The sequence below is a fragment of the Urtica dioica genome, chromosome 5 (assembly GCF_054948205.1).
Source record: "Urtica dioica subsp. dioica isolate 48M chromosome 5, U.dioica_male_clone48M_v1_H2, whole genome shotgun sequence".
In the NCBI taxonomy this organism is placed as follows: Eukaryota; Viridiplantae; Streptophyta; class Magnoliopsida; order Rosales; family Urticaceae; genus Urtica; species Urtica dioica.
Genome location: NC_142760.1, coordinates 43,277,025 through 43,330,663, shown reverse-complemented (window position 1 = coordinate 43,330,663; position 53,639 = coordinate 43,277,025). Strand labels below are relative to the sequence as shown.

At 34.6% G+C, this 53,639-nt stretch overlaps 5 protein-coding genes and 2 long non-coding RNA genes across 9 annotated transcripts; 2 read left to right on the top strand and 5 right to left on the bottom strand.

Moving 5' to 3' along the window:
- Positions 1 to 2,273: 2,273 nt before the first annotated feature.
- Positions 2,274 to 8,845, top strand: OPT1 (oligopeptide transporter 1). The gene is made up of 6 exons (XM_089615935.1): positions 2,274 to 2,430; positions 3,215 to 3,657; positions 4,529 to 4,626; positions 5,422 to 5,994; positions 6,861 to 7,314; positions 8,052 to 8,845. The coding sequence occupies exons 1-6, from the start codon at positions 2,367 to 2,369 to the stop codon at positions 8,679 to 8,681; spliced, it is 2,262 nt and encodes a 753-aa protein (XP_089472061.1). The 5' UTR covers positions 2,274 to 2,366; the 3' UTR covers positions 8,682 to 8,845.
- A 1,201-nt stretch (positions 8,846 to 10,046) lies between these two features.
- EMB2731 (ER membrane protein complex subunit 8/9 homolog) lies at positions 10,047 to 12,610 on the bottom strand. Its single transcript, XM_089613996.1, has 5 exons — positions 12,338 to 12,610; positions 11,290 to 11,436; positions 11,136 to 11,195; positions 10,509 to 10,666; positions 10,047 to 10,414 (listed from the first exon to the last, which is right to left on the bottom strand). Exons 1-5 carry the CDS (start codon positions 12,542 to 12,544, stop codon positions 10,384 to 10,386), a joined length of 603 nt encoding a protein of 200 aa, XP_089470122.1. The 5' UTR covers positions 12,545 to 12,610; the 3' UTR covers positions 10,047 to 10,383.
- Positions 12,611 to 15,709: 3,099 nt separating this feature from the next.
- On the bottom strand, positions 15,710 to 18,264 carry LOC149398805 (RNA-binding (RRM/RBD/RNP motifs) family protein). Of its 2 annotated transcripts, XM_089615669.1 has the most exons (6): positions 18,110 to 18,264; positions 17,842 to 17,882; positions 17,244 to 17,407; positions 17,053 to 17,161; positions 16,796 to 16,965; positions 15,710 to 16,496 (listed from the first exon to the last, which is right to left on the bottom strand). In XM_089615669.1, exons 1-6 carry the CDS (start codon positions 18,169 to 18,171, stop codon positions 15,984 to 15,986), a joined length of 1,059 nt encoding a protein of 352 aa, XP_089471795.1. In that variant the 5' UTR covers positions 18,172 to 18,264; the 3' UTR covers positions 15,710 to 15,983. The 2 variants fall into 2 exon arrangements, with proteins under 2 accessions (XP_089471795.1, XP_089471796.1); XM_089615670.1 differs by lacking the exon at positions 17,842 to 17,882.
- A 414-nt stretch (positions 18,265 to 18,678) lies between these two features.
- On the bottom strand, positions 18,679 to 24,358 carry LOC149398804 (golgin). Its single transcript, XM_089614676.1, has 12 exons — positions 24,244 to 24,358; positions 24,029 to 24,151; positions 23,843 to 23,929; positions 23,650 to 23,736; positions 23,085 to 23,573; positions 22,004 to 22,459; positions 21,853 to 21,914; positions 21,317 to 21,395; positions 20,881 to 20,960; positions 20,504 to 20,765; positions 20,287 to 20,340; positions 18,679 to 18,690 (listed from the first exon to the last, which is right to left on the bottom strand). The coding sequence occupies exons 1-12, from the start codon at positions 24,307 to 24,309 to the stop codon at positions 18,679 to 18,681; spliced, it is 1,857 nt and encodes a 618-aa protein (XP_089470802.1). The 5' UTR covers positions 24,310 to 24,358.
- Positions 24,359 to 32,586: 8,228 nt separating this feature from the next.
- On the top strand, positions 32,587 to 39,178 carry GIP1 (GBF-interacting protein 1). 2 transcript variants are annotated; one of them, XM_089615119.1, is made up of 9 exons: positions 32,587 to 32,902; positions 33,613 to 33,656; positions 33,776 to 33,881; positions 34,015 to 34,117; positions 34,499 to 34,938; positions 35,238 to 35,496; positions 35,604 to 35,868; positions 36,863 to 37,255; positions 38,329 to 39,178. In XM_089615119.1, the coding sequence occupies exons 1-9, from the start codon at positions 32,701 to 32,703 to the stop codon at positions 38,584 to 38,586; spliced, it is 2,070 nt and encodes a 689-aa protein (XP_089471245.1). In that variant the 5' UTR covers positions 32,587 to 32,700; the 3' UTR covers positions 38,587 to 39,178. The 2 variants fall into 2 exon arrangements, with proteins under 2 accessions (XP_089471245.1, XP_089471244.1); XM_089615118.1 differs by having other exon boundaries at positions 33,764 to 33,881.
- Positions 39,179 to 42,794: 3,616 nt separating this feature from the next.
- LOC149398802 (uncharacterized) lies at positions 42,795 to 44,119 on the bottom strand. Its single transcript, XR_016297142.1, has 2 exons — positions 43,857 to 44,119; positions 42,795 to 43,310 (listed from the first exon to the last, which is right to left on the bottom strand). It is a non-coding gene; the product is annotated as an uncharacterized LOC149398802 (long non-coding RNA).
- A 2,234-nt stretch (positions 44,120 to 46,353) lies between these two features.
- Positions 46,354 to 47,281, bottom strand: LOC149398801 (uncharacterized). The gene is made up of 3 exons (XR_016297273.1): positions 47,115 to 47,281; positions 46,755 to 46,931; positions 46,354 to 46,668 (listed from the first exon to the last, which is right to left on the bottom strand). It is a non-coding gene; the product is annotated as an uncharacterized LOC149398801 (long non-coding RNA).
- Positions 47,282 to 53,639: the final 6,358 nt, after the last annotated feature.

The following is a 53,639-nucleotide window of genomic DNA, read 5'->3' as shown; positions in this document are numbered from 1 at the left end:
AGTGTGGACCCAATTTTACCCCCCAAAAAAAAATTTGAATATCAATATCACCATCACCAATATTGGCACTATATTAAAATGGTCACATGCACAGTTTGGCAATTAAATTTTTTTAACATATATATATTGTATACTGACAATGTGAACATCTTTTTTTTCATATGGAAATTAAAACGAGTAGTATTGGAAAATAAAATACTATATATCTTACATTACTTGTTTTAGACTGATTTATGGCCATATCACGAAGTGGGGTTAATTACAAGTTGTTGTAAGTTATGAGTCGATATAAATGTTAATGTGTAATGTGTGGTCTTAGTACCATAATAAATGTGATGTGTAATGTGTGGTCTTAGTACCATAATAAATGTGATGTCTTGCCATAAAATGAAAGGTGTAAAATGTTTATGTAAGGAAAAAAAAAATAAGAGAAAAAATGAAAGGTGGAAAAAAAAATATAGGAGAAAGAAACACAAGCATGTGGCACAATAAGTTCAACTTGTAAAATTGTTTCAGGCTCTGAACTTTCGAGATAAAATTTATTCTTTCGAGACAATTTTTTCATTTATCATATGGTGATATAGTTATATATACTATACATATAGAAAAAAAAAATCATTTATGTATAATTTTATTTTTTTTTTGATAAATTGTTTACAAAATTTTGTAGGCTTTATAAAACATTGAATTCTCCATGAATTTTGTTTATCTAGCTAAAACATTAAACTCGAATTTCAGCCTTGGATTGTGATCAAATTTTCGAAGTGAATCTTATCTCCATCCAAACATTAAACATTATATTAGAGCGGCACTCTATAAAATAAAATAAAATACAAAATAATAATACATGGTTTTAAATTTTGAGCGTCACTACCTCCCTTGGCTCTTTCGTAATTTAAGACGCTTTTTACTTTTATTAATATATTACATTGTTGAATAATAATATATACAAAAAACATTTAACATTATTTTATCAAGCCGAATAATTTACCCCATATATAACATCATCTAAGTTTGTTAGTAAATGAGGTTATCCAATTATTATAATTACAATTCAATAGTGTGAGTGTGTATGTGATGTCCAACTGGAAATAACTATCTACTCTCACAAAGTATTCGGAAGAAAACAGAAATCCTGAATCCAAGCACTATTTTTGGCAATCGGTTAACAAATTATTTAGTAAGAAAAAAAGAAATTTTCCATAAAAATTAGACTAGTCAATTTAGTAGGGATAAAGAAACATTATTCCTTAGAAATCGAAACTAAATTTGAATCCTCATCATATGGCAAGGGTATTAGTCGTTAACAAAAATAATAATAATAACCACATAAGATGTTAGCTAAAAAAAAAAAAAAAAAAAAAAAAAAAAAAACATGGACGCCTATCTATTTTGCTTTATTTTTATTTTCATAGAAAGTCGAATGATTGTTGAATTCTTATAGCGAACTAAAACAAATTCGTAAGGCGTTACAACATATCGAAAATTGATTTGATTGGTTGATAGATTTCCTGTACAAATTATTAAAAATAAAAAAGCTATCCCCTTTTATCCATAAATTTAAAAGAATAATCGTCTTTAAAATATTATTTATTTTAATTGATACTCACTCCAACAAAAAAATAAAATAAAATCTTATGAGAACTTAAAAAGCAAAATTTATATTTGAAAACTTATCTTTGAATTTCTAACAGTTGTCTAGTTTGGTCTACTTTACTTAAAAATAAGAAAAATTCATTAGGAAAAAAAAAACTAAAAGCAAAATAACATAATAACCAACACCAACTGATAATTTATTTATTTATATTTGGAAAAGAACCTATACAGAACCTTGTGCAATATTCAGAAAAGTAACCAACATAAATAACGAAATCACTTATCTCTAACTAAAAGAAGAAAAAAAACGTAATTAACTTCCTTTTTTTTAATAAATTCTTTCGATCCAAACTAATTTTAGATTCACATCATTGACCAAAAATACCAGAATCTCCGACTTGTACCCCTCATATTTTTCCTCGAAAAAAGGAACAGCGAGTTTAATTCGTTGCAACTTGTTATTATATTTTTATGTATAATAATTTTATATCCATAAAAATACAAAAATTTCAGTCAGTCACACACACTCTTATTAACGTAACTGTGCAACGAAACATAAGAGACCTTATTTATCTCTCTCTTCTTTAATAACAGCCAGACTGTAAAATCTCTCTCTCTCTCTCTCTCTCTCTCTCTCTCTCTCTCTCTCTCTCTCTCTCTATCTCTCGGTCTATATATATATATACAATTAGAGATTCATATATATGTAGACGGAGATTCTAAGGCTCTCAAAACTTTTCTAAGCTTTTTTTATTTGGGTCGTAGAAAAGATGAACGGAAACGGTGAAACTGTGGACGAAAAGTCCAAAGCTCAAGATGTAATCAACATCGCTGGTACGATATATATATATATATATATATATGTATATATATGTATAATTTTTATTTTTTTTATTTTCATCATCATCATATGATATCGATATTGACGAAACATTAATTAATCATATGAACAAAGCTATCTGTGCATTGCATGCGTATAATATCCTTATACATATATGAACCGCCATGATTTCTTCTTCTTTATCATCTTCATTGTATAATTATTCTCAATTTTTTTTTTAGTTTTTTTGTAGAATAATTATGTATCATATATTTGTCTCTTCGATTTTTTTTCCTCTTTATTTGCCTTCTTCTGCATCAAAATTAAATACATACATATACGCTTATGATTAATTTTCGAACCAGATTATTGTTGATGAATATATACAAACCCAGGTCACGTATTATTATTGATATTATTATTATTTTTTTGAGAAACAAGTATTGATATTCAGAGAAGATAGAAAAAAACACACGTTCTCGCCGGATTCACATTATTACCCCTTCCCTGAACTCTTGTGTTGTTAGTATTTCACCCAAAAATATTTGCTGTTTAGTCCAAAATGACATCATTCTTACATATATATACCCTCAGAATAATTCTTTTTACTCACACGCCCCTAAAAACAATTAGATTCTATTTATAGTTTGTATATACGTACACAGATGACAGAAAAAAATTGTCAACCATTGACAAATTAAATTTTTTTTTTTTTTTTCATAGACAATAATCTCATCAACCAAGTATTTTTTTCTTTCTTTCTATAATTAACACTAATAATTTTTTATTTTTTTTTAGACGACGGAGGAGAGATCAACGACAGCCCGATCGAGCAAGTCCGTCTGACCGTCCCGATCACCGACGACCCGAGTCAACCGGCGTTGACTTTCCGGACATGGTTCCTCGGGATCTTGTCGTGCGCTCTGTTGGCGTTCGTGAACCAGTTTTTCGCGTACCGTACGAACTCGCTGTACGTCTCTTCCGTGTCGGCTCAGATCTTGGTCCTTCCGATCGGGAAATTCATGGCCGCCACGCTCCCGACTCGCCCGGTCAAGATCTTCGGGGCGTCGTTTTCGCTCAATCCGGGACCGTTCAATCTCAAAGAACACGTCTTGATCACCATCTTCGCGAATTCCGGCGCCGGAGGAAACTACGCCGTGAATATCATCACGATCGTCAAGGCGTTTTATCACCGGAAGATTCATATCATGGCCGCTTTTCTGCTCACCCAGACCACTCAGGTGATATATATAGATGATATGATTGATTATTATTCTTACTCTCTCTCTTTCTTGTTCTGCAAGTTATCTCTGTGTAGTTTTGAATTCTTATGGATTATGCATTTTTTTTTAATAAGAAATTTCTATAAATCTCGTTATACTTAAAATCATACATTTTTTTTTTTTTGTCTCAAATATCTATATTATGCTCTTTCTTATGCTGCAAGTTATCTCTATTTAGGTATGAATTTGATGGTTATGCCTTGTATTTTTTTTTAATTGGAAATTTCTACTAATTGTATGACAAAAGCAGTCACGTTACACTATAAATCATAGGGTTTTTTTTTGTCTCAAATCTCTATATTAATCTCTTTCTTATGCTGCAAGTTATCTCTATCTAGGTATGAATCTGATGGTTATGCCTTGTATTTTTTTTAAAATTAGAAATTTCTACTAATTCTATGACAAAAGCAGTCACGTTACACTATAAATCATAGCTCTTTTTTTTTTTTTTTTTGTGGTTTGCCTGTCTCAAATCTCTCTATTTATATACACATCATATATAGTGTTATTTTTTCTTGGCCCTCTTTCAACAGCGAATTCCATCGAAAAATCGTACAATTTTTTTTGTTGTGTTACTAATTTCTAATTTTCATGAGTAATTTAATACGTAGACTGAAAGATCATGACCTGTTTTGTTGTTCATTATTAGTAACAGAAGGAAACTAAAAACTAGATCATTCTATACGTTAACTTCTACTGGTAGTTTTATAAAAAAAAAAAAAAAAAAAAAAAAAAAAAAAAAAGCCTTGCAGTGCAAGTAACAGTAATAAGATTATCTCTGAAATAAATAGAATTTTGTGTTTGTGTGTGTGTGTGTGTGTGTATATAGATGCTTGGGTATGGATGGGCTGGTTTGTTCAGAAGATATCTCGTTGACTCTCCGTACATGTGGTGGCCTTCAAACCTCGTACAAGTCTCCCTCTTCAGGTAATTACCATTAATTACTCTATTACTAAACCCTAGATTAGTTTTCATATTAATAATAAATACAAAAGACTTTGAAGTCCCCCCACTGTCCCCCCCACTTATATATTTTTATGAGAATATAGAACCACTTACCATTATCTTAATGTCACTATATTTCATATATTATATACTAAACCCTAGATTAGTTTCATATAATAATAAATATACACAAGACTTTGAAGTCCCCCCCACCACTTATATATTTTTTTCCTGAGAATATAGAACCACTTACCATTATCTTAATGTCACAATATTTCATATATTATATACTTAAAGCATGCACAATTTTTATTCGCTATATTCATATTAAAAAAAAATGTATACCTCGTGAATTTTAAGCATGCATAATTTGTAAAATAAGAAACTTGAACATATATATAATTTTTTATAATTTATGTCTATTTTCTTTAACTAGAATTCTCGCATTACGCTATATAAAGTATTTCTTTTATATCTTTCTTTATTGATCCTTGTAAAAAAAAAAAAAATCGGCTAAATTTCTATTGAAAACTTTAAATTACTTAATGTTTATGCTATTCTATCGTTATTTCTGAGTTCAAATTCTGGCTCTGCCACTATACATATTTAACGTATTTTTTTTTTCTTCTTCTTCTTCTTTGGGCTAAATTTCTATTGAAAACTTTAAATGACTTAATATTTATGCTATTCTATCGTTATTTCTGAGTTCAAATTCTGGCTCTGTCGCTGAACATATAACGTATTTTCGTTTCTTCTTCTTCTTCTTCTTTTTCTCAGAGCCTTGCACGAGAAGGAAACTCGGCCGAAAGGAGGCCACACGAGAATCCAATTCTTCCTCCTCATCTTCGTTTCGTCTTTCGCATACTATATCCTCCCGGGATACCTCTTCCCCTCGATCTCCATGATCTCCGTCGCCTGTCTCATCTGGCCCAAGTCCGTCCTGGCCCAACAACTCGGGTCGGGAATGAGGGGCTTGGGCCTCGGCTCCTTCGGGCTCGACTGGTCAACAGTCGCGAGCTTCCTCGGAAGCCCTCTGGCCGTGCCAGGGTTCGCAATCGCAAACATCCTCGCGGGTTTCGTCTTCTTCTGCTACGTGGTCAACCCTCTCATGTATTGGAACAACGTCTACGAGGCCAAGAAGTTTCCCATCTTCTCGTCCCACACCTTCGACTCCACTGGGAAGACGTACGACATCTCTCGGGTCCTGAACGACACGACGTTTAATTTGGATATGAATGGTTACAAGGGTTATAGTAAGTTGTACCTTAGTCCCTTCTTTGCGCTTAACTATGGGCTTAGCTTCGCTACTCTCACGGCCACGGTTTCACACGTCATCCTCTTCCACGGAAAGTGAGTAATTGCTTTTATACCCTTCATTTCTCACTTAATCGAATAATTAGTAATTGGCAGTGCTCTTTAGATATCTTTTTATAGTAGTGTTACATTTCTGCATCCCTGCTAATTCCTTTATTTATTTTTAAGCAAAAAATCGTAATTGGAAAATTCTTAGTATTTGGTTCACCTTTTTAACTCATAAATTTATTAATTTTCTTTTAACCATATATTTAATATTTAACATGTGTGACACCTTTATGTTCGCTTTCTCCCCCCATCCAGAGATATAATCCACTTCTATGCTAAATTTTTACCCTACAATCCATTTTTTTTTTTACACCTTTTCCACTTATGTCTCGTCCATTAATAAGACACATGGTCCCCTTACTATTGATAGGGTTGACATAAATTTTACTCTTTTAGATTTTAAAAGTTCACTTAGACCCCCCCTCATAAAATCTACTTTTGTATATGTTTAACACCCTATAATCAATTTCTGTTGTTTAAGTTTGATTTATGACTTTTGACTAGTGATACTTTATATTGTGATTTGATCTAGTCTTCTCAATATGTGTGCACTCTTAGCCCCACCTAAAAATCTACTTTTTGTATTATCTTTTTTGTCCCACAATCCATTTTTACCGTTAATAAGTTTGATTTCTGACTCCGTCCCTGACTACTTATACGAATGATAAGGGCTATGACTTACCCTTCTATCCAATTTTTACCACCGTCAAATTTAGTTTCTGACTCCGCCACTGCTCCGACTGTGTCCTTGACTACTTCTACGAATGATAAGGGCTATGACTTACCCTTCTATCCAATTTTTACCACCGTCAAATTTAGTTTCTGACTCCGCCACTGCCTGACTGTGTCTATAGGACGATGTGGGGCCTATGGAAGAAGACGGCCGCGAGCGCGTCCAAAGGAGAAGGAGCGGACGTTCACACTCGGATAATGAAGAAAAATTACGACGAAGTCCCTCAATGGTGGTTCGTGGCGGTCCTAGTCCCGATGATCGGGCTCTCGATCTTCGCTTGCGAAGGGTTCGGGAAACAGCTCCAACTTCCGTGGTGGGGCGTGCTTCTGGCGTGCGCTCTGGCGCTCTTTTTCACTTTTCCGGTGGGAGTCATTCAGGCCACGACCAACATGCAAACCGGACTCAACGTCATCACCGAGCTCATCATCGGGTATTTATTGCCCGGGAAACCGCTCGCCAACGTCTCGTTCAAGACCTATGGTTATATCAGCATGTCTCAGGCTCTTAGCTTCCTTGGGGACTTCAAGTTGGGTCATTACATGAAGATCCCTCCAAAGGCCATGTTTTTAGTTCAGGTAATTTCATAATCTACCTCTAATTTTTTTTTTTTTTTTTTTTTTAAGTTACACTTCGCACCCACCCTAATAAGTAGATTTTGTTTATGTAATTGTTTGCAAAAAAAATATTTTTGTGTTTTAGTTTGAATACTTTCCTAAATAACATTTCTATATTTCTCAAACAAAAAAAAAGGCTTTCTCACATTCAATTTTTTATTTGTTTATTTAGTTGTATAATACAATTAGTATTGACCTATCTTAATTTTTTTTTAAATTCCTGCAAAGTTTGATTCGTATACCTTCCTAATTTTCTCTAAAAAATAATATTTTTACATTTTTCTAACCTTAGTACGTATTAGCTTTTTAAATTTTCACCTTCTAAACTCTATTTCTATTATTTACTTGTTCATAAGAACTGTATATTTTTCTTCATAAACCAACTCCTCGTCATTATCATTAACTTATATTTTCGACATTTAACACCCGTCTCCCTCTTAATTTTAACAAAAAAATTAAGTAAATAGCCAATTAAAACGTTTGAATTTGCTATATAGCAAACGTTTCGTAAATCTTAGATAAATAGCCATAAAAATGACGTGACTATTTACCTAAGATTTATGACACGTTGGTTATTTAACAATGGTAAACTGTAAATGTGACTATTTACCTAATGGACCTTAATTTTAATCATATGTATATTTAATTTTTGATTTCTGACTCTGTCCCTGTACGTATTTAAAAAAAAAAAAAAAAAGTTGGTGGGGACGGTGGTGGCTTCGATCGTGTACTTCGGGACGGCGTGGTGGCTGTTGGAGACGATCCCGAACATCTGCGACCCGTTGGCCCTGCCCGAGGGCAGCCCGTGGACCTGCCCGGGCGACGACGTCTTCTACAACGCCTCGATCATATGGGGCGTGGTGGGCCCCATGAGGATGTTTGCGAAGCAAGGCGTCTACGGCGCGATGAACTGGTTCTTCCTGATTGGCCTCGCGGCCCCGCTTCCCCTGTGGATGCTCTCGCGGGCCTTCCCCGAGAAGCGCTGGATCCCGTACGTCAACATGCCCATCTTCTTCGCGGCCACTGGCGGGATGCCACCTGTCCGGGCCGTCAACTTTTGGATGTGGGGCGCGGTCGGGGTCTACTTTAACTTCTACGTGTACCGCAAGTACAAGGCTTGGTGGGCCCGCCACACGTACATTCTCTCGGCCGCTTTGGACGCGGGAATGGCTTTCGTGGCAGTGATGCTCTACTTCACGTTGCAGAATAAGGATATTTTCGGCCCCGATTGGTGGGGCCTCGACGCCACCGATCACTGCTTGCTCGCCGCGTGCCCCACCGCGCCGGGTGTCGTCGCCAAGGGCTGCCCCGTCGTCGCCGCTCAGTGATTATTTTTATTATTATTTTATTATTATTGTTATTAATTTAATTATTTGAATTTTTTTTTTTTTTTTTTTTAGGAGGAGGGTGGATTATTATGTGGTTTTAATTAGTTTAGTGTTTGTACAGTTTGGAATTGGGGGTCAAATTTAATTAGACTACGTTTATGCTTGGTGTCAATTTTTTTTTTATAATTTCTGTTTTTATATCTTCTGTGCTTTGATTTTTTATATTCAAAATAGAGGAGTTAAGCGGTTTTATATAGTTTCACGGAAGATGAAAAATGACATTTATTTTATTTTATTTTATGAGAGAGTAAATATCAACACGTATTTTGTTGTGTACAGCGTTTATAATCTGCTGTGTACATACAAAATAAGCTGGCTTGACTAATTGGAAGTTAATGTTACAAAGCATAAGTTTGAAAGTGAAGTACATGACTCGATCAAGATACACACCTATAATTAATAACCAAATATATTCAGAGCAAAAAATATAAACCAAATTTATAAACCAGTATATATAAGAAGGCCGAATCGGATCGAGCACACAAGAGTTAGGCCTAACACAAAAATGAGACCAATATTATGTAGAGTCATATATTTAATTCTCGGGTTTGAATGAAGTAATTGATGATGAATTAGGAGTTTGAATTAGCCAAGAATATCCTTTTTTTCCTTTCCTTTTGGGTTTTTGCATGTTTCTTAATTCTTATCTTCTCGACGTATGGCATGTTTTCTTCGCCGAACTTGCTCCACCGTCTGTGGGATGGTATTTTGACGATTCACCTCGTGGCCGATCCCGAATTGGAGATATAGTTGTTAGGTTTCAAAATTTAATTTTTCAAGTCTACTTATATTATTGCATTTGGGTATTCTAATTTATTAAGTATATGACTATAATTTTTTAATTCTTCTAATCAAGTATATAAAACGTAGGCTAGAAGTTATTTCGTAAGCTTTTTTTTTCAAGTTTTATTAAATGTGGTCCATATAGCATTTGATTTAGGTTGGACTCACGCGAGAGTAATGCTAAGCTTTACTAACCGTTAATTTTCGTTAATGGTTATATCATAATTTGAAATTGACTAATCTACTAAACTACCCCTTTTTCATATCTATTTCCAAAACTTGTCATTGAATTTCGTAAAATTGTCGTGAATCTCGTTTTTAATGACATGCTTGTCCCAAAATGTAGTCTGTAGCGACAAATTTGGTAATAGGTTTGTATTATAAAAAAAACTGAAAACACTATATAGTTATTATTACTTGCGTCCAATAGATAGTGGAACCAGTTTATTATACAACCAAGAGTTCTCTACTATAGTCATCCACACAACACACAAATTATGGGACTTATTTTAATAAAAAAAATATTGAGAATCCCACTTTATAAAGGTGATCAAGATTTGTCCTTTATCCGTAACAAGACAATACATTCTTTTAGCTAAGAGTTAACAGATAAAAATAAGTACTAGTAACATTCGTAGAAATAGGTGAGCTTGTTTCAAATTCTATCGCTCCAAATCCAAACTTGAGCTCAAACCAGGCCGATGAAAAAAAAAATGTTGCATAGTTTCAACGACCAAAAAAAGTAATAAACTTGAGATAACTAAAAGAGTTAATCTGTCATTTTACAATTCTTCACAAACTCCGACCCACAAGTCTTATCTCAACATTTTTAGCTGCAAAAAAAATTTGCCCGACGAATCTACTTGAAGAGTTCCGGGTTTTGCCAATCCCTGCATTGCGACACTTTTATTAGCCTCTTCATAATACATTCGCAAACACATAAAAAAAAAAGAAGCGCAAATCGAAACCAAAATATGCACTCACTTGCTGATATCGTCGAAATGATCATCGAAATCAACGACACCTTGCCATTTTTCTGTCGAAATATAATCCAAAAGGACAATATTTGCCGATGGCTCCTTTGTGGCTAGATAGCCCGATCCATTTAGCTTCCAGTTTTTCGACGTGTCCTTTGTGTAGAGCTGGTTCAAAAACCGAGGAGTGAGTGCCAATAAATTGAAATTGTGAGCCATACCAAAAAAAAAATACAAAAAATCAGGTAACTAGCCAACTAAAACGTTTGAAATAACTATATAGCCTAGCCAACGTTTCGTAAATCTTAGGTAAATAGCTATAATGATGGCGTGGCATGCCTGATTTACCCTTTTATTGAAATCAAATGGGGGTATTTACGTCAATTTATACATGTAAATACATGGACGTGGCTATTTACCTAAGATTTACGAAACGTTGGCTATTTAGCAATGTCAAACTGTAAATATGGCTATTTAACTAATGGACACAAACAAATATTCTCTTTCAAAGCTTCAGATCCATGTTAAAGTTCAGAGAAGTGGTATAAAAATTTTCAACAAAACAACACACAGTTATAAAATTAAACTTCGAAATCAAATCCATCTTGAAAAATCTAATCATGAACAGATCATAAACCTGCATAACAGGGCTCCGGTCATTGGCCTTCTCTAGAGCTCCAAGCTTTTTGCTATCTAGCTGCGAAGTACCAAAAAAAAAAAAAAGATCAGATTATCCCCAATGAAAAAAATAAAAAGTAAAAATAAAAATAACAACAAAATCAGGAATATACCAGAAGAATTGAAGCTTGTGGAAAGTAACGGTAGATGTGATCACCGATATTTTTTGCTACACCGCTGAGCTCGCAATCGTCAGATCTCTCGTTGGCATGAAAATACCCAACAATGCTTAGGCCTTTGCTCGCATAATGCTCTTCTATCTGAACCAGAGGAAAATCATATCAGACAATTTACACTCTTTTGAAGTACTAAACCTTCCTTTCTAAGAATCCCCAATAATCTCAATCGGCTCCAAAAGATTAAAAAAAAAAAAAAAAAAAGGTTTAATAGTGCTATACAATGATCACAACACTGGAAAAAATGCATACTTTTTTGCTTACTGAGTACTTAACTTACACTGTCACATAATCACCAACTTTTCCAGTAATACACTGTGCTTAAATTCCTAACTATAGTTATGACATGTAATAACAAAAAACTATATACAATACCCATGCTCTTATATAAAACCTGACAAGGAAAACTCAAATTTAGTTCAGTAAACAAAGTAACACATCTAAAACCTTTCAAGGATAGTTTCCAAAATCAATTTTTTACACATGAAGTTTGACCGTGTAGTACATATCCTCGAGCTAATTCGCTTAATTGGCATAAAAAAGTTGAGAACCGGAAATTTAACAAGCAAAAATTCTCTCTCTTTTTTTTTTAATTCACTTTTTAAGTATACACATAAATCAGCGAAAATTTTCCTTACCCAATTAAATCAGCAAAATGAAAAAATTTGAAGTTTGTAAACAAATCTCCATATGATTTTTACAAGGACTCTGTCAAACCATCAATTTACAGACTTCGTGAACTCCAAATTTGGCTAATACAAATTGCCCTAATAAAAGCACATAATCAATCGAATTCAGCTTTTTGTCAACACATGGTAAATTTCCATATCCCACAGCCTCACATAAATCCCATCATTTCCAAAATCTAACCCCTAAATCAGATTCAGTTGATGGCAAACACAATTCCATAGACTCAGCAAGAACATCGTCCATTAATTCATATTTGCCTCTACGCATTAAGATGGTATAAAATTCGACATATTACCAGCATGAGAGAGATCTCGAGCTGAGGAAGAAGGCCGAGATGGGAATGGAAGAGAGGGACGGAATCGGTGATCTCGACGACGTCGTTCGTGGATGAGACTCGACCGACGAGAACGCCATTAACGGCTGAGCTCCGGTGCTTCGCGGCGTGGAGAACCAGCTTTATGTACGCGTTCTGACCGATCTCGTACCTCAACTCGCCGCCCATGACTGAGTTCAGATCGAATCGCTGACTCGGCACAGAGAGAGAGAGAGAGGACTTCGATTGTGTTTGTTTTTTTTTTTTTTTTTTTTTGATAAATTCGATTGTGTTTGTTTGTTATACGAATTTTTTAAGGAACACTCCTTTTGCAATCTGTTTAGTTCTAAACGTTGTCGTTTCGTGTAACAATTTTTAACGTCTTGTCGTTTCGTAAGTTCAAACGACTTTCAAATTCAACAACATGGACACAGTTGCCCCATTTCAATTTTCAATTGTACCCATTTGAGTTTGTTTTCAAATTAATGTGTAATATTATATGTAATATGGGGTATTATATGTGGGGTCATTTTCGGTCATTTGGGCTTTCCCTTATATTTGGGCCCAATAAACCGACAATAGATGGATTTGGGCCCGATGACTGACGATCATTAGAAAAGCAACCAGCCCACGCCAAAAGATGGAAGACAGATGAGTCAGAGAAGTCAAACCAAGCTCAGTCGAACTCTAGAAGTATTTCACTAATCCGAGAAAAGAGAATAGATTCTTTCGTGTGTTCGAATGAGAGAAGGAACCTCCTTTTTATAGGCAAACCCACTTGCAGTTACAAGGCTTGAATCAGAAACGTTCAGCCTCAATTGTCCAACTCAATGCTCCAGCTTTAATTAAAAAACCGTCCAACTCAATGCTCAGCCTTGAGGCAAAAACCGTTCAGTATTAACCAGCATTAAATGCACGGTTATACAACTCTACAAATTAATTATCCACATAACACACAAGTTATTTGTGGAATTAAAAAATTTATGAAGTGAAATTTGCAATAAAAAGATAAGGATTGGCCCAAGCCCAAACCCGAGACCGAAACATTCCCGAAACCCGAGCCCGGCTCGGCTTGGCTCGGCGGCGGCGCGCGTGTGTATGAGGTTAAGAGATAACCCACCCACACTCTTCTCTCATGCACTTGCATATCCACTAAAGAAAGATGATAGTATATAAACACAACACAACACACTTACCCAACTTATGTGGGACTCTTGAAATTCACTTAATTTACACATAACAAATGTGTTCTTTAAGCATACTTTGAGCATCAATTTCTCATTCATTATAGCTCCGATTTTGGCAAACTTATAATCGATATTATACCATATTCCGCAAGGAAGAATAATACGAAGGAATTAGCAAATTCTTTTGAGCGGACCCCACTCAAATCTTTGCCTAAAGTCAGTAGCCCATTTGATAATAAATACACTTTATTATCCAGTACTCTCTCTAAAATTCCAACAATCTCCCACATGAATGAAATTGCATGACGACAAAAAAAGACTCGACACAACTCAATATGGTGATCGGTTCTATGGTCAATATCAGTATATGACAGGTAGACAAAGTCCTTGAACCTTCCCTCGTTGATATATGTCATGTTTACGGACTACTCAGTAGACGCGATGTCCTTGAACTGTTAGTCGTTTGTATATAAACGATAAGCATATATCTCGCTGATATCTTCCTGCCACAGGTTTTAGTTCTCATGATTATGTTCATTTCGGCCTTGAACATGCGCCTGGTTCTGTAAGAGTTTCTAAAGAATTAAGTCACATTAATTCTCTTTCGAAGCGGCCCCACTTCTCTCTCACATAGGTGATTCTTACGCTAAAGAGTAATCCCGCATTACTCGTTCGGAATCTCAAAGACCCGATTTCAAAGAATCATTAAAATCACAATGCTAAGCCTCGTACGTGTTCCCCCCCCCCCCCCCCCCCCCCCCCCCCCCAGTGACCTCACTTCGTCCTAGCAGTTTGTCTATCATTCTAGAGACTCCATTATCGTTCTTTGCAAATTTGTCTAGAATTTTATCAATATAGTGTGATTGACTCAAAACAAGTCCATTTGATGTTCTTTTAATCTTGATCCCCAAGGTAACATCAGCTAATCCCAAATCTTTCATATCAAACATCGAGTTCAATATATCTTTTGTGGACTTAATCATGCTTTCATTACTTCCAACAATAAGCATATTATCTACATATAAATGTCTATGATATTCCATGTTCTGTGCTATGACATTCCTTTTCTTACATTTTTTTTTTTTTGTTTTTGTGCTATGATATTCTATGTTTTCTACAAATGTGGACCAATAAAGCTATGAATTTAACATTATAAGGGTTCGATATTTATAACTATTTTCTTGTAAACAATTCTAGTAATTTAGCAGTGCGGGATATGTTTAGTGTAATGTTGTGTTTTGAGTCTTGATAAAAATATCCATCTATGTATTTCTTGTTCCCAACTCCTAGATCTAAGCACCAATTCACCAGAATTTTAATTTAACCCGTGTCAAACAAAATTAAATAAGGATTATTCCACAAGTCATTCTAGATAAATTTGAACCAAAATCCAATAAGTCCATTTTAATCTAAAAGCATATAACTAATCTTGTGACAAAAGTTTAACCATATCATTCTTTCTATTCTAAAGAGCAAGACCATTCAAGGTGAATTTTCACGTCCGCATGTATAAATTCTAAACCTTAATTGTTTACCTTCAAAATAACACAAGTAGATAAAAAAAAATTTCATCATATATTGTTTAATAAGTTAATTACTTCCCACCTCATATAGAAAGACATTACAATATCAAAATATTCACACACTGTCGAGAAGATTACCAAATTATTTACACTTACAAAATAAGTACTCCCAAAAACTTATTAGCAAGTACAAACAACTGTTGGTGATAGTTCTCTCGTACATGATAAAATATTCACACACTAATGAAAAGATTAGCAAAAGTATATACACTTGCACAATAAATACTCCCGAAAAGTACAAAGAATTGTTGGTGATAGATATCTCGCTCATAATTTTCTTTCACAAAGATAAGACATATTTCAGCTCCGTATTTCCTCATTTTTCTTTTTCACACACACGTTATAAAAATAAAAATAAAAAAAATAAAAAATCCTATACAACGGATTTGATTTTATCAAAAAATCAATTACATTTGAAGTATATCTAAGAAAAACCTTAACAAAGATGTAACATGTGGTCTCAACTCTACTATAGTTGACAAACTTCCTAGCTTCACATGTGATTAGTTGAAGGAAAAAAAAAAAAAACAGGAATTTCAACATACTTAGAGACCAAACTAAAAGTAGGATATAGCAAAGACATCTAACAAAAAAGGGTACCCCAATCAAACACTATGTTTTCCAATAAAAACTAAGAGAAACACCAAACCACTAAAGCCACAAAAAATGTATCTAAGAACCAAACAATTGTCACTCTCATAAGAGATTAGTCTAAAAACAAACACAGAACTGCCTATCGGTTGTGCTCGAGGAACCAAAAAACAAAAAAACCCTAGAGGAAACATGTGTCAAACTTAAAAAGGCAAAAAAAAAAGCTTCTTCGGGCTTCAAACTTTTTTTTTTTTTTTTCCGATCTATCTATCTTGCATATGGGTGATAACGACTATTGGCTCCACTATAGCCTCCTCTTCCATAGATCCCACCACCGCCGGATCCGTTGTTGTAGCTCGGCCCGGGACCCGAGTCATAACCATAGTCTGGACCTCCGCGGCCAAACCCACCAAAACCGCCCGGCCCATATCCCCCGCCAAACTCGGGCCCACCATAAGGCCCATAGTATCGACTAGAATACTCAAAAGACTCTCGACCCACTAAGCTATTCCCTGGATAGCCTCTGTAGGGCCCGCCAAACTCGCTACTACCGCTATCGTACCCGTACCCACTACCGCCACCGAACCTGGAATCGAAACCCGGGCCCGGGTTGGTGGTCCTATACGGGCCGGGACCCGGGCCGTAGCTTGGGAAAGGACTATTGTACCCTCTGTCGAAAGGACTATCGTTGAAAGAACGGTCCCTAGAGTAGCTTCTACTGAACGGAGGAACAGGTGGCGGGTTCGAGGCTCTCTTTGGTTCGGCTTTCTTCACTTCCACCTATACAACAAAGCAACTTAGTCAACCTAGACACCGACCCAATAGACCCCATCTATTCTATATTCTATTCTACAGTCTTTCCCGAGAACGTAAAAAAAAAAAAAAAAAAAATTTACTATTTAGCGACTTCTATACCATTAAAACACCGATCCAATCGAGCCATCTATTCCATTATATTCTATCTATCATGGTGTGTATGCATTTCTCGGGATCGGCTAAGCTCGTCTAAGAAGACTTGATGAACAAAAATTGGTTTTTTTAAATACTATTTGGTGACTTCTATACCATTCAAACAGTACCTGAATACCATCCATGTCTACCATGTTTCCCTTGGATAACAGTTCATCCACAGCTTCTTCGCTGTCGAATATTACGAAACCAAAGCCACGGGAGCGATTGGTCTCGCGATCTCGGATGATCTGGTGCTCCACAACTTTCCCGTATTCCGAGAACACACTCTTCAGTTCGTCTGGAAACCAAAGAAACAGGAAAAAAATAAGAAAATAGATAAATAAAAATATACTAAAGAATCCCAAACTGTATTAAGAGGCGTTACCATCGGTAACAGTAGATGGAATTCCACCGACAAAAAGCTTCTTGGTTTTGAAATCCTTTGCTCCTTGGCCTTGGCCTTGGCCTTTTGGGATGGTTCTCTTTATCTCAACCTGTCAATTTATTTTATTAATTTAAGAAAAAAAAATCGAAACTACGTTCGTCGAAAGTCACAAAATAGGTGAAACACTTCACCTGTTTCCCATCGATGATATGACTATCCTCGATAACCTTGTCGACCACCGTCGGATCGGCGTATGTGATGAAGCCAAAACCTCTCGGCTGACCCGAGAACCGGTCCTTCATGATCACTGAGTCCACAATCTCGCCATACTTTCCAAAGTGCTTGTTGAACGTAACTAGAGCCGAAAAACAAATCAAAACAAGAAAGAACACAAAAAAAATTCAGACTTCTCTATTGGATATGAGGCAAACTGAATTCAAACTTGAACCTAAGATCTAATTAAATAAATAAATAAATAAAAAACTGTTTTTAAAACACTATATTTTCTGTTTCCGCTCGTATGAACTACACTGTATTCGATAATGCTCAAACGATGCTATAAAAAGGCCAAAATATTACAGCTAGCTACACTGGAGCTGAGATTGAAGACTGTATGACTAAATTGATTCGTTTATATAAACTAAACAGAAACTAAAACTTAAAGGACGCTTTTTTTTTTTTTTTGCAGTACTATCAAATTGCTGTTTGATCGCACAAGAGAATCCAAACCTCGTAGAATTTTCTGCACACGCTAGATTTTTTTTTCTTTCTTTCTTACTTAATACTAACCGTAATTCGTATCTTTAGCTAACCCTCCAATGAAAATCTTCCTGAAATCATTAATAAAAAAAAGCAAATCCAAAATTAGGCCTCGAACAACACCTATAATTGACAGAGCCAAAACAACAATCCCTGATCTTTTTTTTTTTCTTTTCTAGAACTGTATCAGATCAAAACTGTACTTCTTTTCTGTTCTACTCGCAAATTAGCAATAAAGCAATAAAGCGTTAAAGCACAGAAACGAATAGCGAGAGAGAGATAGATTAGGAAAACGAACCCGGGACTAGCTCCGTCGCCGGAGCGATGATGATGATCGGTCTTCGATTTCGAGACATTCATCTTCGGATTCGTTCAAAGTGCGAGATTTTGAGAGAGGATAGACGAAGAAGAAAGTTAGGGTTTGTGTATATCGATCGATTTATGTGACTGTGAGTGCACGAGGGTGTATATATTTATATTTATTTATAAACAACAACAAAATATGTGGTAAATAAGGAATTGTCGATTTTGCCACCAATAACATATATTCAATATGAATGACAAAATAAAGCTTTTTTTTTATGCTTGAAAAAATAAGGAATAAAAATATAATATAGTTTTCATTCTAATCTAGGAATAATCCTGGAAAACCAAAACAAAACATAATTATAATTCTATCGATCGATATATGTGACTGTGGGTGTATATATTTATATTTATTTATAAACAAAAAAAATATGTGGTAAATAAGGAATTGTCGATTTTGCCACCAATAACATATATTCAATATGAATGACAAAATAAAGCTTTTTTTTTTTATGCTTGAAAAAATAAGGGATAAAAATATAATATAGTTTTCATTCTAATCTAGGAATAATCCTGGAAAACCAAAACAAAACATAATTATAATTCTATTTTTTGCTCCCGCCACAAAACTATATTAGAATTTTATTTTGGTACTACTCATAGAACGCATAACTACGCAATGGTCACGGATTTTATAAAATATATTTTTGTTTTAATTTTTTTTTATCTACGATATCGGAATTATTCGGAATGGAGTGTACTGATTTAGCCAGAATTATGCTCATGTTTATCTACGAATGTAATTTTGGTTGAATATGACCAACAACATATGAAATTTGGTTTCTACATGAAAATCAAAATAGTAGAAATTTAAAAAATATGACTCGTTAAAGTACTCTTAATGTCTGAAAAATTGCGTCCACGCACAAAAATAAATAAATTGTTTCTTGTTTGGTCGCATGTGGTGACAATAGAATCAATTTTTTTTTTTCTCAACCAATTTAGCCTTCGGGAATCCTTTGGTTCAGTTATATTTTTCCAATTTCGTACACTATTCGGATGGAAACCAAATTTCATGCGTTATTGGTCATATTTTGCCAAATTTATATTAATGAAATAAGGTAAAATACAACTTTCTATGGGAGATAAGGTATTACCAATAACACACTTAAACTTATGAGATTAGGAATGATAATCACACATTAGATTAGACTAGTGATTTCATTGTTGGTGGATAAATCCGAACAATCAAGTCATATATAACACACACAAAAACCTATTATTAGAAGTTCGTATCTTTGAAGATAAAAAAATTAAAAAATAAATATAAAAGATCGTATCATGAATATAAATGATGGTTATTCACCTTAGAGAAGCAAGTAAACAAATACATAACACAGTCTAAAACTAAAATTCAAGACAATGAATGAAAATAAAAACAAACAAAATGTTTTGGAGACAAGTACACTCAACAATGCATATTTCAAAACATCTTCTCTTTTTTTCTTTTATTTTCTTCTTTTTCTTGAGGCACAATAAAAACTTAGATTCATCAATCGAAACAATGGTTAGGTCCATCGTGTGCAAACTTTCGGCATGTAAAAGCCATAAAGGCGCTCTTGAAAATCGAGCTATCATATATATGGCTCTTCGAAATTGCACTAAAAAGATTGGTGGTTAAATCTAAATAACCAAAGGTTCATCGACCATATATTGATCAATCTATGTTGAAAAAATCTTGTGATACTCCCATATTCAGATAGTGGATGACGACTAGTTCGACTCCAATACGACGGAAAAATCAACGATCCATCAAAACAAACAACCACCACCAAAAAGCACAAGCTAAAGCTAAAAAAAAAAAAAAAAAGCATACCCTCATGTCATGTTCTAATCTATATATTGTTACTTTGGCAAGCTATTATTAATATACCACCATCATATTAATAAGGTTCATTTGGCATAAGTGACTCGAGGATTTGTCGGGTAGTTACGTTTCAGCCTCTAAACTTGTTTTTCTTGGCATTTTCACCCACCTAATTAATCTCTATCCGACATATAATTTATTTCTTATTAGCTCTTTAATCAATATCTGTCTGCTCGTATGATTACATCATTACAAACAAAATTGTTGCCACTAAATCTGTCTAAAACTCCAACAGAATATACCTCTTTCGATGCAGGCCGATTTTTCGAAACCGCCGATCGGGTCATCGGATTCACCTTCATCTCGAAATTAGATAAAATAGAAGCCGTTTATCATTCTTATCAGCAGAGCTCCTGAAATGTTTTTAATCTACAAGAAAAGAGAAAGCGGGTTTTGAGACCAGAGATCACAAACACTCAGAATAATCAAAAGGAAAAAAAAAAAAAAGAGACAAAAAACATGCCTTTTCAAAAGCACTTTCGGGTTGTACGGGAAAAGTTTTTTCTGTTCTAGGCTTTCAACAGAAGCCAAGAGCGATAGCAAACAGTCTTTGGCTTCCCTATAGGCCTTCTTTCCTAAAGGCCGAGATTGATCTGTGAGAGCCTTATCACCTGCGAATGAAATGTGTTTTCTTTTCTCGAGCGACGATTTATTTGTTCTTTTTCCGTCCACCGAGAACTCTAAAAATAAGTGCCACGAATCACAGACTGCACGCAAGCTCCTAAAGTAAAAAATATAAATATATAATAAAAATAAATAAACACTTGACAACACTATAGAAATCATAGTAAATCAACAATATAACGAAGAAAAAAAAAATCATGGAAACTCCAAACCTCAAAAGATATTCTGCACAACTTGTTCCTGTATCCTTTGAGATAAGATAGTCCAGAAGCACTTGATGATCGTAGTGTAACTGAAAATACACGACCAAAATACCTCCCGTATTCAGCGAGATAGGAAAAAGGATGTTTCATAGTTAGAAAATATCTTTTACTCTTCTCATGGGCATTAGTTTACAAATTTTGAAATCACAGCACAGCGTAAAACTGAAACGTATTTTTTATGTCAAAAAACAATCTGTAAATAGTCACTTGCCTTTAAGATATGAGAGCAAATCTTTGAAATGATTGAATGTATAAACACACACCTATATATACATGTAGTTTTTCTCGTGCCCCACTAAACATTTAACATAAGCTATTGGCCAAAAAAATGTATATACTAAATATATATAATTTTTCATCCTCGGTACTGATATGGAGTACTTGCCTCTGCAAGAAAAAGATGAAACATGTGGACATGGTTTAATAGATTTGAAACATGAAAAAGAACGTCGTCCTTCTTGAACCTGCAAAGGTAAAAAAGAATTGAAATACAAATAAATCAACAAAAATCTAGGCATTTGCGCAAATGGTCCCTGAACTTTTACGATTGTGTCATTTTAGTCCCTAACCTATTGATTTAGCTTCATTTTTGTCATTTTCGAATTAATTTTATAAATTAAACTAATTTAATAGTATTTTAACCCTAAAAAAGTTATAGAATTTAGGTTTTTAGGGCATTAATTTCTTTTAATGATACTTTTTAAAATTAAAAACAAGTTATTCTAGTTTGTAAATGTGTTTTAAGTTGTTTAGGTATTAAATTTCATTTAAAAAATAAATAAATAAATAAAAAACCTATTTTCTTCGTAAAGGACCAAAATGCTACCAAATCATTCGGTTAGGGACAATTTGCACCAAAAATCCTAAAATATAAAACCAAGTACCAACAATCATAGTTTTTTATTTTTTTGTTGGGCTTACTCTTCATTTCTAGGGATAGGGAGGCAGAGCAGTTGCAAGAGCATTTTAAACAACAAATCGTCCTGTGATTAGAAAACAAATTTACCTATGAAAACATGAATGAAGAAGTATCGAGAAGAGAAATTGACAGGAAATTTTTTATCCGACAAACCTCATGTATGTACAGTTGGAGAAAGGCCAAGGAAAAATTTACACATTTTGGCAAGTAGTTTTCGCTATCCACCAGAAAATCAGCAGAAAGTTGCCACTGAATCCAGTTCTTTAGTTCCATCAAACATCTCTTCTTTCCACAGCACTCAGACTCTACACAAGCACATTTAAAAGGCGTACCGGTTTTCGAGATCATCAGGCCGAGGCAACACCTCAGGAAAACGAAAACTGCTCGCCGATGAATATGAAGCGAAGATAGACCGTTCACTTCTTCTTCTTCGTCGCCGTGAAAACTCGCTAGAAAAGGAGAGCCTTCAAGGCTGTCGTTCTGAGCCAACTCGAGCGAAGTAATGGGTCGTCTCAAAAGCTCGCCAAAGTGCTGTAGGAGAATTTGCAACCACGACTCATGAATGGAACAGTCCAGAGAAGTTCGGTAACTGATTCTCATCATGAGCACCTGAGAAGATACGCGAGACGTAATTCCGTGGGGTATTATAGTTCATAAACGTGTTTTTTGCGTAAAAAATGTTTTAAAATTTATGGAAGATTCCGAGGAACTTGGATACTAAGGATAGTATAATAATAAATAGCTTGTTAGGGGTAGAAACTTTCTGGTGGGAAAGCGCGGACCTCTCGAAAGTCCGATATCGACAATTTCGTTTACATTTCAATTGATCCAAAAAAAAATATATATATTTGATACGACGAACTAACGAATTTTTGTAATAATGAAAATATCAAAGATACAATTACAAGGGTAGAGACCTCGAACATTCAAGAATCCCGTGCACTCTATATTTTTTATGATCCTCTTCTGTAGTAATCCCTCTTATTTACTGCCTAGTTTAACTTCTTAAGTATTCTATATTAACCCCTTACTTATCTATTTAACATCATAGTTCTCATCTATGCTCCTAACAAAAATTTCTTAGTTGAAGCTTAAGTCACTAAAACAGAATCACTGCAATCCAATCAAGACTAACAAAATCTACTTTCACATAAATATATAATAGTAAAAGACTAACGAAATCTATTCCACAAACACAAAGCCAAGTAATGAAATAGGGCTAAAGATGACCCACCAAAATCTTGTGTCTGAAATATTGACTACCTTCTTGCTTGTGAGGACACCAAATCAACATCTTCGGGATAAGGGCAATTACGAAAGAGAAATCTTCCACTGCGTCACTATGATCCGCAAAGGAACATAGTAACTGAATAACGTTCCCCATAAACGTAAATCTCTCTGAGGAGTCATTTCGAGCACCGAAAAGGTTGTCAAGCGAATCCCAAGGCACGTTCGAAAGACAAGAAGAGACAGAATCACAGTACACACTCATGAGCCAATCATCATCATCGTGATTGATCACCGGGTTTTTAAGTATGCAGCGAAAAACTCGGGCCATACCACTCGCTACCGACCAATCAGCGGTTTTCAGACGATCTCTTAATGCGGAAACAAAGCTCGAAACAATCCGATCGGAATCTTCGTCGCCGTTTTCAGAAGAGGAAATAATCGCCGAATCAACGGAGACACACAAGAATCGCATGAATGCCTTCCAGTTTTTCCCCTAAAACTTTGATTGAAAATGAGATACTGTATCGTGTTTCGAATCAAACAGTGAATAACGCCGGATTTTTCCTTACATTTTCGGCCACAAATTCCGATACAGCGACGAGGACATTCCCGGCCAAGTGTTGAATAAATTGACTGTTGATCATCATCAAACAGACCTGTAAAACCGCACTTAAAATGTCAACCAATATATATATATTTTTTAAATGGTGAAAGATAACAGGGCAAATTCTGGAGAAAAATAAATGAAATTACACGAATTACCAAATCGAGTGTGATTTTGGAAAGACAATGAAGTTCCTCGGAATTTGATCTGATTTCACTCTCGCAATCCATTCTCGTCTCTAAACCCTGTTTGATTTTATCACAAAGCTTTATATAGCGCTATATACATACACAAACGAACACACACAGATATATATATATAGAGAGAGAGAGAGAGAGAGAGACATCGAAATCGTCAGAAACTGAATCAAGTTCCTTGATCATGAGTTGAACTTTTCGAAAGACCTGAGAAAGAGCCAAAAGAATCTCTCTCTCCTTCTCTTTGCTCAGCGAAGCAACACCGATGTTCTAAGTAACCAAAAAAAGCAGCGAAAATTCAGTTGAACGAGTAAACGGAGAGAATGTAAGCGAGTGGTGTTTGGTTGGTTCGAGAGTCTTACTCTGTGAAGACGAAGAGAATCGTCGACGGACCGCCATAGCCAACGCAGATTCCGAGCTTCGGACATTTTTCGAAAGCCGTTGTAGCGCCAAAACGCTGCGTTAGATGCAAATAAAACAATAATGGCCTTTTGGTTTAGATTAAAAAGATCGATTTTTGTTTTTAGAATAAACTAAATAATTAATGACATTTTTGGCCCCTCGTCTTAGACCTCTTTAACACATTGGTCCCTGATTAAAAAAACTTGCAATCTTGACCCATTGTGATAGTCATTTTTTCACTTTCAGTCCTTCTGTTAAAAAAATCGTCAAAACAGATGAAAAATGGATCATGTGCGTATCACGTGCCTTTTAAATGAGGACAAAATCGTAATTTAATAATAAATTAAAAAACAAATCATATTACAATTAAAATTAATAAAATAAAAATAAATAAAAATAAGAATTCTAAAAATAAAAACAAATCATCTTCTTCTTCTTCTTCAGTCACGCACCATCAACTGAGCTCGACAAAACAAGGGTCTTTACCTCGTTCGGCACTTTACCTCGGTGAAAAACAAGGGTCTTTATCATCCCCACAACTTCGCCGTTGTACGTGACAGGCCTATCCTTCCCCGTAGTTTTCCATTACCCGAATTCAGTGGCCCTCTTCATTCTCGTCCCAGACGAGTATTTCCTCTCTCTCGGGCAAAAGAAGTACCATGTTAGGTCTCTACTCTTCAAACAAGATTTTCCTGAAAAAGGGCAAAAAAGTGAAAATGAACTCGAGTTAACTCACAAACTAGATCAAGAAGACATACAAAATTCAAAAACAAAAGAGGAACAAATGGATTAATTACCAGGAAGATCACATGGGTCGTACTTGTAAATATCAAGCTCTGACACGGCTTCAACAGAAAAGGTTTTACCCAAAACCTTTCTCTTCAGATAGAACTTAACGAGCTCAACATCAGTCGGATGAAATCGAAAACCCGGTGTCAACATTAAAGTTTTCCCCATCAAAATTACAAGATCTAGAAACAAAACCCCCCCTCTTTACACAAACCCAAAAACTCAATCGAGACTCTGAATTTCTTCGCAATCGGCGTAAGAATCAAAACCCATTTTCTTTACACGCCCCAACACAAACTATATACGAAAGTAAAAAAAAAACTGCTTCCAAAACAATATGATCCTCTCAAAAGTCACAACAATACAATCACAGACGAATAACTAAAAAAAGGAAAAACAAAACCTAGTTCGTCAAGTCCAGTGCCGAAACATAATCCTCAAAGAACACCAGAGCCCCTCGGTTCATCAAAAAGAAATATTGAGCACAGAGAACAACGAACGATGGAGAGAGGGAGATAATGAAAATTTCTTCGAAAGTGTCTGTGTGAACGATGGCGTGAGCGCAGAGAATGACTTGACGAACTAGGTCGGCGGGCTCGGAGACGGCGGCGAACTCGGCGGCGGAGCTTGGCGATGGGTGAAGCGAGGTCAGAAATTCGCGCCGGAGATGAGGTCGCCGTGGCGGCGGAGCAGGAGAAAGGCGTGGGGTTGGGGTTGGGGATAGGGTTAGGGTTAGGATTGTGGATGCATTTGAGTGTTATGAGGAGCGGAGTTTTGTGGGCGTTGTTGGTTCGGAGGTGGAAGAGAGAAGAGTTGGGGTTTGTGCGAGAAGAAGGTTGTGATTGTGGTGGCTCTGACGGCCATGGTTGCAGAGGAAGCTTCCATTGGAGAGAGAGAGAGAGAGAGAGAGAGAGAGAGAGAGAGTATAAACATATATGAAAATATTGGATTAATTTATTGGATATTCAAAATTCCAAATTAATAATTTTCCAAATTAATTCAATCAAACGTGAAAAAAAAAAAGAAGTCAATATTGAAATGCCGTACCCTCCACAATTCGCACATGTGACTTGCACGTGATGAGTATCCGTCAATTTTGACAGAAAAATTAACAGAAGTACCAAATATGAAAATTGACTGATCATAATGGACCAAGATTGCAAGTTTTTTTAATCAGGGACCAATGTGTTAAAGATGTCTAAGACGAGGGGCCAAAAATGTCATTAATTCTAAACTAAACTGTTTATCTAGTATTTGGAAAACTGTTTTTACAAAAAAACTTCAAAAGCAATCTACATGAGTTGAAAAAGTTATGATTCCTAACTTTTAGAAAAAGTGTTTTGAGTTGACTATACAAATTACTGTAATATCCTCGTACATGAGACAGAAGAGAGTTTTATTTTTTAAGAACATATTTATTTTAATCTTTTTACTATAATATATTTATTTTACCAATCGCTAAATCAATTTTTGTTACCAGTAACAACTGTTTTATAAACAGTTTACCAAACACCTGTCAGTTAAAAAAAAACAGTTTTTTTCAAAAATTAAATCTAAAAGTATTTTAAAAAAAAAACAAAGTATGCCAAACGATGTCAATACTAATTCATTACCTTAATATTATCAAAGAATTTGTTGCAAGTTGCAATTAGTCATTCCCCAAATTTAATTGCCCCTAATATTATTCTCAAAAAGAATAAAAAATGAAAAATTGCCCCTACTATTATTAGGATTTTTTAGTTTATTAGTAGATGGTATTTTCGTCACTAAATTATTTTATATCTAAATTATTTTATATCTAATAAAATAAAACAATCTTCTATTACATCAAAATTATCTGTTCCATAATCCGTACTTATAATTAAAACAAATCTATTCGATACCTTTGCTCGTTTTTTAGTCACCTCAGATATATCCAAAGAAAACGATTGTTTGATATACTATTGTTGCAGAACGAACGATCAAATCGTTGATAGTTTGAATTGAATAACATAAACTATATTTCACCAAAACTTTAATTTCTTAACGAATGTCATTAAACTATCTCATTTCCCTATCGAATTCACATTTTTATTATCATTTCTCTGTCTAATACACGAATATCAATCGACGTTTTTTTAGTTCAAATTTGTAAGTATATGGCATTTCGATAAACCCTAGACTCCTTCTTCTTCCAACCATGATGTTAAAAAAAAACTCGCACCCTTGATATTTACCTTCCCGCATTGTCTAGATTTGCCTTATCGACACCCATTACAGCACTATAATCGCCCTTGTCTTTGAGAGATGAAGCTTTGTTGTTTGTTTCATCTGTTGGGACACCAAATTATTCGATGCATTATACAAATGCAACTTTGTATTAACTTATTTTCAATCTACGATATTTCCTTCACTTTAAGTTGATGTATGGCAAAGGTATTGTGTGTTCGAACTCGGATCCTCTGTCCCTTTTTGATATCTCTCTTAGTGTCCCTCCAATCAAAATAAGTCATGTCATCATTTTATTCAATTAATAGTTTATATTTACTTACAAATAAATTAAAATGATTACATTGGCTTATTATTTCTACAATTATTTAGCAAAATAGTCAACTCAAACCTTTAAAATTGCTAAATAGCCAAGGTTTTGTAAATACTAAGTAAATAGCCAGATATCATTTAATACACTCATAAATTTACAAAAACGCCCAAATGATTCCCGCCCATAAGTCACAGCAGTTGACTTTAAAAAAAACGTGATTCCGAGATTTGAGGGGAGTAATAACTGCAAATTTAAAAACCGATCAACTCACAACCTCTTATCTCACGGCAATTAAGAAAAAAAAAAAGATTTCTCCCAAAAAAAATGTCTCCAAAAAAAAAATTTCCAACTCGCGTCACTTTTTTCGACGAACTGCATCCATCTTCTCCGACTACCGATTTCGGCGAGGGGATCTCAAACATGTATGCATGTGTAATTTATTCCGATTGTAACTCGTATTTACTAATGTTCAACATCGATTTACACATTAAAACATGGAAAAGTGTTTTTTTAGGAATCGGTTTTGAAATAAGATGGTATTGCTTATTCTTCTTCCTCTGTGTAATGAATCAATGGATTTTTGTTCATTTATCCGAAAAATTTCACAAAACCCTAATCTTCACAATATATTTTGGGGGATCTGACTATTGTGTTTATAATACACCCATGCATGTGTCATTTAGTGATTGTAAATATGTTAAAATTTTAGGGGAACCTGGTTAACGAATATATTTTCTTTTGATTTCCATTTTTAAATGTTTATTGTAAATCTTTTTTAAATGTTTAAATGTTGGTGGTGGTTTTGGTATGATGTCTAAAACTTGATGTGTTATATCTAGATCTTGTTGAGTAGTGTATTGATTCTGTTTTAATGTGTGTTAGTGTATGAGTAATACCATTGTAAATGTGTTTGAAGAATTGGTGTCTTTGGATATTAGAAGGAAATATGATTGACATATTTTGTAGTAAATATGGGTAAATGTCAGACACGCCAAGATTATTTGTAAGTCATTATTTACACATAATACCATTTTAAATGAGTTTAAAATTGGTGTTTTTGGATTTACAAGGATGTAGGTCAAACAAACAATACTATATCTGGTTTTGCTAGATCTCTGGACCCTGAATTCAAAGTTACCCCGAAGTGCAATCATGCTCATAGCCGCCACATGAACATCTTTTATGTGCGTTATAACATCATGTAAATATACGTAAATAACAACATGTAAATATACTGCATTATAACAGTATGTAAATATACGTAAATACATTAATAAACTGGGATGAACATGGCGTAGAAGAGAGATATAACAACGTTTGAAATATATGTGCGTTAGAAACAAGAAATCTAAATAATAAAACGAGACATGATAAATCATGCAGTAAATATAAGAAAATAATATAATAGGAAACAAATAAATTGCAAATGCCACGTCCAAATTAGTTCCTAAAATAAAGGGAATCATTAAGTTGATTAAATCATGTTCACACTTATATGAGGAATTCAAATAAAAAAAAAAAAACCGGAAAGTTATATAATCAGAAATTTCATAAACATTCGAAATTCCAACGCAACAGGGGTAAATTTTGGATATGAAAAAACATATTGGGCCACGTCATCCGAGTGGCTATTTACTTAGTATTTACAAAACCTTGACTATATAGCAAATCATAAGGTTTGAATTGACTATTTGGCCAATTTACCTTTATTTTTATGGTAAATTTCAAGTTTCGGGCTCAAATTTGATGTTGAGACCTCAATCGAGCTATTCGGAATTCTCTTGGAGAAATTTGAGGTCGAATTGAGACAAACGAAGGTTTTTCAAACGAGGAAGAAGATTTTTTTGTCCAGCGCGTGCTGCACTCAGACCCACCACGCCACGCTTAGTGCCATAATTCGATCTGAAAATTCTACGGCCTCTACGCCGTGAAAAAAATTATCATCGCACTGCGGTGCCTCAATTTTCTGAAGGATTTATTTATCGTGTTTAAACCGTTTTAGATCTTTGAATCTCATCAAAAGACCCACCCAAATAGCTCCAAAATTACCTTGTATATTATATATTCGAGACTAAGGATCATAAACAAATATTTATCTTTGTTTATAGTTTTAGAAAAGTGTTTGACTAATATTTTCGAGAGCTTTTGGATAAGATAAAATATGTTCCGAAGGAATCAACAACCTGACATCTTCATCGTCTTCAATAGTTATTTTTTCATTTTTCTCTTTCTTTTAATTATTGTTTGCTTGTTTGTAATTATGAATTTGATAACGGTGTAATCACTTTGTAGGACTATGATGTAGCCAGAATTTGATGGTGGTTGAAGGTTTAATTAGGATTTGATGATAGCATGTTTGGTTTAAATTGTGTTTAATGCTTTATAGTGGTTGATCACCATTGAAATTGTTATCTAAGACTGTTTCCTTATCGAGAGGCAATATATTTTCGTGCTCATATTTGAATCGTCATTGCTAAACTAGGTTAGCAAAAAAACTCTATGCAATGATGTAGTTGTTTAAATCCTCGTTCATAATGTGTTTGATTGTTTTAATAAATTAATGTTGAGAGGATAATAGTCCGTCAATTTCATAGGTTTGCTAGATCACTCGATATATATTATGGAATATTTGATTTGTGAATGAGATTAGCTTTCATAGAAATATATATATATATATATATGTCTGGTTCGTGTCAAGAAGACTCCAACTTAGTTGATTCTGGTGAAGTCGTATCCCAGTATTCCCATACTTGATTTCACGTTTTTATCGCTCTTTGTCTTTGTTTAATATAGTCTATATTAAAATATTTTTAAAATATATTGGAATCAATTCACAATATCTTAGAGTGTTTCATTTTGCTAGTATATGTGGGATCGATACTCGTATTTATATACCTTTTACTACTTGAACGACACATATACTCGTGTATGTGAAAATATTGCACACATGCCTCAATTACTGTAATTGAAAGGTAAAGACTATTTGTAACCACATTCTACCATCTTTGCATAGCCATCATTGTTGTTATGGGCTATTCTCATATATGACACAAGTGTTTATTCACACGTAGTCTTTGATGATACTTTTGATTATACGGTGTATATGCATAAAGACAATAAAAAAAGAGCTATATTTAAATTAGGGTACACATATCGCTCAATTTTTTGCTCTTTAGGTTCGACCTAACCGCATTCTCTAGAGAAAAGGGTTTAGGTTGGGCCTAGTTTTTTTTTTTTTTTTTTTGTTTAAATTATATTATATATGTATATTAGATAAAAAAAAAACAAAAACAAGAGTATTATATATATATATATATTTTGGGATGATTTTTAAGAATACGTCAATATAAAAATTAATTTACAATCAATCATTAACGGAAGAGATATTTATGACAATGTAAAGAATGTTTAGGGAAAGATGTAATTGATATTTTTCAGGTGCAAATGACCACGATGCCCCTTTGAGGTCTGTTTGCCCCACCGACTATTCACATGTCATATCTGCCCATAAATACTCCATATTAAGGAAAGGATTGCACCAATAATAATGAGACAAATAATAACTCGGAATTTTAAGAAGAAAAAAAAACTAGTCAACGAAAAGTAAAATAGGAAAGTTTCCTCAAAGTTTCAGCAAAAAAAAAAAAAAGTAGTAGAACCAAAAAACAAAATGTTATTGCAAGGTTCGAAGAGCTTGAGTGCCAAGAAATTTCCAAATTGATAAAAGTATCTAGTCTCTATATACCTAGTTAAAAAGTTACAACTGAATTCCCAACAATTTTATCTTTTAATAAAGTTGATTATTTTTTGTTTCGGAGCAATTTGAGACAAGATTATCATCTTGATCTTAGTCTTCGGATAATTACATGTATTGTCGTTATTACACGTCAAATTACAAAGCTTTTATTGACAAATTAATGATTTTTTTTAATACTTTTTCGCTCACGTATGCAATTGTTGTGCATTCTAGTTTATATACAATAAATTAGATAAAATAAAATTAAATCCCGTTATAATTATTGACCTCATGAGGCCCCATAATTTTTTTTTGGAAAGTTCGAGTAAGAATCGGGAAATCATAAACTAACACCATACATCCAATATGTAATTCAAATAAGAAAATGCTAGGGCAAACATGATGTACATTTTTTTCTTGATACGTGGTTTTAAATGCGAAGAAACTATACCATAACGATACATGCAAGATTTAAAAGTTGTACGTTTTTATTTTATGAAAGCCCTCTAAAACACAATGCCAACAATAGTACACATGGTTTAAACACATATAATAATTTTGTCCCTAAAATAGTAACTATACAAATCCATTGCATGTCTCCTTACTCTATAGTCTATACCATCATAATCTATCTCTTTTCAATGAACTCCCAAAATTCTTATTGTCATTCATTATATTTTTCTTTCTTTTCTCATTGAAATATGCCCAATAATAGAAAGTCCCATACTTTTTGTTCTTTTCCTTCATTTTTATCTTTTTGTTTTAATCTCGAATCTAATTAAAATTGTCTTTGACCACGAGAAACACGCTGTTGTAACGCTCGACGTGCTCAAGTACTTTTTTTTAACACAACGCCTCGTTTTACTATTCAAATTACCGAAATACCCCTAATAAGAATCTATAAAGTTCACACAAGTCATTCTTCGAACACTCCGCCGAATCCGAGTTCGTTTTAAGCGAGCGAGGAATAAACACGTGCGAGAAGCTCACACGCGGAGCCAACCCTAATTTATTCGTCTTTATCTTTTCTCGTTCTAGAATTTTATATATCATTATTATAGTTGAATGAGAATAGGAAAAAAATCACACACTCATAGCTAAATATATCAAGCTAATCAAAGTGCATCAAGTACTTCTTTTTTGCTTAAAATATTATAATTATTTTTAATTATTATTATTTTTTAATTTTTCTCTTTTGCTTGGACTTAAAATAAAAACTATATATAAAGGTCAAGTTTTTATTTTATTTTTTCTGTATCAGTCCCTTCTCTCTCTTTTCGTCCTTCTCTATAGCAAAGGTCACATTAAAAAATCTCTCTCTCTCTCTCTCTCTCTCTCTCTCTCGGAGAAAAGGAAAACACACAGAGGAAAATGAGTAACGGCGTTTCTGAAAGTGGTTCTTCTTCTTCATCTTCGTGCTCTGCTAGGGTTTCGATACCAAGCAATGTAAGGAAAATGATCCAAGACATCAGAGAGATCACTGGAAAACAGCACAGCGACGAAGAAATCTACGCTGTGCTCAAAGAGTGTTCTATGGATCCAAACGAGACAATCCAAAAGCTCATGTATTTAGGTATATATATATATATATGTATTCTATTTTGTTTATTGTGTACGTTTATCGGTGTGTTTGTGTATATGTCTGGTTTGTGTGCGTTTCTTTGGCGTTAGGGTTTTGGTGTGTGAAAGGGTTTTGTGGATTTTTTTTTCTTCTTGCGGTTATGTGTTTTCAGGGTAAACTATTGGTTTATTGGATTGTGTTTTGTTGCTGTGAGGATTTGGAGATTTGCTTTTTATATTTTCATTTTTTAAATTGCCTGTGTGTGTTGCAAGGTTTTGGTAATTTGAATGGAGTTTTCTAGGGTTCTTGTTGTTTATTGGTCTTTGGTTTTGGTTTGGAGGCATATAAAAAGTCTCTAGCTTTGCAAATATATTTGTGTTATTGTTGATAATGATCTGAGATTCAAAGTAATCAACTGAGAAAGCTAAGGTTTTCTTTAAATATTGTGGATTGAATCGTTTTATTCACTATTAGGAAAAAGGTGAAAGATTTCATAGACAGATTCGCACCATTTTATTCACGATTTTGAAATTATATTCAGACTCAGCGTGGTTATTCACGATTTTGAAATTATAAGAGACGATTTGAGCACTGCGATTCATTTCATAGTGTGATACTTTTCATTTTCCCTTGTCCCTAAGATACTATAGGAATGTTTTTCCATTCCTTTTCAGATTATGTGTCACTGAAGATCATATTTTTTTCTTTCTTTTTTCTTGCAGACACATTTCATGAGGTCAAAAGAAAGCGCGAGAGGAGAAAGGAGGTGAGCTTTACTAAGAATCATCATTCTCTTTACTATATATACACATTATATGCTAGTCTTCAGTTTATGTAAATGAGCCGAGTAAAAAAAAAAAAATTTTTTTGGAGGTAATTTTGCAGAGCTTTAACGGGAAAGCATCTGAAGAGAGACCGTTTATCGGTGGTGGTACGATGAGGAAAGGTTATAGGGGTGGTCATGGAAACTACGGGTCTAACTTTCCTTCGGGTAAGATTATAAGTCGATGTATACCTTAATATATATACTAACAATCTACTACTTGAATTCTGTCCATTTTTTGTTTACTCGTGAATCAGATTTTACGCCGATAATGATGTTATTATATCCATTGTTCTTACAGATGCTGGGCCCGGGGGTGGTAGAAATGCTGTACGGAGGGAAAATGGGAATATGCCCTTTTCTCACAGGGCGAGAAACAATCCTCCTCAGTCTCGAGCACCGAGGTAAGTCATATTTTTAGGAGTAACTTTTGTTTATCGCATGTTTTGACATTTTCCTTTCCTTCCATTAGGTATATAGCCAAGTTAAACGTTTGCTTTTGCAAAATAGCCAACGTTTCGTAAATCTTAGGTAAATAGCCATTGCATTTTATTTACGCTTATTTACAAGCATATATTTACAAAAATACCCATAAATACCCAAAAAAAATTTGAACTTATTTATGGGTATTTTTGTAAAAATACACTTGTAAATAAAATGCAGTGGCTATTTACCTAAGATTTACGAAACGTTGGCTATTTTGCTAAACCCAAACGTTTAAGTTGGCTATTTTGCTAATTTTTTGTTTTTTTTTTTTGTTGTGTTTGTTTGTTATTGTTCGGCAGAGTTTCGCCGAATGCCTTCCCAAACGGCACCGTGGCTCTCGCCAACGGTCATGGCCCGAGGCAGCCGGAAGATTCCGAACTCGCTGTTGGCGGCGTGACATCATCGAGCGCCGAGCAAGCGAAGTGCGACGAAATCTCGACACCTGTCGTCGGTCTCACCGCACCGGATGTCAACTCTTCTTCGGAGCCTCCTTCTGAGCCGTCTATCTTGGGGCAGTATTGCGGCGGCAGCGGCGGTGGTGCTGCGATCGAGGCAGAAAACGAGGTCGGAACCCGCCAGCTGGCGGCGGCCGAATCCGATCCCGTCGATGAAAGCCAGGTCGTTGTCGTCAACGGTGGTTTGGATCGGCCAGAGAGTTTCGATGCTGTGCACGAAGAATACGTGGAAAAAGAGGATGCTCCGAGCAAGCCATCGACACCCGAGATTGCACCGTGTGAAGGTATTTTTGTCCGTCGTTTTTTTTTTTTTTTTTTTTTTTTAATTAAAAGTCAATTGTTCTATTATTGCCCTTTGGTTGTCCACTTTAGTTTCGGATTCTAGTTCTTTTTTCTCAGACCAACTCTCTGTGGAGACTGGTCCTGCGCAATTTAGATCGTCTGCTTAAGTTAATAGCTATTGAAAGCCGTTTTATCGTTTAGCTTTTCATGTCATGTTCTGGGTCCTAGGGATTTGAAAGCCACAGTGAATGAACAAATCTTTGGTTCTTGTGTCTTACTTTTTTTTTTGTTTCTTGAACAGTTGAGTTACCAGAGGTCGATGCTATTACGGCGGAGATGAGCTCCGTAGTAATAAGCGAGCCTAACATCTCCAACGGGCAGCACGTCACTTTCCCCAATCATTTTCAAGTCCCGGAAGCTCTGAAGAACGGACTGACTTTTGGAAGCTTCGATGTCACTTTTGGGACATCGGCGGAGCCGATCAATATCGGTGCCAAGATCGAGGATGTTGACAGTACTTCTCAGGACAGTGTCGAAGCTGCTAAAGATCCTATTCCTTGGTTGGTTGATTGTTTATTAATTTTTTTTTTCGGAAAGCTCATCTATCTATCAGTGTGATTATCTGATATCACTAACTAATTGGGATTTTTGTTTTTGTTTTATGCAGCGACCAGAATGTGAGCTCAGTTATGGAACGTGGCAATCTCGACAACTTGCAATCGGTGACTCACTCGGCCCCAAAGCTGCAACCTTTGAATATCGATCAGCCAAAGCAAGAGACTCAGTTTTTCCCGGACAGCCACCAGAGCCACGTCATCAATGTGCCCGTTCCTAGTTACGTCAATCTTATGCCTTCCATGCTTGGAAACCCGCTTTTACCGTACGAAGGACTCGAATCTCAGGCCCAAGAGTCTCATATCCCGATCTACGCTGTAAGATCTCGAATCTCATTTCTCTGTAGTAGATAGCTCTTAGTACAATATCCTCGAGAGAGTAGATAGTGCTCTTTGGTAAACATCGAGCGTGTTGGTTCATTACGAGATTTCCGTTCGATAAAACAACCCTAACCATTAAGAGAATGCTTCCCTTAGAGGCTTAGACCCGGATGGGTAATTAGTCGATTCATTTATTTAGTTAGATTGGTTCACGACTCTCGAATTGTCAATCGAGTTTATAGATAATATTAGTCGTATCAGCTTCGCATATCAATAGGAACGGTAGCTTCTCATTCTCTTGCACAATAGCAAGTCTTTGACTAGTGAGAACCGAAAAAGAAGCGTTACTGCACAATCACGAGTGACACTTTTTTTTTAGCACAAGGAGTGGTAAAGTACACAAGCAAACATTTCCGTTTGTCACTTGTTCTTGTATTCACAACTGTTGAAATGTTTAAAACAACTCTTATCTGAGTCGAGTCACTACTGGTTCTTGACTCCTTCTTTCTCATTCGTAAAACATGAAACTAACTTAAATTTTTTAGGTTCTCTTTTTGACATCTCTAGCAATGTTGCAGAGTTAACTTTACAAACTCAAAATAGTTTGTTACTGCACAACTGGGAATATATATATATAAATATACAAAATGTAGCGATATAAGCCACATAAACATAAGCGTTTGCGTTTTAGCCAACGTTTTGTAAATTTTTCGTAAATAGCCAAAAACTGTTGTAAATATTTCGTAAATAACCATATTTACTAGAAATTTACTCTGCGTTTTTTTTGTTATTTTTATAGCGTAAATAGATTCACGTAGCTATTTACAAAAAATTAACGAAACGTTGGCTATTTCCAAATTTCTAACGTTTCATATGGCCAGATAGCCACTGGACTCTATATATATATATACTAACTGATATTTTTCTTTTCCTCGATCTATCCACTCTCGCCATTTCCACGATGTAACGAATTCCTGTGGTGTGGTTGCAGAACGGGAATTCCCTGGCGAGCACGAACCCGTCCCCGCCGCTTCCGAGCACGATGGCGGCGCAATCGGTGCCGGTTTTCCGGCAGAGTTACGGGGCGCCGAGCTTCTACCCGTACGGGCAGTACATATCGCCGTACTACCTCCCTCAGATGCACCAGTTCTTGGGCCACAACGGGTTCGCGCCTCAGCCGTACGCGGCTCAGACGGGCAACTTCTCGGTGCCGCCGCCGCAGTACAAGCCCGCCAACGCAAACCCGTCCCACATCGGGATCCAAGCGCCAGCTGGCTCCTACATCGCTTACCCTCAGACGCTCAACTCGGGGACCTCCATGGCCAACGACGACCTCATCGCGTCTCACATGAAAGATTCTCAAATCTACACCACTGGCCAACTGGTTAGTTTCTCTCTCTCTCTCTCTCTCTCTCTGAGTCACCCCTGGATTATACGGAAAGTTTGCACTGAAGCCCTTTATGATTTTAGTTTTGCCGATTTAGTCCCTGAACGATTTTTTTTTTCTTTTTTGGCAATTTCAGTCTCGGCGCATAAAAGATATATATTTTTAATCAGATATATAGTTACCATTTTTGTCCTCTTTTTTATTTTTTATTTTTTATCTCGATCACGTGTCCATTGTAGTCGATAACTCGACAAATGATTAACGATAGGAGATTAAATTAACCAGAATTAGTGCTTAGGATCCTTAAGAGGGGGGTATTGTTTTTTTTTTTTGTTTTTGTTTAGGATCCCAAGTGCCAACTACCCATATAATTCAGTGGCCAAAGTTGGATTATACGGAGAGTTGCACTTAAGCCCTTTATGAATTTAGTTTTGCTGATTTAGTCCCTGAACGAATTTTTTTTTTTTTTTCTGGCAATTTCAGTCTCGGCGTGTAAAAGATTTGTATTTTTAATCAGATAACAAGTGACCAGGCACTATAGTGACCATTTTTGTCCCCCTTTTTTATTTTTTATTTTTAATCTCCATCACGTGTCCATTGTAGTCCATGACTCGACAAATGATTCGATAGGAGATTAAATTAACCAGAATTAGTGCTTAGGATCCTTAAAGGGGGGGTATTGTTTTTTTGGTTTAGGATCCCAAGTGCCAACTACCCATATAATTCAGTGGCCAAAGTTGCCAATTTTGCTTATTATTAAAAGGCTACATTAGAAAAATAGCCAACTTAAATTTTTGATATTGTTAAATAACCAACGTTTTTGATAAATCTTAGGTAAATAGTTACTTTCATATATGTACAGACGTAAATCATAAGTAAATAACCCATTCCATATATTAGGTCACGTCATCATTTACAACTATTTTCCTAAGATTTATAAAAAAATTGGCTATTTAGCAATGTCAAACGTTTAAATTGGCTATTTCCCTAATTTTCTGTTATTAAAATTACCTCGTCATAACATAATATTTTTCTTATGATTTTTTTTTTTTTTTTTTTAATAATATTAGCAATCGGAGGGGACAGGTGTTTGGGTTCACGCGGGGACGGGTCAAGAAATGCCGACGATGCAGATGAGCTCGATGTACAACCAGCTTCCTCCGCAGCCACACATGGCTTACGGTGGGGCTGCGATGTTCCAGCACAACAACCCCTCCGCGGCTCTGATGCACCAATCTCAGGCCGCCACTCCCGGCGGAGGAGCGACCATCGACCCCATCGGACCCAATCACCCTCAACACCTCAGTTGGAACACCGCCGCTTTCTGATCAATTTCCCACCCCTTTAAAGATTCAAAAAATAAATAAATCACCGGCCCGGCTCTGCAACGTAGGAGAGAGAGAAAAAAAAAAGTCAGCATCTTTTAGCTTTGGGCCCCGGTGTTTTTTTTTTTTTTTTTTAAGGGGGGTGTAAATATAAGTTGGGGCTGAGGAATTTTTGAAATTTGAAAAGGAAGGAAGGAAAAAAAGAAAAAAGAAAAAAAAGAGTAATATGTTTCTGACCAAATTGAGAGGAGTTTGATGAGGATGGGATTAGAGTTCAGTGAGGAGGTTATGGTTTTTATATTAGTGTTTGTTGTTTCTCTCCTTTTTTTTTTTTTTGGATGGTTGGTTGGTGGGTAGTGAAAGTGAGTGACCCTTTTTATCTTATTTTCTTTAGTGGTTTTCCTTTTGAGACATAATATAGGAAGTGAAGAGAGCAATAGAGAGAGAGAGAGAGAGAGATAGGTGGGATTTTACCAATTTTTCCTTTTTTGTCTTATTCCCTGATATCTCACCTGTATATTTCACATAGCAGCAACATTATTGTTGGATTTTACAAGGTTGTAAGTGATATATGAGAAGTGGAACTTTTGTCTTTCTTGTTCCCCAAGCAACCTTACCGTAGTTGCTGCACTTGCATCGACCGAGTGAAAATGAAATGAATGAATTTCTAGAAAATGAAATGAATGAATTTCTAGAGTGGTCTTTCTTAGTATTTTATTATTGAGAAATTGTTTTAACTACTATCATCTCATAATATTTTTTTTTTCTTTCCATTTGTTATCAAAAGCATGATTTGAACAAAAATATTGGTAAAAAGAAGAGAGAATGTTTTTTTTTATTCATTTTTATCTACGATGACGGCGACTCTTAAGAAGCTTCTTGCTTTTTGTAATCTTCTGCGCTAATCTCCACACCGAGATTAGATCAAACAACGACCATGTAGAACTGATTGTCTCTTTGTGTGTATGTACACATTGTTCTACACCCAAATTTCTTAGATGTAAAATTAGGGTTTTTAGTTCTCGGTTTGTTTGTCGGAGTCGGAGATCTATTCTTATTAGAGAAGATTGAGATACGATTGAGGCCGTGGTAGGAGCAAGGGTCGGGGGCGAGGCCGACAGCGAGCATGTCATAGAGGACGTCATTTTGGGGGATTTTCTCGGCGGCGAAGAAAGATGAGTCATCGTCTCATTGTTGCGGTGATTTAGAAAATTGAGTTGATTCAGGTTCGAGGCCAGTTGTTGCGGAATCTCTCCGGCGAGCTCGTTGAATGAGAGGTCTAACCATTCGAGATTACTCAAATCTCCCAACGAGGGTGGGATCGGACCGACGAGATTGTTGTGAGAGAAATCGAGGCCTTCAAGCGAATCCAGCTTCCCGATCGTTTTCGGAATCGCACCCGTGAATCCATTTCTTGAGAAATCAATCGTTGTGAACAAGGTTTGGATTTTCTCCAGCTCGATGTAGTTTCCTTTCATTGACACCGCCACAGAGTCTTGATAATAGCGAAACCTAATAAAATCATCAGATCCCAAGTAATCCAACTTATCTGTATGTGCACCGATCATCGCCTTAAAATTCTCAAAATATTTTACAGGCAACAGCCCCGCAAACATGTTGTCGGAGAGATCCATGATTCTCAAATTCTGAAAAGGAAAGCTTATATTGGGATTTTTTATTGCACCGTGAAATTTGTTAGACCTCAATACAAGAACTCGTAACTCTGGCAGAGACTCCAAGAACTGAGGAAAAACGCCATTGAGTTCGTTGTTTCCGACATCTAGAACTTCCAAAAGCTTGGAGTTAAGCAAAGATAGTGGCAGCGGGCCTTCCAATTTGTTTCCGTTGAGGTTTAGCGTTCTCAAAGAGCTTCCATTTGAAAACGCTGAAGGAATAATGCCATCAAAGTTGTTCATTCTCAAATCCAAAACTGACAAAGAGTTGCTGAAATTTCCAAGGCACGGAAGGATATTGCCGTTGAAGCTGTTGTTTGACAGGTCGAGAACTTCGAGAAAATCGTGGTTGCAAATCAGAGATGATATTCCTCCACTCAATTGATTGTTGGATGCAAAAAATGCAACTGTAGACTGAGGCAGATTCGGAAGATGGCCTTGAAGCTGATTAGATCGGAGGTCAATGAATGTGAAGGTGATTAGACCGGCGGCGGAGGTGTCGGAGGCGAGGAAGAAGCTTATCAACGACGTCCACAACAAGGTGGAGTCAACGCACAACACGGAGCGAGGAAGCGGTGCGGCTCGGCTTCCGAATCGAGCGAAAACCAGCTCGACGGAGACGACCGTCAAGCTCCAGCGCATTCGTTGCTCTGTCACGCCTGGCGGGATTTGAAACTCGCCGTCACTCTCGACTCTTTTGGTTGGGCATGGGCGAAGAGGGGTTCGGTGCCGTCGACGGCGAGGTGGGAGGAGCTGAGGTGGGCCGGGGTCAAGGGCACGACAGCGGTGGTCGGAGGAGGCATAGCTCGGCGACGTCGTTTGGGAGGCCTAGGATCAGCTCTGAAAATTTATAGGTTTTTGTTGAAGATTTATTGACATTGATGTCAATAAATATGCATTTTTATTGACATCAATGTCAATAAATCTTCAAAGGAATTTCCCAGAATCGTTGAAGATTTATTGACATTGATGTCAATAAATATGCATATTTATTGATATCAATGTCAATAAATCTTCAAACGAATTTCTCAGAATCATTGAAGATTTATTGACATTGATATCAATAAATATGCATATTTATTGACATCAATGTCAATAAATCTTCAACGAAAACCCAGAAATGTGAGACGTGAGGGAAGACACATAGACATGAAATACGCAGGAAAAGAGATGGAAGAGAGAGGGACGTGAATAACTCATCCCATTAATCCAAAAATAAAAAAGAAAGTCAAATAATTAAATAAGAAAGAAAATCAAATGTTATTAAAAATAAGGGTATTTTTGTATTTAGTAAAACTAGGTAGTCATAGTTTAGGATTTATTTGGGTTTAGTAGATTTTGGTCCATAATCTTTGTATAAGTCATAGAATAAGAATAATCCCTTACATATAAGCTATTAAAAAAGTACGATCTGGGCCTCCAACCCAATCACATTTCATGGAGGCCCAATTAGAATGATAACTCCAATGGACAATTCTGATTAAAAAGTATGGTCCATTATGTATATAGCCATATTTATATTTTCACGTTGTTATATAGTCAACGTTTCGTAAATTTTAGGTTAATAGCCACGTCAATGTATTTACACACATAAATTGACATAAATACCCCACTATTTTATTTGAACGAAAGGGCAAACCGGGAATGCCACATCATGTTTGTGGCTATTTACCTAATATTTACGAAACATTTGCTATATAGTAATCTCAAAAGTTTTAGTTGGCTAGTTACCTAATTTTTTTGTAAAAAATATGTATTCTTACTTAAAAGACTATAGCTTAGGTTTAAAACTTTAAATTGTGTTTCATAACGCACTGTTATAAAAAAAATTATAAATTTTAAATAAAGCGTTTTTTTTTTGTAAATTATTTTAATAATTTATTTCAAAGAATTGGGACCGTATCACGCTTGTTATAATTATTTATTCTGTTTTGTATTAATTTTTTGCAAATATAGAAAAACCTGGACTGTTCCGATTATAATATAACTAATTCATTGTAGATAGCCACAAAAGATGACGTTCTTCCACCAATAAAAGCATGTATTATTAAGTGACAAAATATGGGACCTTGATTTTTCATGTTATATATATGCCAATTGCCATGTTTGTATGTAACGCATTATTTTCGGTGTGCCACACTCACACACCGAAATTAAATTTGGAATCTCCCACCCTACATACTAGAAACAGACAATACTACAGTTTTTTTTTTCTCTTCTTCAACTTGTTTATTTACAAGAAACAAAATGAAAAAAAAGGGTTAGGAGAAAAGAAAGAATTCACGGAATCATGATGGCTCGGTTGCAACCACTACTTCAACACCCAACACTAGCTTTCACCTAACTTAAATTGTCAATTTCGTTGATACATTTAATATTAGGCGTTAATAATTTTTTTTGATAAATAGCTTTATATACATGGATTAATATTTAAATGACAAAATGAAAAAAAAAAAAAACAAAAAAGCTGAACATAATTTTATGTAATTTACTAAAACTTTTCCTACTCTGTTAATTAAGCAATTCCAAATGACTATATTATATAAGTTTTCATTATTGTTGTTATATATTGCAAAGGCAACAAGAAGATCGAATTCAGTATGAGAAGCAATACTTGCGTGCACATCGAAAAAAAAACTTGAAAGATAGATACAAATTAATACAACACCACACGTGTACGTGTGTGTGTATGTCAAATTCTGAGCAAATGAGTAAAGAGAAAAGAGATAATGATATAGACGGCGTAGTGGTGGGAGTGGGACCTCGGTGACTGGGATGAATCCTGAAACGACGTCGTAGGAGTCTGTTGTGGTTGTGGTTGTGGTTGTGGGTGAAGAGGCTCTTTGTAGTAGAATGGGAAGTAAGGCAGTATTGGATCCGGCGGAGGCATTGATGCGTAAGGATAGGGCGGCGGGTACAAGATTCCTCCTCCGACCGGCATTGTTGGACACGGGTATTCGCAGGCCACGTCAGACACTGTTGGCGTTGGCAAGTTCATTATTGCGGCGGCTATGAGGAGAAGGGCTTTGTTCCAAGCTCTGGCCATGGCGTTGGCTGTTTGGTTTTTTTTAGAGGAAAATGGGAATGAAAAAGAATGAAAGACTTGCTGTGACTGTGGTCCGAATGATTCTTTCTCATCTCTCTTATTACTTTGCTATAAATAAATATGTTGCATAAATTATTTGAATGAAAGTTGCAATATAGAGCCAAGAGCCCAATATAAATACAATATATCTTTTTTTTTTATGTGGTTCGTAATTTTATAAACACATTCTTTTCCTTTCTCAATGTGAGTATTTGAAAATTTAATACCATGGGTTTTTTTTTAATTAAATTAAAAAAAATTATAAAAAGTTAAGGATTTTTTTTATAAAGACAGATTTTGATTTTTTTTTAATAAAATAGTAAATAAATATTTATTCTATTAAGGGTATTTTGGGGAGTTCAAATTACTTTTTTGTAAAAAAAAACGAAAAGGGTGATATTTGTAATATAATATTTTTTTGATTTGTTAAAGACTAACCTATTTAGAAAGAAGATTTAAAATTATAGCCAATCTATTCATTTATTTAAAACAATAGCCAACGTGAAATTCGTTACCCAAAATGCCCCCACGACCGTCGTCAAAACTCCCGAGCCTCTCCGAAGATCTCCTCCTCTCCAAAATCGCTGCCTTCCTCGCCTTCGACACCTCCGCCGTCGGTCTAATCGGAGGTCTAATGCAACTGTAGACTGAGGCAGATTCGGAAGACGTTTCAATAGTTGCTTGTGTTGATTTTTTGGCCAACTCAGCTAAGACCAATGACTTCCTGGAAATTGTATTGTCATGTCAGTTGATAGAAGAAAGATGAAGAAAAAAAAGCAACGTTATTGTGTAAACATGACTGGGTCTATAAGACTATAACCACTATAAATAAGGAAGTATTTCATATTGTTTTTGTTTTCATTTACAAAATAAAGATATTATGTGTGTTTTAATATTATCATTAATACCACAACACAAAAGATTGCACGCGTCAAATATAATTTAGAACTGAGCCCGGCTCTAAAAATTTTGAGGCTAAAGCAAATTTATTTTTACAAGTATTTTTAAATTTTTATTTAGACTATTTAATATATTCGAGCCTAAAGAATATATATTTTAAACTTAAAATATATTATATTTAGATATTTTTCTACATAATTTAAGCCTAAAATATATTAAATTTAGATATAAACGTTTATTTAGAGGAGACCTAAAGCAATTGTTTGACTTCCCTAGAGATCAAGTTGGACTTAAGTAGACCAACTTTAGATTCCGAGTAAAAACAAAAGACTAACTTTATTAGTTCCTTCATTTCTTATTATTATTGTTATATTGTAAATACTACCATTTTCGTTTATTTTTTACAAAAAACAAAAAAATTGAACTACCCAAAATACCTTTATTATAATATATATTTATTTACTATTATATTAAAAAAATCAAAACTTCTCTTAAAAAAAATCCTTAACTCTTTGTAAAGAAAGTTTTTTATTTAATTTTTTTTATATATGAATAGAAATTAAAGAGTTCTTTCATTAAGGGTATTTTAGAGAGTTCATTTTTTTTTCTAAAAAATAAACGAAAAAAGTGGTGTTTGCAATATAGGGGAGATATATGTAATTTATATTAAGTTGAAAGAATATGTCTGAAAAATTGAGAGTATAAATTGCGCACTTCGATTCAACACAATATCAATGAAATTTTCCCTATAAATAACAACTGAGTAGAGCAAAGACCAAATTTAGATTTTGGGGGAGTGAATTGTCTGTTATTTGAATTTGGGCAGCTAATGTTAGAATGCATGAAGAATTACAGTTCTAACTTATCAATAATTTTAAAGCCATCCATAAAAGCAGAAAATTAAATTGGAGAATGTGTGAAGATTTTCAAATGTTGAGTGGACATGTTCATATTTGCCATTAAATGTTAGTATCGATCGTATCATAACCTAGTAAACCAATACAGTATGGATTACTGTACGAAAAGCGGATTTAAATTTCCATGTACTTGAACTTATATAATTTTATGCAATAATAATATGCGTGTCGCATTTCGTTATGGCTGTATTTCGGAGGAAATTTAAAATGCTGCATTACAATTTTTGAAGAACATTTTTTTATTTTTGATGGAATTTCGGCACAAATTGAGAAATTCTTTTTCTCTATTTGGTTTTAAAAATTATGTTGAATGTCCGAAAATTTCAAATTTTTTTTTTTTTGGATGATCAAAATTTAGTCTAACAGTATGAGACCTATAATTAATTTATGTGTTAATTAGTCTACTCTAGATAGACTTGCTTGTGTTTATTTTTCAAATCCAGACAAAAAAAAGACTAAGACTTAATGGAAGATTGTATTGACGTGTAGTGAGTGTTCTATCAGCAATAAATAAAAATGTTGAACCACATCACTAATTTGTCAATATTATTCAGTGTGAGATCTATTAATTTCTCTATTAGTCAACATAGAGACTTGCTTGTGTTTACTTTTCGAACCAGAAAAGACGAAAGACTTGAATATACTATCAGCAATTTCTATGTTAGTCAAGACAGATTTTCTCCTGTTTACTTTTCATATCTTAAAAAGACTAAAGAGTTGATGGAAAATTGTTTTGGCTGATTAGTGAGCGTTCAATTAGGATGAGTAATATATCACTTGAACTACATCTTTAATTAGTGTTTTTCCTCATTATTCAATATGAGCCATTTATTCGAAAACCATTAACAGTAATGTCATGAAAAACAGTTGTTTAATAACATTTTATCATATAACATTTTGTCATTAAAATATCGTTACGTTTGTTTTTTTTCATGACAATGGGAGAGAGATATGTACAAAAAGACAACATGTGAAAATACAAATATATTCTCTCAGTAATTTGGTCGAAATTCATTAATCCAAATATATTAAATACTTGCTGTTACCATGGGATTTTGTGAAATATCATCAAGCCATCGATTTTCTTATTCAGTCATTAAAAAATGTAAATTAGTCGGGATTTATGCTTTTTGCATGGTAAAATATAATGATAAAATTGCTTCATCCATGGTATATATATTTCACATCCTGATCACAGAGTCGGGGGTTGGTTATTTGACACTAAAATTACAAGCACAAAAAGTGAATTTTGACCGAACTCGGGAATATATATTTGTTAGCTTCCCATCAAAATAAAGAAAAGACCCAATTTATGGTAGATATTTTTTTTTTATCGAAACTTAAGGTAGATAATTACGTTCAACTTGATTACACTTAAAAAGAACGGAGAAGAATCGGCAAATCCTCTGGTCCATTCAGATCATATTATATGAAAATAGAAAGAAGAAAAAAAAACAAGTGCATCTTCAAACAAATGTAGAACTCACAGCACCACTTCTCGTGCTCATTCCTGAGTAGGAAAAAAAAAAAAGAAAAGAGTTAAAATATGAACAGCTAGATATATAATATCAAAGAGGAAATTACCGAAAATCACACCTTATTTATATATTTTGCTTTATTGTCCGCTAGACATTTGCAGTATTGTTGTCTAGCAATCCTTTTTTGAAGCCAAAAATCGAATCTTTTGATGAAGAACAGAGTGTACCCAATGAATTGCATATGAATTGTTGGAACGTATGAAATTGTGTTCCTCGAGGTATTTTACCATCCAAGCTGAATATTAAATTGGATGATTTTTTTTCAAATTTTGTGTGGAAAGATTCATATTGCTTGGCTAGTGATGTAAGCATAAATCATAATATGCAATTCAAATCCCTAATAATTGCATCAAACATAATAGCCAAGATCTTAGAACTAGATGATTTTCACAGATAATAAAAGATCAAGAGAAGCTACCTTGATCCATGACGAGAGCGTGATGGCGGTGGCGGAAGCGGTAAATCACCGGGATTGATTTCTCTCTCTTGACCCTTTTAGGTTTTGACAGTTTTTTTTATGGTTCGGGAAAACTACGTTATGAGTTGAGAGATAACCAATCCCTAGAGTTAGCTTTATATAAAACCACCATCAAAGTATATAGGGAACTTACCTTTTATTTATTAACCAAAAAAAATTACCTTATTTATTATTAAACTAATGAGTATTAATCTTGGGCCCTATTTGTTTCACACGTACAAACCTACGTTGCATAAACAATGGGTCCAACAAGTGAGTGTTCTTATCAGCATTGAATAAAAATGTTGGACCACAAAGACTTCTATTCAACCATGTATTGGTTGGCTAGTGAATGTACTATATCAGCGACTATGTAAAAATGTCGTTTCTTGATAATGGGTGTCATATCAGTTTAACAACTTGATAATGCCACCGACAATATTTTCCGTAAATTTATGTCAGACAAGACATGCTTGCTTGTGTTTAATTTCCAAATCCGAAAATGACTAAAAAAAAAACTTTAATGTGTTGATTACATGGAGATTAAAGACTTCATTCAGAATTAGACGTTTCAATACTTGCCCAGCAATACCAACGACTTCATGGAAAATTGTATTGTCATGTCAGTTTCACAAGTTGATAGAAGAAATATAAATACAACATCATTATTGTGTTAACTTGACTGAGTCTATAACCACAGAAAAAGATATCATGCGTGTTTTGGCTGGTTACTGAACGTTCAAAATTGTATTGTTCCACAAGTTGATAGAAGAAGATGAAAAAACATCATGATTGTGTTATCTTGACCGGGTCTATGACCACAATAAACGAAGTAGTATTTCGTATTGTTTTTATTTACAAAATAAAGATACATCATGTGTGATTAAATTTTATTATTAATACCACAACACAAAAGGTTGCACACGTCAAATATAATTTACAACTGAGTAGAGCAAAGACCAACTTTAGATTCTGAGCAAAATCAAAAGACTAACTTTATTAGATCGTTTATTTCTTATTATTTCGGTAAAGAATGTTAATGAATACAACTGACTTTAAACTATCAATCTTTGATTCATAAGTTAGTGCCCGTTAGGAATTCACCTGGAAAAGTGAATGAGATTTACACACCTTATTGAAAATTGACTTCACATATATAGAACCTCATGATAATTTTCAGCGGAATGTGATTTGCGTGATGACCATCAAGGTTACTCTCACGTTCTTTATTATTATTATTATTATTATTATTATTATTATTATTTGAAGAGGGCATTATTAGCCAATAATACAATAACAGATGTATACAAATATGAGAATCTATTATTATGCCTCATAAACACACTCCAAAATATAAACAGAATTCGATCTCGCGTTGTATCTGTAATTACCACTTGTCCTAAACAAGTTCACGTCTTTCTCTCAAGATATTGTTATACCATTTCGATAGGACTCGAATATGGTCGAGTCATTAAGCTATACTAAGGAGAAAGAAAATATTTTTTTTTGCATGTTCAATTATTAAGGAATTAAAATAATTCGAGTCTTAAACTTCAGAAATTGTTCCTCACAATGTTTAGCATTTGTTTTGCTCCGCCTTTCAGCGTTTCCTCTGTTTATCTTGCGCTCGTTCGATTTTGTTTGTCAATTTTGGTTGGTTTTTTTTTTTTTTTTTTTTTTTTTTTTTTTTTGGAATAGATCTTAAGTTACATTATTAGGAAAGCTCATACAAGTGCTAGAGGCGAAGATGTCGATAATACGACAAAATAAAATGGTGATTTGTGCCAAAATAAAATAGTTTCGATAATCAGGATGGAATGATATTTTGACGAGTGGGATCTTTAATTTCCAGATGTTGATCTATAAGGTTGTCTAGGAAGCTTCAGAATTTCGTCTGCTTCAAAGGACAAGAAGATCAAATTTATGTTCAATTGATCAATGATAAGACTTTGGAGTTATGAAATCAACACAACTGAAGTCAATTCGGTAAATTACATGTGATATGTGTAACTTTTCATGATGCGCTATTAAACATATCAATATAATATCATACATAAATGTTTCTGTGCTGTAAATAAAAGCAATATCTACATTATTGATGATCGTACATTCACTAGCCACTAGGCAGCCGGTACAATTTTTCAAGTCTTTTAGTCTTTTTTTTTTTTTTTTTTTTTTTTTTTTTTTTTTTTTTTTTTTGGGTTTGAAAATTCAACACAAGCAAGTCTATCTAGACTAACATGGAGAGATTAAATTGTTGATGTGACACTCTTTCATATTAGATGAGGTTCAAAATATCGCTGATATATAATTATATATCGACGATATATCTTTTTTGAAGAGTCTCGGTAAAATATCGTATATAAACATTACCGTCTTATATTATATCATTTTTTTATCGGGATATATCACTGATTTTTCATTTTATTGCGATAAATTGACAAGTTATTTCAGGGAAAATATCGCCAAAATCAGGAGAAGTACCATTCATTCCATACCCACGCAGACCGACTTCGGCGATATCAAAGGTGAAACCTTCTTCTCCATACCTATTAGATTGATTCAACTCGAGTTTGTTGAAATTTTTTACATGGTTGAGATTAGGACTTAGTTATTTTTCATATCCCCGACTTTTTGTGAAGTACCGACAAGGTTTTACTTTTCCAGCGAGCCATCACCGGTGGCCGTTTGTTTTTCCGACAGAGTAAAAAAATTTAGAATCACGTGGATTGAAATTGTGTATCGTACTTGATATTGTTAAATAGTGATTTAGAATATATGATTGTGTATTTGAAATTGTAATATTGAAATTGGGATTGTTTTGTAGTATTTGAGAACTATTTTATGTTTTGTACTGTCTATTTTAAGTTTATTTCTTGTCATGAACTCTGTAGTATTTGATTTTGTATTTTCATAATTTGGATTTGATAATATATATATATATATATATATATATATATATATATATATTATATATATATATATATATATATGGGGTTGTTTAAAAATATCTATTTTTATAGGATTTTTGTCGATATATCCGTCGGTAGTCGACATATCATCGATATCATCAATAGTCAGTATTAAAATTGTTATAGAATATTCGTTGATATATCCGTCGATATTCGTCATATCCGTAAAATCAGACCTCGATATGATATCGACATCGGTATCGTTATTTGAAATAATGATATCGGCAAATGCATGGTTGACTAGAAGTCTCTGTGCACACTTAATGATGTGGTCCAACATTTTTACATAATTGCTGATAGAACTCTTATACAACTTTCCGATGACTCTTGAGTCTTTTTTTTTTTTTTTGTCTGAATTTGAAAAGTAAACACAAGCGAGTCTATATCCTGACTAACATCTCAATTAAGTTATAGGTCCCACCTTGTTGAATTAAATTTTGACCATCAGAACAGGAAAGAAAAAAAAATTGAACATTCAACTTTATTTTAAAAAACGATTATTGAAAACTTAATTAATTGTGTCAAAATTCCATTAAAATTTCAAAACTCAAATTTGTAAATTGGGACTTCCAATTTCTCCAAAATTCAGCCTTATTGTTTAAGAGACACGCGGATTATTATTGCCATTAATATGAATTTGTCCACGCAAAATTTGATCTTATTCTTAACACATTGTCCTTTATACTTGTCAGTTTAATGTTCAGCTTATGTGGATATTTCTAGCATATTGAGACATCAAGTTGGCCTAACTTTTCTCCAAATTAAATACAAATTGTAATTCTTCATGCATTTTGTTGACAGACAAAATTAGTATAACAATTGTCTCATAAAGAGCACTTGGTTCTAAGAACGCAGTCTCGAGAAGTCCAAGTCTTTAGGCAAGATTATCTCTAAATACAGGCGAATCTGGTAAAAGAGACATAGTAAACGAGGGTGTTGAACGATAGATGAAGTTTGTGGTGAGTGCTTGTGTATGCATAAAATATCAAACCAACCTCTTATCTGCTCAGGCGTCTGCCGTGGAGGAACACAAAGCCTCCGAGGAGTATTCACAATATGCGCAACGTTTTCTACACTGCAGGAATGAATGAAGCAATCAAACTCTTACGGCAGAAGAATCCTAACTTGGATGCTTCAGACCTTGATGACTAGTCTGAGTCTACCGAGGAGGCGCTGAAGAAGAAGTCCGAGGTGGCAACAAAGTGAAGTTTGGAGATAATTTTTTTTAATTAACCCGAAAGGGTTTTAAACAATAGGTCCGTGGTCGGATTTTTTTTTTTGTAATAACCAATTTTTGTAACCCCCTGGGTTTTGCACAATTGATCCGTGGTCGGATCCATATTTCGTTCGACCACGCTGAGCTCAGTACTTAACCTTATAAATATGCTTGGATGTTAAAAAAAAAAATTAAGTTTGTTTGGATAACAAAAAATCACACCGAAACAACTAGATCTTGGGGTTTCATAGGATTGCTCGAATCATCGGGTAGAGACCCGAGTGTCGAGAGTGACATCATCATCGGCGTCATCGACACCGGAATTTGGCCCAAGTCCGAGAGCTTCAGCGCCAAAGGCTTCGGTTCACCGCCCAAGAAATGGAAGGGAAATTGCTTCGGTGGAGTTGATTTCAAATGCAACAAGTAATTCTTCAACTTTGTCACCATCTCAATATAGTAATAAAATACGAAACACAAAAAACATAGATTTTTTTTTTTTTTTTTGTGGAAAACCCAAAGAGCTAGAAAATATGCCAGACAGATTGAAGGAAATAAAAAAAAGTGACATAAAACCGAAAAAAGCACAACTACATCCCGTAAAAATCAAATTCTCAACACTCTTTAAACATTTTTTTTTCTTCTTCTTCTTTTCACATCAAGATCATCGGAGCCTACGTTTACGGATTGATGGGCGTTCCCTCGACAAGAGACTCCAGCGGCCACGGGACCCACACGGCTTTGATTGCGGCGAGGGCATGGCGAGACGAGGTGTACCCTCGGCCAGGATATCGACGTACAAAGTTTGCAATCCTTTTTGCGATGCGTACAAGATCATGGCCTCCATAGACGACGCCATCGCGGACGGCGTCGACGTCATCATGGTATCGCTCGTCCACGACGTCGTTATGCCGTTCGATTGCGACGTCGTCGCCATTGAAGCGTTCCACGCTATGTTTTGTACAGTCTACTTTAAGTGTATTTCTTATCATGATCTTTGTAAATTTTGATTTTGTATTTTCATAATTTGAATTTGATGACATATACATATATATATATATATATATATATATATATATATATATATATATTTTGGGTTGTTTAAAAATATTTTTTTGTTATAGGATTTTTGTCGATATATTCATCGGTAGTCGACATTGAAATTGTTATAGAATATCCGTTGATATATTCGCCGATACTCGACAAATCCGTAAAATCAGAATTTCGGTATGGATATCGGTATCGATATTTGAAATATTAATATTGGCAAATGCATGGTTGACTAGAAGTCTATGTGCATACTTAATGATGTGGTCCAACATTTTTACATAGTTGCTGATAGAACTCTTATACAAATTTCCGATAAGTTTTGAATCTTTTTTTTTTTTTTTTTTTTTTTTTTTTTTTTTTTTTTCTTTCTGAATATGAAAAGTAAACACAAGCAAGTCTATATCCAGACTAACATATCAATTAAGTAATAGGTCCCACCCTGTTAAATAAAATTTTGACCATCAGAACAAGAAAGAAAAAAAATTGGACATTCAACTTTATTTTAAAAAACGATTATTGAAAACATAATTAATTGAATCTTTTTTTTTTTTTTTTTTCTGAATATGAAAAGTAAACACAAGTCTATATCCAGACTAACATATCAATTAAGTAATAGGTCCCACCCTGTTAAATAAAATTTTGACCATCAGAACAAGAAAGAAAAAAAATTGGACATTCAACTTTATTTTAAAAAACGATTATTGAAAACATAATTAATTGTCTCAAAATTCCATTATAATTTCAAAACTCAAATTTGTAAATTGGGAATTCCAATTTCTCCAAAATTCAGCCTTATTGTTTAAGAGACACGCATATTATTATTGCCATAAATATGAATTCGTCCACGCAAAATTTGATCTTATTCTTAACACATTCTCATTTATACTTGCCAGTTTAATGTTCAACTTATGTGGATTATTTTTAGCATATTGAGACATCAAGTTGGCCCCACTTTTCTCCAAATTAAATACGAATTGTAATTCTTCATGCACTTGGTTCTGAGAATGCAGTCTCGAGAAGTCCGAGTATTTAGGCAGGATTATCTCTAAATACAGACGAATCTGGTAAAAGAGAGATAGTAAACGAGGGTGTTGAACGATAGGTGAAGTTTGCGGCGAGTGCTTGTGTATGCATAAAATATATGTCATCATTTCCTCAGCGAACTCCTCCTCTATTTATAGGGGTCTTTGGGTCAAGTACGTGGGGCGATCAGTCTCACGTTCTCGACGGTTTAAAGAGTAACCGTTCCCA

Coding starts and splice junctions, on each gene's coding strand:
- EMB2731 (XM_089613996.1), bottom strand. CDS start 12,544: ATGGGCGGCGAGTTGAGGTACGAGATCGGTCAGAACGCGTACATAAAG. Junction 10,667..11,135: donor ACCGGAGCCCTGTTATGCAG/GTTTATGATCTG, acceptor TTTTTGAACCAG/CTCTACACAAAGGACACGTC. Junction 10,415..10,508: donor CATTTCGACGATATCAGCAA/GTGAGTGCATAT, acceptor GTCGCAATGCAG/GGATTGGCAAAACCCGGAAC.
- LOC149398804 (XM_089614676.1), bottom strand. CDS start 24,309: ATGTCCGAAGCTCGGAATCTGCGTTGGCTATGGCGGTCCGTCGACGAT. Junction 21,915..22,003: donor TCCAACTGTACATACATGAG/GTTTGTCGGATA, acceptor TTCTAATCACAG/GACGATTTGTTGTTTAAAAT. Junction 20,341..20,503: donor AAGTGCTTTTGAAAAGGCAT/GTTTTTTGTCTC, acceptor TTCGAGATGAAG/GTGAATCCGATGACCCGATC.
- LOC149398805 (XM_089615669.1), bottom strand. CDS start 18,171: ATGAATGTCTCGAAATCGAAGACCGATCATCATCATCGCTCCGGCGAC. Junction 17,408..17,841: donor AGCTAAAGATACGAATTACG/GTTAGTATTAAG, acceptor TTTCGGCTCTAG/TTACGTTCAACAAGCACTTT. Junction 16,966..17,052: donor TCCATCTACTGTTACCGATG/GTAACGCCTCTT, acceptor TTTGGTTTCCAG/ACGAACTGAAGAGTGTGTTC.
- OPT1 (XM_089615935.1), top strand. CDS start 2,367: ATGAACGGAAACGGTGAAACTGTGGACGAAAAGTCCAAAGCTCAAGAT. Junction 3,658..4,528: donor TGCTCACCCAGACCACTCAG/GTGATATATATA, acceptor GTGTGTATATAG/ATGCTTGGGTATGGATGGGC. Junction 5,995..6,860: donor GTCATCCTCTTCCACGGAAA/GTGAGTAATTGC, acceptor CTGTGTCTATAG/GACGATGTGGGGCCTATGGA.
- GIP1 (XM_089615118.1), top strand. CDS start 32,701: ATGAGTAACGGCGTTTCTGAAAGTGGTTCTTCTTCTTCATCTTCGTGC. Junction 33,657..33,763: donor AGCGCGAGAGGAGAAAGGAG/GTGAGCTTTACT, acceptor ATTTTTTTGGAG/GTAATTTTGCAGAGCTTTAA. Junction 33,882..34,014: donor CGGGTCTAACTTTCCTTCGG/GTAAGATTATAA, acceptor TTGTTCTTACAG/ATGCTGGGCCCGGGGGTGGT.